Below are 72,089 nucleotides of genomic sequence, written 5' to 3' on the forward strand. Positions count from 1 at the left end.
TGGTGCTGCAGTAAAAGTTAATGAGGAACTGCTTCCCCAAACCACATTTCTTTAAGCACTGCAGAAAGTGCAAGCGCATTTTATCTGAGTGGCATTTTATCTGAAGCTGGCTTATGCATGAGCTTTAGGCTGGCTGGATCTGTTTGGATGAACAACTCTTACGTTTCGGGAGACCATCGATCTAACATTTTGCTGATTGAGATTAGTATACCATTATGGGGTGTGGAATATGCGCACCAACTCTGAAAGAGTGGTCGAAAAAGTGAACAGTGCTGAAGTCACCTTAACATGCTGAAGAGGTCATGTCAAAGGCGATGCAGATCAATGGCTTGTTAGTTTTCTTCAATGAGCAGAAAGGCAGAGACAGTCGATGGAGAAGAATGTTCTCATGTATTGATTTCACAATGATAAAGACAGGAGATAAAAGTGCACCTGTAAGATGATGACAAAAAAGAGTGAAAGCTCATACTTGAAGGATGGCAAATGCATAAAGGAGAGAGGAGACTTTGTGCTGCAACTGACCTGGATTGTTGTATGACACAGAAAGAGCTGAAGTTGAGAATGATCCCCAAAGATTTCTGTATATATATCAGGTCGTATCACTTTTGGAACTGGGAACTCGATTTGGGTGACACCCAAGAGCGGAGCGCTTGACAAAGTAAATACTTCTAAAAGGTCCTCAAGGGGTATCAAAATCAAATGAAGGCATAACTGTAAGAGTATTTAGAAGTGTCAGTTTTGTGTCAGGTGTACGAAGCCCAGGTGGTTCTAAGAGCGTGGATGAGAGAAAAACGGCAGTTGGAGCTTCTTTATTTTGTTGGGTTGAAATCACTGACTTGTATGTCTCTTGTGTAGATGGTACCTTATCTATTTTGACAAGAGTGCAAGCAAACTGATTTAGCAGGAAAGGCTGTGAAAGTAAAGTCTGGGGTGACAGACTGGAAGACGTCCCATTCTTGACTTTCAGAAAATGTGGCATCTAAGAAATCCTTATGTAAAAGCATGTGAAATTTGTTAGAGGAGGAGGATGCAGGGGAGTCGGCTCTTGAAATGAGCAATTCATCCTGAGGTTTTAAACAGGTATAGCAAGAGCGATGATTGCATTGTCAAAGAAAGATAGTTGTAGTAAGGGAATAGAGTGACTGGCTTGGAGGAATTACACAGGCAGATGTTCTGTATCTGTTGTCCATTTATGAACTAATAAAAGTGAGCAAAGGGAACTAACCGCTGGAACTAACCAATAAAATGACACAATTTTCTCTGGGCTCTGAAATGTGAAGGATTGAAATACAAAAGTATTGAGCAGTGGACAGTATACAGTTGGAATATAAGATCATGTTGACACGATGGAAAGAAAAACAAAAACTCCTAGTGGGAGAAAGTAAAACTCTGGGGTCTTCACCCAATGGACACCTCCAACTCTCAGGCAGCTAGGTATATTATAGATTATGGACACCGCTTTTAGACTCAGGCTGGAGTTCTACAACAGCGAAGGAGCTGCACTGACCTGGATGAAGCAGCTTGTTTTTTGAAGTAGGTGACAAGAAAGTGGTATAGGAACCACTTGCTGATGAATGTACAGTAGGTGAGTAGGATGTTATTTTCTTAGTTTTCCAGTTCCAGCTATTATGATTAGTGAGTTACGACAATGTTATAATTGTGTTTGTATCAGTTGCCATTGTGTCTCTTAGAAAATGCAGTAGAGCAGGCCTAAGAGCAGAGGAAGTGAATGGAGACACATTGGATTGATAGAGGAATTGCTATTGATGTGCCAAACAAAAACCTGTCTGGTCAACTTGTTCTGCTGAATATAGGAGGATTCCAGCAGGGGCCCAAAACAGAGGAAGGCAGATGTCTTGTGGGTAAATAGGCACCAGGTTGGTGAGAGCAATTTACAAGAAATCTGGGCCCAGAGTTGACTGATGCTAGGTGTTTGTGATTGGGGGTCCAGAAAGGAGTCACCAATGCCAAGTACACTAGGTAACCAGAGCACTTGAGGATGTTTGAGTCCTGCAAGCCTGGACAACTTGGGCAGTCAAGGGGGTAGTGGTGGGGTGGGTCAAAAGCTTGAAAATACCAATTTGACATCAGTTTTGAGGTGTGGTAAAAGGGGTGGCATAACCCCACCATATTTTCCAGGGCTGTAAGGCACCAAGGATGGCGGAGCTGTTAAAACAAGGAGGCCAGGCCCACTTCAGGCTAACACCATGTGCTCCCATTTGCAAGGTGGAGTGGGAGGCTCCTTGGGAATAGAGAAAAGAAGGGCTGGGGAAAGGGGGAAGAGTCGCAATAATGAATCTAGACTGGGGCCATTAGCATATTATGTTGAACACTCAAGCAGAAGAAGGAAGGGAGGTGGGGTAGGGAGGTAGAGAATTCAGACGGCAAGAGCAGAGATTTCGGAGAGATGGTGTCAGGAGAGCTTGTAGAAAGAGAAGACAGCAAGGCACATGAAGGGAACTGATTGTTTTCTGTAGTGAGGCTGAGGCTGAAGAGTTGCTTGATTAAGCTGGAGAGGATATTTGCCCCGTTCGAGTCTGAAGGAGGCAGACAGTTGTCACATCTCTGAATCCTTGCCATGTTAGGGGAGCAGTGAACATAAAACTAAAAGAGAGAATAAAACTGGAGCTGGGTTTTGCTGCAGGGTTTTAAGCAACAGATACTGTATCTGAAGCTTCTTTTCTGTTTTCCTTTTTACTTCACTTCTAAAAGGATCTAATCTATGTCTTACTCTATCACTGAGGCAACATGTTAGTGGTATAATAATTACTACCAATTCCCTTCTCTTTAATATTACTAATATTATCATTGCTGTTAACAATAGTACTTCTATCACTATCATCATTACCATAACTACTGTATTTACTTTAGCCCCTATAATATCAATTATTGCAAGATAATAGTGTTTAAAATAGCCTTTATTAGTAGATTGCTCTATTTTATCTAATTTATTTTTAAATTAGATAAGCCATAAATTGCTAGGGCTTTGACCTTCATTAAACTGCATATCCCTTATTCTAGGATAAATCGATTTACTTTCAGAACAAGCATTCTACAAATATGACCAACAATGCAATTTTATATTGAGGTTCACACGACATCTGCCTTTAGGGGGTAATTTACTGCCACATTTGCTTCCTAAATAGAATAGGCATTAGGGTGCTGCTTCCCAGTGAAATAGAAACAACATGCTTATCCTTTATGTGAGTATGCAGCACACTAAAATAACACAGCTGTCAATAGAAAGTGATGTATGACGAAAGAATCACTTTGGTTTTCAGTTGTTTTTATGATTAGTAAGGTTCACATGAAGTCACATCAGTTTTATTCCCACAAATAGTCTATTAGCTGACCAGACAGTGAACCAGTAATAAATAACCCCGGGCTCCCATGGATTACGTCTCATTTTTCTTTGTAATGTAAATGTTATAATGTTTTATGCACTTGCTAGATATGTACTGTAAACTGGACATGCACTTCAACCTTGAAATAGAATTTTCACTGGGTGCTGAAGCGTAATGGAGTTGAAGAAAGTTTTTCTCTAAGTCGCTTTATTACTAAATGAAAAACTATTTTCACAGCAAAGCAGAACAAACAATGCATTAAAGTTGTTGAGGCAGCAGGTTGCTTTTCACTGGTACCAGATCTCTGTTAAGGGAGATGTTTTTGAGGTTGTGCAGTAGACTCTAAATTTTGAACATGTTAGGGCTGTGAAGATTAAAGACTTCTCCAAGCCCATAGTTTCTCATTTCACCTCTGACGACCATGATCACACTGATCTCTCTGTCTGCATTCTCAAAGTAGGGTTTCTTAACTCCTATAGCAGGAAGCTATCAGAAACTAAAATTATCCTGAAACTTTGCTCACACCTTCCCCCTTCTCTCAGCGACAGTCTTGTTTTCTTCTTATTCTCTCAATTCATTTGTAGGTTTCGTTTCACAACTCTCCTCACCTCTCTCGACCTCGTACCACTTGATTGGCCACTCTGCCTCTCCCCTGCTCCCCTGCTCCCGTCTCCTCCTCTCTCCTGGTTTTTGATTTCCCAAGCTATATTATCTGTGCTGTCTGCCCTGTCTTTCTCACACCCGAAGAAGGCTCCACAGCCGAAACGTTCTGTTTTCTTTCTTCTCTTTTCAGCATGGAATAAACCTATTACTTGTTCCTTAGAAATACTGCACTTAACTTCCTGTACCTTTTCTGTTTTAAGCTATCTATACTTTTTTTCATTGTTAAATCCTATTGACTAGGGAATACATTACAGTATATGTACATAGCAGGGTTTTATAATAAGTCCACTTGTTAAAAATATTTCATAAAGGATTTATGTGTGAACATTTTAAGTATTTTGAAAGTAGATGAAAACAAGTGCAATGACTGTTCAAAAGAAATAGGAGAATTTCATAAATGAACAAGTAAACTACAGTATTTAAGGTTGGTTATTCCTTCAAATAAACAATAAATGTCCTATGCATTTGAAAAAAGATATAGAACATTAATATTTGGCATAACATTTATATATCTAAAAAACAAGAAAAAATAAATATCAGGTGATCCACTTAAGTATACAATAATATATTTAATTTGGTATTAGATTTAGAGATTTGTGCCTTAAGCCTAAAACATTAGCTTCCAGATGGCTGATTTACCATTATATACAGTACTGTACAGTATGTGACTAATTCTTACATCTTCTTCCTTCCCTCAAATTATAGGGAGATAGTATTACTTGGGGAAAAAAACCAAGGAGCTCAGCTGCTACATCCAATAATTATGGTTGGACATTAGTATGAATTTCTGTATAAAACTTCTAATAATATACAGTAGATCTCTATTCTAAAAATGGCACACAAAAATTACATGTTTTGCTATGTTCTTAAATTTACTGTAGGAGCTCACTTGGAGAGTGGATCTGCCTTTGAAACTCACTTCTTATCTAGTGTAAAGTATTCATTTCATTACCTCTGAAACATTGCAAGGTTTTGCCCTTGTCAGTCTCATGCAGATGCCAAGATTTTATGTCACACCTTAATTTTATGCCACTTAGTCTGTTGTAATGCTCTATTTACTGCATCCCATTCTTGTTCTTTTAACAGGCTCCAGCAGATAGAAGACAGAGCAGCCAGAATTACAGCTGGTGCCATATCATTCATATCATTCCTGACCTGTCTGTATTGGCTGCCTACCCAATTTCAATCTCCTTCAAAACACTTTTTACTGCAGTTGCTGACTTTGCCCTTCACATTATTAGGCATATGACAGACCATCAGTTTTTCTACAAGACTACAAGATATGTGAGATCCTGTGGTTCAGGATCACCAGAAACACTTCCAATGGAACTACACTAGGGCTCTTTCTTGTCTCTTTCTTATAGAAAGATGAAAAAGGAAGGTTTAAATGATTTAAAAAATCAGTTTCGATTAATTTCAGGCAAATACATTCTTTAGCTGGTTACCTAGACATGTAACTATGACATTACTGTATCCTGTATGTTACAGCAGTAGAAAACCTTTGTCCAAAGTATACTGAAAATAATAATTTCTGATCCTTAAATGCTTTTGTACAGCATAAAAACATTATTAAATTTTCAGTAAATTATTTGTACACAGCAGTTCAAATTAATCTAAAAACTAGATGGATTACATACTGCAGAAGATAAGATCACTTTATGAGTCATATACAATTTCTTGCATTAGGAATTCATCTTTTTCCACATACCCCAGCTTGCTCTCCATGAGACACAGACAGAGAGAAGCTTGGGGTCAGAGCACAAGGTCAGCCATCGTACAGCACCCCTGGAGCAGTTGGGGTTAAGGGTCTTACTCAGGGGCCCAACAGAGTAGGATTCCTCTGCCAGGTGCAGGATTTGAACCAGCAACCTTCCAGCTATAGGCACAGATTCTTAGCCATAGTGCCACCGCTCCGTATACTATATGTTATATTGCAACCTGTAATTGGTTATGTAACCCTCAGAGTTGAACACCAGGTGAAGAAAGAGTCTTCAGAAACAAATAATGTTCCAATAACCTCGTTGTATTGTTTCACGTGAGTGGCCGTGAAATATGGTATAAGTACAATCCTCTTGTATTTCACTGCCACACAAGAGACTAATAAACCAAACTACCTCTCTCCCTCCTCTGTATGTTTCTCCTATAACTGAATCTTTTTCCCAGTGTCACACACAAAAACTCTTTTGCTGAACACAAAATTGTACATTTTGTATAGTAAGCATATACAGTATCTAGATTAATAAAAATAGGCACTGATTATGAAACTAAGGCTACAGTTAAATAGATAACATATATTTAGTCATGCCCTTGGATCAGTGATGTGTTTTTGTATAGCTTTAGCCTTTAGGGAATAAATGGTACTTGCTGATTTTCAGCTTTCTCCTGTCCTACAAGGGAGTATATTTGGACTATGACTTAATGGCTTCACAACTGCTTGTTCACTCTACAGTATATACCTCTGTTCAGATTTTTCAGATGCCTTTCCATAGAACAGACGCTCACATGCCCCTTATTTATGGTACTGAATGTCAGCTGAGTAGTACAATATTTTTCCCTTAATCTCAGTTTTGCAAGTGGACTCACCCCTTAAAAATGCTCTGGTTTCTGACTTTATTTAAGTGCTGATAAGTCCAATGAACAAAGATCAGACTTATTATGGTCTGTTTGCTTTCCAGCTTGGAAAGCAATAGGATCCATGCCCATTTCAGGAATAATTAAATCTAAAAAATACAGTCAGTTCTGTGCAGTGGTCTACACAACCTTTCTCCTATAGATGTTTCAATCTAAATCCTTAAAATGAGACTCAAATACAGCAATAACAATGATGAAATGGAAAGCTTCCAAGCTTTGCTGTAAGTTCTACAGTAGGTAACATGAATCAGTTATCTGTAAAAGCATATGTGTGAAATGCCTAACCTACTGATATAACTCTTAGTCTACCTATGGTACTGAAGAGCCACAGTCCATCAGGTCTTATACAGTAGATAAGTGTTAAATTGTTAATTTACAAAAACTTCTAACACGTGTAACTTATACAATTGTAGAAATTAATTGGTTCGAATAAGTCAGAAATTGCCAGCAGTGTTCTTTGAGAGATTCAGGGCATTGGAATATTCATTTGAAATTATCTTTGCACAGCTTGACTGAAAAATTCACTTGCTTAAATTGTTAAAATTGTTCCAAGTCTAGAAATTGATGATTTACGAACAACCCATAAAACCTACCAGATGGCTCTCCAAGATTAAGGTCAGCTTCTGCTGATGTAAAACATCACATCTCCACTTTTGCCAGTACTGTATCTTGCATTCCTATCATGGCGTCACCTGTAGGCCATTTTCCATTAAATAAACTGCTTGTTTGGGAAACTAACAGCATATTCTTAAGAACATAAGTGATAAGTGAGACGAGGCCACTTAGGCCTTCCAAAAATCAATCAGCTGTTAATATCTACAGTAATTAGCTAATTGTCATCTTGCCACTTCTTGTAAGAAGACAAGGTGTCAGCTTTGACAACATGGCAGCGTAGGTTGTTCAAGACTCCCACAAATCAGTGAAGAGGTGGGGTCTAGACAGAGGAAATGGAGGTATAGTATTAAACATGAACATTCAGGTGCCTACTGTAGATGAAGAAAGATTTTCAGAAACTGTGTATGGGTATGACTTACACTGTACAACAAGGAGATTATAACAATGTTTTCGTAACAACTACACATTAATTCTTAAAGGTGGTAGGCATTCAAGTTAATCTTTGGATTGAGAAGTGGTTAATCAACAGAAAACAGAAAGCATTTTTCTATTTAATATTCACATTTCTTAAAGTGAACATTTTTAATCACTTTAACATAATTAACATAAAACATAATTGCAGAAACTGATGATTATTATGGGTGAAAGAAGATCACCTTTCTTCTTTCTTTTTTGCTTTGCCGTTTAAATTGATATTTAAATTTGGATTAAAAATCCAAAATTAAATGACATTGAAGACATCAATTTAAATGAAGACTGGATTACAAATGGTCATTTAAAAATGTAATTCAACAAAGTGGGAACAAGATGAATACTCTTATAAAGCACTGCAATTAAAAGTGTAGATCAGAAAAAAAATTAAGACACTTGTTTAGATTGGACAAATTACCCTCTCTTGTTCGTAAACTTTCTTATGTTGCTTTCATACTATGCAGGAATTCATCTTACCAGTCTTTAAATGGTGAAGTTTTAGTTAATGTTATATCAGACAGGAAATCTGCATTTTCATTCCTTCAGAGATATGCTATTTGATACTGGTGAAAATTCATCTTGGCACAGTGTCCAAGAATTACAGATGTTATAAAAGTGATGTTTGTCAAATGAACTTGATGCTTTGTTATTTACTTAAATTGTTCACTTTAATAGAAAATAACAAGGAAACAAGTGTATAATAGCATTGACATTCTCTACAGTGATAAGAAGAGTATCTTATCTTGTGCAGTAGAATTCTGCCTTATAATACTTTATTCTTATGTCTTCCTATAAATATCTTTCATTAAAACTTGCCCCCTTATCAAAAAAAATGTAAACTTCCTTTTCCTATTTTCATGCAGACTAGCATGCTTGTTATGTCTGTCTACACTGGAAAGAAGCACAAAGCAAAAACTCAGCTACCTCCCCTTTCATCTTTGCATTATTAACTCACTTATTTTTTTCCGGTTTTGAAAGATATGCCTTCCTTCCAGAATTTCATATGAATACAGCAGTCTTGGAAACTACATTTAATAGCAGGTAACTGCAGAAACACAGGCCTATCTTATCTTCCCAGCTGGCACTAATATATGGGCCAATCTAATTTGCCCAATCTAATACTTAAGTATACTGTAATTCACTGACTTGTCAAATATGTTATCATCTGAAAACTACACTACCCAGTAGAACTGCAATTGACCTTTGGACAAGGAGAAAAATGTGTATGTTGACAAATCGTCTTTCAGTCACTGCCTACATGCTGCTATGTGAGAGAGAGTGTGTATCTGACATCAACAGAGCATTCAGGAGTACTTAAGCTCCAGTCGCAGATCTCAAAATAGTTCTAATAATTAAGGGTAATTTTAAATAAATGAATAGAAATATGAAGTCACCAATATTTTTACAAAAATATAAACTAATGCTATTATTGTAAACCACATTATTTAATTTCTAATTAATTCATAATTAGCAACCTTCATGTTCACATTTCTTGTTAGGATTGTCATCTGGCTCCAGGGAAACTAGACAAGCAGAATCACACTAAAATTTTTGAGTTGCCCCAAGATGAAAGTAATCAATGAGTAAACTCAGTGCTAGATTTTTACTGAATAGTGTCAAGGACTGTGAATAGTTGATCACAGAAAACAATTTTGGTAGGCTGGTCTTGGAAGGGACTCTAATGGCTGCCAAGTTGCCAACAGAGGCCATCAAAGTCCTCTATTATTTCTAAATACACAAATTGGATGGTAATTCGTTAAATTATTAGATTAGTTGCAGTATACAGTACTGTATACAGTACATATTGTCGCATGGGGCTAAATACGTGAGGATTTAGGATCTATAAAGGCCCTGTGGTAGGTATGGTTAGATTTTTGTAATGGTCTAGGGGTAGAGGAGCTTCTTTGAAGTCTTTTAAAGGAAACTTCTGGAAACCTCCTGCAGTGCTCAGGATTTGAGTTGTGGGTTTTTAATGTGTTCAGATCTGTTTCCCTCCTTATTTACAGTACAGTGTAGGTGGGTCTGTAAAAGTAGCATCATTAAGTAAAAAGAGATATAAAAGAAGTATGAAATCCAATAAAATTAAAAAAATGAGAAAATAATTGATATAATAATTGTATTTTATTCTCAAGATGTAATGATCAATTGAATAAAGGAATAAAGTATTGCATCACGTTTTTTATTGTGTATCGTGTTTAATTGACATACAGTACATTGACTATACTGTATATTGTTGGGACATATTACATGGATTTCCATATACAGTAGATATACAGTATGTCATGCATGTATATATTAGTGCAGAAAAGATATCTATTATTTTGTACATTTGGCACATTTTTTGATGTACTGAAAAATATTGCTGAGTGTTGGGAATGCGCTCTTCTTGTCCTTTTTTAGTTAGGCATTCCAGTACTTTATATTGGAATATTTTTTATAGAGTTTAATTTTATAGAGCATTTTATAGACCTCTACTTATAATGTTAGAGCTCATTCACCTTTTACACTGGAATTGTATAATTGTTGATTTGGCGGAATTTGCATTTCTGGGAGCTGGCTTTTAAATGGTGTGCCATATCTTGTTTATTTGCTGCATGACATTGTGCAAGACCTGACATTCATCATGGTGTGGATTAAATCCAAACCTTGAACCACCTGCCAATTGCAAATTAAAAACCTAATAATACCTAATGGCAACTCTCCACTGGGTGGATATAGGAAGCCTCTAGCAAACAGAATGTTACCATGAAGTGACACATTTGGAATTTGCTAAGTGGGATGGGCTGAGGATTTCCAGTCCCTTGATATAAGACAGATATGATGTTATCCTGTCTCCCTGCATATATCACTGCAATATTTACACATTTTTACATTTTATTTGAATTATGGATGACATTAACAAATATGCACTATTTCTACTGCATTTTTCTTCTACTGTATTCAAATTAAGTTCTTAAAGAACCCCTGAAAGTCCGAGTGATCCAAATATTTGTTGCCTTTGCCCAGTTTAATTCTTTACGCAAGATAAACTCAAATGTGGCTAAATTTAGTTAACACAATTCAGAGTTCTAATACAAAAAGTTGTACATAAGAAACATTATGTGTTTAATAACAATCTCTGCAGCAGGTGTGTATATAGGAAAAGTGAGTTTCAGTTGTTATTTATGTGCTGTTTCGCCTTCGGGTATTACAGTAGGTGTGTTTTAAACATTCCTTGTTAGTAAATTAATAACATGGAACATGGTATGCATTGTGTTATTATTTGCTTCAGTTAAGCACTACAGAATTTAATTTGAAGCCCAAACACAGACTAAATACAGTAGTGTCATATATTTGGTTAAATCGTTTCTATTTAAGATTATTTTTAAGTGAATTTGCTCTAAATTGAATTTATTTCATACCTATCATATTTCACTTACAGTACATTTGTCTTAGGAAACTACATCTGAAACATGACCATTCATTATTAATTAAATTTTGTTTTGATTAACTATACTTATTCATCAAGGATACTGCCTCAAAATGAATTTCATTAATCCATGTTAGTAATAATTAAGTTGATTTAGTTAATAAACATACTGTACATTACTATATTTTGTGGAAATAATTATTTCACTGAATTAAATGAAAGTGAAAATAAAAAATAATAGACTTTCATTGAAATATGATCCCTTTTCACTTTATTAGTTTATCCCAGTGTCCAAATCTTTTATAATTAACCAAGTATTATACAACCATTTGTATAATTGTCACAATTCCATCTTCTTGCCACCAGAGGGCACCTCAAGCCCTGGCTGCTAGCCGAGCTGCGCAGCTGAGGCGCATACCACGTAGACGGCTGTAACCAATCACAATTGACTAGTGCACCCAGGGCTCCAAGCCTTCCACCTTCAGCTCTATATACACTGAGCTCTCATTCCCTTCAGTGCCTAGTTTTCTATACATCTGGTTAGAGTGCTGGACCTCACTTGCTGTTTTTTCCTGAACCTAGTGTCCTGTTTCTTATCTTTCTCCTGTTCTATTTCAGTCCTGTTTATTTTTTTGTTCTTGGTTTCTCCTTGTTTTCTCCTAGTTATTCTTAGTTTCCTTTCCCCTGCTTTGTGTTATTTCTTTTGCCTTCACGGCTCCTGGATTTGGCCTGTTCTTGTACTTTGTCTCTGGATTTCGTCTTCTGGTTTCTATTCGCACTCCTAGTCTGTTGGTTTCTGCACAAGGTCTACTTCCTTGCATGTTTGGCTGTTCAAACACGCCTTTACATCATTTCACTTTCTAGTCTAGTCATTGTCTCTTACAATAATAATGTAATTATATATAATATATTATTGCAGTATATAATAAAGTATAATATAGTATAATAAAGTAATAGATACACTATAATGATGCAATTATTAAATTTTATTTGCAGAAGTTATAAAAAGTTTATTTGGCAATATATATCAAGACATAAACAGCACGACATTAGACATAATGAAAAAAAGTTCATCCCTTCACACCTTTGTTGTGTCTGGTCCCCTTGCCTGACCCTGTTTTCCACAGCCTTAACGTCTATAAACATCAGTTCTAATAAAAACAGTATCTTGACTGGTTGCACTAGTTCATTCGCTGCACAGTGCTTCTGACTTGAGAAGACATTTTGAATAGTCTAAGTCACTTTGAACAGTAAAGAATATATTTTAATTGAAAAGATAATTCTAGTAAAGTAGTAAAGTTAATTCTCTTGTGCTTAAAGAGACATTAATAACTGAGTGCATTGATTCATAATAATTGCAATAGGTCAATGAATGCAACAGGTGTAAAAGATGCTGTGTTTAAATCACAGCTGATTCACGTGTTAAAAATAAATGTTTTTGGTGCTTATAAATGAATTTGCATAAAACATCAGTTAGATATACTGTATACAGTAAGCTCTTGGCAGGTTTCTACTTAAATAAAGTCAATAATACAGCCCAGGCAGATCCCTGTGTCTACTGAAATTACCCAAAAAATGTGTGACTATGGAAAATATATGGTCTCAGCACAGCTCTTCTGAAAAGAAAGGCATTCCTTAAAAAAACATGCAGGGAAGATCAATAGACAACTCTGTGTAAATACACATCTAAAGGGGTTATAACAACAAATGGTCTTGCTCACTCTAATGACACATGAAAGGCTAAAAAAATCAGCAACCAACAGACTTATTTTCTAAGCTTGTAAGTTTGCATATTACAAATAGTTACACAAGTTTTTAAATAAAATACTTTTTTTGCCAAAATACTAAATCAAGTGGAATATTTTCTAAATTACCATTTCATAAAAAAATGGATTTTATTAAACAAAACAACAAATTGTGATCATAAAAAAATCTTATTGGAAACTTAGAAAACATATATTAGATAATACAGAAAAATCTTATTTTAGGAGACAGTATTCTCTCCAAGTAAACTTTGCTTAGTTGTATTAATTTCTAAAGAAAATATCATTCTATGCATATTTCAAGAGCTATGTTTGGATCCCATTTTTCATACTCTTAACATAGTTCTGTTTTCCAAACTTTTCCTCTGCAAAATGACAAATAAAAAAGGCAACAGCAATGAAAAATATTAAGTTTTAGTCACAGTACAAAAGGCAGTAGTATTATAATAAATATAACATTTAAAAATCTTAATCAATAGTTGCAAGACTAAGTGGAAGATTCTCTTAATGAAAGGAATGAGTCATTCTAAACCAAACATACTATATGCTACCAAATGCAGGGAAGAATATTTTGTGAAAGAAAGCTACATTCACACTGGAATATTATGGCACATAACATGTCTTTTCTCTTTTGAAAAATGCTCATATTTTACAGCATGGAATGCATTCACTTTTGATACATTTAATGTTAATTGGCCTTGTAATTTACATTGTTTACATACTGTGTAGATGTCGACACCCAAATGCAATACTCTGTACGAACTTAATAATTGTCAGACTTAAAAAAAACAGATTTGAAAAACATTATGTTCACATCTGCAACTTCAGATAACATATTGTTAGCACATATCGAGGATTATGGACAGCAATTCATTCCATGTGCCCACTTCAGATGTTCTCACTCGTTCATACGTATGACTTTGATTCCATGTGCATTGATATATGTGAGCAGGATCTTGACCCTTCTCTCAATCACGTCAATCAGCTTTTCAATCCCTCGGCGTCCTCCCTGACTCTCCCAGTAAACTTTGTCAAGGAACAAGGACTGCAGGAGTTTCTCCCTCAGGCGCTGGCTTTTTAGGACAGTGACTGCAGATTCAGGAAGCCTTTAAGGGTTGACAAAATATGACAATATAATTTGTTTATAGAAATAAAAAAAAACATTATATATCTCTGTATATACTTTATTTTCATATTACTACAGTATATAGAGGTGTATCCCTGCCTTTTATACTGATTCCAAATAGATTTACTCTAAATAAAATCACTTTACAATGTAAAATACACTGATATCTACTTCTGTAGTACTTCAAACCCTTTCAATACAAGTGAGCTAATAGAGAAATATATGAAAACATGATTATTAGTACTGTATCTGCCTTGAGTGAAAAGGCAAATTAAACTTTCATGAGCAAATTAGCTAGGTTAAGTGAAGCTGGCCTACCAGGAAGAACTGCTGCAAAGAAACCATTGTTAAGAGTGCAGAATAAGAGGAAGAGACTTGCCTGGGCCAAAAAACACAGAAACTGGACCTTTGAGGCCAGCTTCACGCAACCTCCTCTGAACAGTTGATGTTGAAACATCTGTACTTCTATTGCACTGAGCTCAGCTTGTATTTCAAGGGCAGTTAGTCACTGGTTTCGCAGTCTTGTGACTCTAATGAACGTATTCTCTGATTCTGAGGTCACCCTTGTCCTGCATGACCCTTTTCCGTCTTCATGAGTGCCAGTTTCTTCATATCTTTTGATAGTCTTGGCCACAGCAGTAACTGACACTTGCAAAGTTCTTGCAATTTATCTTAAAGATTGACCTTCATTTCTTAAAGTAATTATAGACTGTCTTTTTTCCTTGCTTGCTGAGCAAAGTTTGCCATGTTCATTCAGGAATTACAAAATTTTTCCCATGCTCCCTATATTTATAGCAATCGTGGACCTTCACCTGTTTACCAATAATTAGTGACAAAAGGTCAATGAGGTAACATGCTAGTTAACTGTGAGAACATCTAACAAAGACAATTTTAAACTTTTTTAGTGTTCTAAAATAATGTTATACACATTTCTGACTTTTAACTAACCTGGGCTTCAGACTGAAATGTGCTTGCTTTGGGTGTTCATTTTATTGAAAATGAAAAATTAACATTTTCAATGCAGTTCACTTAAGATTATAAGTACATCATGTAATTAAATATTAAGTGTTTATAGACAAGGTTATACAGTTGAAAGCACAGATAATCATGAAAAACCCAGTTTCAAGCAGGTGTACTCAAACTTCTGACTGGTACTGTATGTTACCAGCATTAAAGAATATTGTATAGCAATCTGTATTGGAATAAACATAAAAATATCCAAACTTGTTTAATGTTTTTGACAATGATGATGCATTTCATATAATTTATTTAGCACATATAATAATTTTTTAGCATATTTATACATTTTATAAGTATTAAACTGCAATTGCAAAGTCTGCAATTTGCAATTCAAAACATTTTTTTCTCTCATTGATTCAAGTGTGCTTTCGCCTACATGCAGTGCTATCAACTTCCAATGCTCTCACATAACAAACTCATTAACTTTGTCTAGTAATATGCATGTTTCTATGCGTAAATGAGTCTGTCATTTTCAAGTATAAAAGCATTACCTTAAATTTCTCACTGACTTTTCTTTACATGAGAAACCTGAAATTCTCAAGCGTTTCTTTCAAATGTCCATGTACTGTATATTAAACCATTATTTCATATGTACAGTGTAAGTGCTACAATTGTAAATTGGCCCAAATTTAATTGCAGTGAAATTGTTCTAGAATTTTCTAATTCTTCTAGAATTTTGTTCTTTTGATCACATTAAAATAGAATGTTGAGTCACAACTGATGAATTAATGAATAATTAATGGTGTTGGTCTGAAAAATATTGATACTTAATGGAAGACCTCCTAACATTACATGATGTGTGCAAAAGAATCTTGATTTCAGTGAAACAGGCTATCCTGTATCATTTCTTCTCCTTAGACGGTGTAATGATATGGGCCTTCTCACTTACTTTATATACAGTAAAGGCATACAATGCATGCAGGTTCATGCACCTGGTATGATGATAATGTAATTGATCTGATATAAGATTATTTATTCCCAGGCATGCACAACAGGGCTACTGTTGAATCAAGAGGTTTACATGGTAACAGGAGGCATTAACAGCATACATCAAGAGCAAACCTCACCAATAGTATATAAAAATATATTAAGTAAAGAGAAGATTTTGTAGAATTTCATAGGATTGTGACTGAATAAAAATTATGCCTTATTCAAAGAACAATTTCTTACTTGACCAGTTATATATGAAGTACAATAATTCATCCAGCACACGGCTGCTTCAATCAGTGTTGTAATATGTCCTATAAAAAATAATAACTACTGTAACGACTAATGCATAGTGAGTCATATTAAAATATAACAATAATAATAATTGGTTCTGTCTGTTTCTCACAAGCACCTACTGTACCACTGTTTAGATGTTGTTGATTTGTGGAGATTGCTCAAACTGTACATTTAAAGTATTTGAACATTTAAATCCATACTCACTCCTTTATTCCTTCTAGGAGTTTAAAATCCAGATTGCCTTCATCTCTGTCAAAATATCCTTTGTTATCAACAAAAACCAAATGCCTTGGGTCATTTCTTCTGTGAAAGATATGCATCAGATTGATGTTATCTCGATCAGCACACTCCAGGTACAGTCCATTTTGAAAACAAGTATCTTCCTTGCGGGGTTTGAATCCACAACAATTCCTGTCAAGTCGATTGTATACCTAGAAGTTATATAAAAAAGATATCCAAAAGCTCAAACTTTTGAAAGAGTTAACATTTTTGCAGCAGCACAATATTGCCTTTACCTAAAGAAGCTATAGTTCAGTTTAAGCATTACAATTCAATTTTTGCAACCACTTTAAAATAGTTTTTTGTGTTTTCAAAATTACTTTGCACTGTAGTTCCTTTTTATGTTAGTTTTCTTTTTTCCTTTTAATTTGTTAGTTTGTTAAAATGGCAGAATGATTTTCCTACATTATCCTAATTCCATTATGATTAAAATTCAATATAATTGCTCTCATTCACTCTTAGCCCTTCTCAAAATATGATACAGCAAATAAGAAAAAAAATGAAGCCTGTACTCTTAGCTATAGAGAGACAAAAATATGCCCAAATATCAATATGTTCATAAAGAAAGGGATCATTAATAGAACTAAAAATCCATTGAAAAGCTGTCATTGTTTAACAGCAGCTGAAGAAATTATTCTAGAAATACATAGCCTTTTATATAAAATTGTGAAATAGGCATTATCTCAGAATCATCTGACATGCATTTTAATTCTCATATTAACACAAGTGAAAAGGTCACATTACTCTGACTTCTCCACAACCAACTGTGAATGACCACTTTGTTTCATACATTTTATGAAATGTGAGTTGAATAATGGCAGATAAATAAATTACAGAATACACCGAGATATGATGTGTGCATAAAATCTCTACACAGTACACATTTAATGTTAATGCACCTGCAGCAAGAAATCAAAGAGAGCCAGCTTGCTCCATTCATAATGATGGATACTGGAGCACCTCCACTCTGCCTTGGGTACGATCCCACGTTGCCAACATTTCTGTTTAAGTGAGTGTTGGTAAGATCCCCAGGTTAGTCTCACCGTGGACTGAATCTCATTGTCTGCAGGAGAGAGTGTGGAGTCCCACAGTACCACTGGGTAGGGTTGACTGTCTATAATATAACAGCATTGGTTATTAAGTATTCCTTTTTTCATGTTAACAAACTGCAGAATTATTTGAACACAAACACGAGTAATAAGAAATAGAAATCTTGATGTACCAGTATATCTATCTATAAAAGCACTCCAACCAGTATATCTATCTATAAAAGCACTCCAACCTGACATACAAAATATACCTACTGTAGCATAAAACAAATCTATGTCATTTATGGAGATTAATCATTTGTGAGAGAAAAGCACCTGCTGGAAAACAGTCAGACTGAAGTCATTGAGAGTGGCCCAGACATGCAAAATGATATTGTTTTAAAAGTAAATTAAATACAATTGGTATAATTAAATATAAGTAATTGTTTTTTTCTGAACAACAGACCAGTTAATGTGGATATCAAAGTGCAATAGCCTGGAGAGGAATAGCTGGTTTCTAAAAAATTCAATCGTAGTGATTGATGGCATCCTGACTGCAGAGTGCTACATTGATTAAGTCCTGGTTCTCAGCTTGCTGCCTTTCCTGTGACATCATGATCCTGACATGACAGCATTCCAACTGGACAAAGCATGTCCTCATGCTATTAATGTAACAACAGCATTCTTGTGAGATGAGAATGTGACTGTTATGCCATGGATGTGGCATGAAGGGCTCAAAAACCAACAAACAAACACATGCTTTTCCAGCCCCTACAAGAGGAATAGAAAAAAAGTCCTACAAGACAGTATCAGCAAACTAGTATAAAGCAAGTATCACAAATGTACTGTACAGCTTTAATTGTTTCCAAAGGTGGCCATACACAGTTCTACAGTAGCCTATTATTTTCAAGGCACAACTTCTTTTAATCAGAACGAATGAATCACAGAATGAATTTACAGTACCTATATCATGTTGAATAAAATGTCAGTCACCTGTTGCAAAAAAAGATATAGACATTTTCCAGATAGGTTTGTGACATATTTGAAGTAATATGTTTCTTATGGTCCTTAGTACAGTATACAGTATGTCTCACACAATAATCAATGTATTTATTGCAAAAAAAATATTTTTATTACTTTTCATAGTCTGTGCTAGAACACCATCTATCCTAAGCTAGACTGGATTCCTGAGAATAAGCAAAATCTAGAAAACATCATTAAAAAAACATTTCCAACTGACAAACTGCTTTTGTCCAGTAGGTAATTATTCATAACATACAGTACATGTTTGTGCAAGGTTTTAACTATTCTGCAGTACTGGAGATGACAGGTAAAATTCAAGTCAATTACCAATCGTTGAAATGTTTTAGATTTGTTCTTACTTGTGTTAAATTTATAATGTGAAAGAAATTAATGCTACTTCATATTTTAAAATATAATAAAAAAGATATAAAATATCAGTTTAAAACAGTATAAAACATATTTTATTGAACCAAAAACTCAAACTTTGTATTTGTTGAAAAGCATTCATAAATCAAATTGTATTATTATTGTTATCATCATCTGCGTGGGGGGGGGGGGGGGGGGTCATAAACATGTTAACAACACACACTACAAAGTTGAAAAGAATAATGAATAATGACTTGTTAACAGTCGTTATTTAGTTATTGGCATGTGGTACTGACAAGAATAAAAGCCTACATTGTTCATATATTTTCTTACTGATAGGAACTGGTAAGATAATAAAGGTTTTCACAATATGCGTCCTGCCCCAAATCGTTGCAATTAGAAAAACAATTCAATAGCCAACAGCTCATGCAACATACGGTATTTGGCTTCAGCATCTTACCTTGAAACAACCTAAACCTCCTGCATACAGCCGGCAAACTTCTATTGAACCCCAGAATCCTATCCAAATGAAAAGCAAACACTTCACTCATGTCCACTGGTCTCTTGATCAAACCGCAGCGTCCTTGGCATTTTGAAGTATTATTCTTAGCTTCACCTGAGAATTTATCGGGAGTATCTGTCGATGTTTCAAACAGCAGTAAGCGCTGTTGCCTGCCTGACGATATGTCTTTAATTTTCGATACATAGCTATCTGCTAAGAAGCGCAGAGCGTCAATGTCTTCTTTACTAAACCATGGTGGGGCACTCTCGCTGTATATCCTTAAAGAACCATAACGAGCACCTATCGGTTGTCTTTGGCCTTCATGTGGAATTGTATCCTTGAATACGTGGGGAAAAGATTGTCTTTGGTTTTCATGTCCAGTTCTCGTGTTATTTGACAGGCGAGTTCCTTCACTTTGGATAATATTTCTAATATCATTTAATCCATCAACGAGTGCATGGCTATTTGTAATTGAGTACTTTCTCCTGGTTTTTGGTCTTATAGTACCTCTAATAACTGCTGGTTTTCCACGCTTCGATTTAAGTGTTATGTAAACCACATTAGGTTTCCGAGTAGCTGTATTATCTTCTGATATGTCTTCAATGCGCACAAGGGTGGAGGCGGCCCGGGACATACCGGATTTTTGTGTATAGTTTCCTCTGCTTCTTCTGTGCTGCTTATCAGATAGCTCAGGCAAGTCTCGTCCTACTCGAGAAACAAGAAAAAACACGTACATGAAACATGTACTAGCAATAAGAAAATTCCTTTTGGATTTTGAATATCTACTAATAATCTTCAATACTCTCCGAAAACAGCAACTGGACCACTGAACAATGAAGTTTTTTACTTCGCCTAAACAAATGAGGAAAGTCCCCATTATCATCCAACATGATGGACTGAGCACAATTTCTTTATACTCTGCTGAGGGTGGTGCAAAACTTAAGAATCTCATTTCTAGCGTGCATCATGGGTGTGATTTGTTAAAAGATCAGCGTATGAGCTTATAGTATGGCCACTCCTGGCACCGAAGTATCCAGTCGTGAGTTTTTAAATGCCTGCTATACATGGAACCCAGTTCTGCTGGTGACCTGGAATGAATTGAGACAGCTGTGAAAATATTTATCACCGCCAAGATAACGATTTGAAAATATGCGAAATAAAATAAAAAAACGTTATTACCAGATATTAACTGTAATATGCATTAAAGTTAAAGAGAACGATAAACATCAGTACTGATTTGTGTAAATAGGATGTCTACGCAATAAAATGTTTTTACTTTAGAAGATAGTTTTCCTTCGATGTATGGAACGTGTTAACTTATTGGAGTTAGAGATTTAAAAGCTAAAATTACAACAAAACGTGATACGTAAATGGCTGTCATTTTTTTTCAATGAATGTAGCACTGGTAAAGTCTTGTTAATGCGAAAAGGAATCTTAGTTTTAAATAAGAAAAGTTAAGTTTAGGGTGCGTTTTAGGCAGTCTCAAATATCTTAATATTAAGAGTCAATACACCCTTGTTTAAGTATTCCTAAACGTGTAGAATGGTAGAATAAGCAACAGATGAAGACAAATAATATATGAATATATTAATGCTATCTTATGTTAAACATTAAGTAATTTTTACATTATTATTTTAGCTTTAAATATAACTTTCTCTGGCTTAATTTACATTTCTCATTTCTGCGACCTCTAGTGTTAACATTTAACAATGGCGTGAGCACCTTGTCTAATTTTTTTTTGTTTTATGAGCTCCTTGTCTAAGGTGCTCAATTCAAATAACCAATGAAAAATAAATACGTCACAGTCCGGTTCCTCGTAAAAACAGTACCTGTTTTTGCTCCGACTGAGTATTGGTTAATAATAATAATAGTAATAATAATAATAATAATAATAAACCGAAACTCAGTTTTAACTAAGCATGTATGAACTTTGAGTTTCTCTAAGTAGTAGTTTGTCCAAGTAAAATAATTATTTCATTATTATACATGTAATTACCAGCAAATACTCATATTTAAATTGAAAACTGCTACTTTTGCGGTAAAAAAAATAGAAAGATCTAAATAATCTTGAAAATGCCATGGTAATTTAAATAACCAAGGGCTAGTTGTGATTGATTTGGGAATTGTAGTCAACAGGGAAGTGTGAAATCGTCTGGTCCATGTACACCAATAGTACTAGCAACTCATATTCCTCCACAGCCCATTTCTAACCAGGCCCACCCATACTGAGCTTCAGGGGTCTAATGAGATAAGGCTATTATGCTGTTATCCTGACACCATATTGCAGAAAATGTTGGTCACCACAATACAAAAAAAGATATTACTGCTCAGCAAACAGTCCAGAGAAGAGCACCCAAATACATTCCAGGCCTACAGTATGGTACGCAAGTTTATCATTTCCAACACTAGGTAGTCTGCAATACACAAATTCTTAATATATCTTTTGTCTGTGATAGATTATTATGCTTAATAAAATCTATATTCCCTACAAAGCTGTTTATAGATAGAATTCTTATTGGTATTTATGGCATGTTTTTGCATGGTTTAAACAGCCAGAAAAAAACAGTTTGTTTAGGTCTCTGCAAGAGATATCTCCAACAGAGACCCATTTACTTTGAGTATTAACTATATTATGAGGTAAGGTTAATTTTAACCAAAAAAAAATAATTCTAGGAAACATTTTAATTCTCAACTGAGCTAGAAACCGTACTCTAGAAAACACAAACAACAAGAAAAAAAGAAGAAACAGGAATCACAGCCATCTGGCCGGATGCAATGGTTCTTCAGAATAAATTGAGTAGTGATTAAATACTGTAACTTCCATATCCATACAGGATTTCCTTGCCTAGTTGGAAAATCCATCAGTATATTATCCTGCCGGAGTGTTTAGCTTGTGAAAAGATCCAGGACAGACACAGGAAATGACCTGGTCTAGAATTCAAGCCTTTTCTTGTATAAGACTGAAAACAAGAGATAGTAGAGACAGAAAGGAAGGAAAAAATTAAACTGTCAGTATACTGCAGCTCTCTAGGGTTCAGACAGACAGGGCATGAACAGTGCTGTATGTGCCATTTATTTGCCATTAATTTAAAGCAAACAAAAAATTAAAGCAAAGTAGCAAAGAATATGAAAGGAAAAGGCACTAATGATGATTTGTTGCTTTTTTGGAATCCTTATTGTCCTGATCTCCTGTTGTGTAAGCTTCCCAAGTTTAATTACAAGACCACCAAGTTTGTTACTGTCAAGGAAGCCGAGGGCTAGCCGTGGGGAGAGACCGGCAAGACAGAAGGACCTTATGCGTAGCAGCAGGAATGGAGCAAGCACGGAGGTTCGGTCTGGGCTCAAGGTATCTGGCGGAGTTGGAGCGAGACATAAGCCGCCCTCAGGTAGCAGACGTGGGGCGACCTGGTGAGGCGAGCCTCTCGACAACCGATCCCAATGCCAAGCAAGGAGGATAGGGAGACCCAGAAATATAAAGCCCCAGACAACAAGACACACTGGAAGAACAAGTAAAGCACGGGGAAACTAGGAACAGGACAGAGCAGGAGCGCCCTCTAGATGTGGAAGGCATGACAGTACCCCCCCATTCAAGTGCGGTTCCTGATGCCCCCCAAAAGAATGAGCTGCACAGCACTGGGGGGAGGAAAAACCTCATTTAACTGAAAGGAAACCTCCGGGAGTCAACGGCTGCGAGCTACCCCCTCCTCCGGGGTTAAAACCTATATTGAGTAGAGGAAGGGGGGGCCGGGTAGGGCTCCGGGGGTGCGAGACGAAAAAAAACAGATGAAACATGTTACAAAGCACACACAACAAATAATAGACCCTGACGGAACAGGGGAACAAACAACACATAAAAATGACTCACAAAACATAGGGAGACCAGGGGGCATGGAAGCCCAGACCAGCGAGACCAGTGAGCGTGGAAGCCCAGGACATGGAGACAGCAGGAGTTGGAGCCCAGGACAGGGAGATGGCGGCGGGGGAGCCCGGGTGCACAAATCACGTAAAATAAAAAAAAAATCACAGACAAAAGTAAACAACAAGAACAAAGCCAAGGAGACAAGGAACCAGAAGCCAGGTAGGCCAGGGAATCAGAAGCCAGAGAGGCCAGAAACCAGAAGCCAGGGTGGCCGGGAAACCAGAAGCCAGGAAAAAGGACAAGAGAGACTAGGACCAGAAGACAGGGAGGCCAGAAAAACAAAAGCCAGGAAAGAAGAAAAGGGAGACAAGGAACAGCAGCCAGGGTGGCCAGGAGACCGCTCGTGGGGTCCAGTGGAGGCTCGGCATTCTGTCACAGAAGACGGGCTAGCCATGGAGAGAGACCAGTGAGATGGAAGGACTCTATGCGTAGCGGCAGGTATTGGGTGGAGTCGCGTGACCTGGTGAGGTGAGCCTCTCGACAACCGATCCCAATGCCGAACAAGGAGGATAGGGAGACCCGGAAATATAAAGCCCCAGACAATGAGACACACCGGAAGAACAAGTAAAGCACAGGGAAACTAGGAACAGGACAGAGCAGGAGCACCCTCTAGATGTGGAGGGAATGACAGTTACATCAAGCAAACAAAGATACTAATGTAAATTCTCAGTCAAATAACTGATTCAGAAACCAGCTTCTCATCCAACAGCATAACAGTCACCCCACCCACTTCAATGAAGGCTTTTAAACAGCTTGAGGCTAGCGCTATCCAATTGGCCAAATTTTTGGCCAAATAAGATGCAAGTTATTATACTTAACTATAATTATAATTAAATTATTATAATAATTTACATTATTTTTTGTAGAGTTCTGTAGTGCTTCAGGTGGGTAGCTGCGTTAGTATGTGTAGGTTGCAAAGGAACAAGTAATAGGTTTATTCCATGCTGAAAACAGAAGAAAGAAAACACAACGTTTCGGCCATGGAGCCTTCTCACACCTGAAGAAGGCTCCACGGCCGAAACGTGTTTTCTTTCTTCTCTTTTCAGCATGGAATAAACCTATTACTTGTTCCTTTGAGTTCTGTAGTACTGCAGTTTCACAAGGCATCAGCTTATATGGAAGGTTTACTTCAGGTGTGAAAACAAATGCTTTTTATTATAATATTACTAACTTGTGGAAAATAAATGCACTTCGAAGAATACTTTTATACTTTCTATTTTTTCTGTTGTGAAAACATCTATCCACATAAGGCATGCAGTAAAAATCATTAACATAAGCACTATATCACAAACAGAAATCAGTTTAGTTAACATAAAGTTCTCCATCAATTGTACTGGATATTCAGCTTTTCATTTTACATTTAAATCGTGCAATTTTAGATACTAGAGTTATTATGTTATATAATTTGAAACTAGCAGTTCCTCATAAATTTGCAATTAGCTTCAAATCAGGATTTTCTTCTTTTTAAACCACTTCAGAGTAATTTTAGCTTTGTACTTAAGGTCACTGTCCTGCTGAGATTGTCACAAATGACCGGCAGACCAATCAGGAGGATGAACCCTATGCGGTTCTTCAGTGGTTAAGGAACGAAGGGAAAAAATCCTGTAGTTTCCAATCCAAGAGAGGGCTAGGCGAGAGACGTGGTCAAGGGCAAGTTCCGTAAAAGACCCAGTAGCTTCCGATCCAAGAGGGGGCTGTTCCGTAATTCTTATCCAAAAGGGCTTAGAAGACTTTGAAATGATGGCGAGGTAGGAGCTCCGAAGGGGCAACCAATACCGGGCAAAGAACAGAGTGTTTAGAGGGCTTAAATAATATGAGAGGAGGAAGGTGCGCTGATAGGTGGAGTGTCGTAGTTGGTCGATTGACAGTGTTGTGTCATACAAATGACAGAGTCCAGGTGTCTGTGTAGGAGAAGGCCTTTATTACATATGCATATGGGAGCCTAGCTCTCTTGCAAGCCAGACTCGAAAATAAGTAACTAAAGATGGTCTTTTATACCGTGAAACAAACAAGCTAAAGTGACACTCCCCCTAATTGTTAGTAATGCAGAAGTACAGTATGTCTGTATATGGATATACATCACATAAAGTTCATGCAAAGATTAGTGAAGCAAACTGTTTAGCGCACCCCCCATATAACTGTGTCTCAATGAGTTTACCTAGTGATACATGACAAACTGCTCAAATGTACAAATAAGCATAATTTCCCTGTATAAATGTCTGAGTTATAAGTTTATAATAAACATGGAGAATAAGCATCTTATATCTTAGATCATGTCTCTTGGCTTATTGACAGAAACAGGTTCCGCTTTATGTTCTGGGCACAAAGCCAACGTTAGACCACACGTCTTGTACATATTTTGTTCCTTCAACAGGAACGGTATCGGTTGGAAGAAGTGCTCAGGGCTGGAGTGTAATTAGCATGAGAGCGCTTACGTGTTGGAATCTGGTTGGATGAGGGCGTGACAGAGATATGGATTTTAGTTTTATATCCTTGGCTTAATTTAACCAGGTTTTTTGATTTGTTAATTCTTTTCACCATCCATTTTCCCACAATCCTGATAAAACTCCCAATCCCTTCTAAACAGAAGCTTCCCAAAAGCATGATATTACCACCACCAGGCTTAACATTTGAGATGGTCCTGACTGAGTGATATGTTGTGTTGGGCTTGGCTCAGATGTACAGTAACACTTTGCATGTCAACCAAAAAGTTTAATTTTTGTCTTGTTTGACCTTCTGCCACATAAAGTATATCTCATAACATTTTTAAGATTCGTTTTTTTCCATCAAGGCTCCCATCTTGCCACTAACTCATACAGATTATGAGTTATTGGCAGATTATCAGGATATCGTTCACTTTTGAACATTGACTTCCATCTCAGGCATTAAACTTTGTAAATCTTTTACAGTCTTGATTGGTTTCAGAGCAGCATTCCTGAACAGCTTCCTTTTTGCTTACATGTTTAGTCTAGAAGGGCTAAGTATCAGTATGGTAAAACAAACACATATACTCTGAGGTTAAGTTATATCACTTTGATTACACACAGATGGAAAACATTATACTAATATTCGCACCTTTAATTTTTTTTTTGGTTTTGCACCTGAACTGATTTAAATATTTTCTTTTTGGCAGCTAAATGTTGCAATAGCAAAGGGTTTGAATGTTTAATGCATGCAAGTAATACTATTATTTTAAAAAATATGTTTTTTACATACTATTAACATTTTTTTTTACCAATTTGAGATTGAATAGATATATAAATACAGTATAAAGTCATATTTGAAAATGCCGTGATTGTAAGATCAGTGACAAAATGTGGAAACTTCGCAATGAAGTAAATGCTGTACATTTGCACTGTATGTTTCAACCACCATTTTGCTGTTTTGGTTACAGTACCACAAACTCTTTTAATGTTGTATGTTCGGAAGAAAAATAATAGTTTGTCTGATTCTGGTCTTGTTTGTCCCCCAAACCCGTTTGCATGTTATGGGAGTCAGGACTTTTTTTTTCATTATTATTTTTTAAAAATTACACTTTTATATAGCGAAATTAAAAGTGGCTTCTCAATTAATTACGAAACATTATTATTATTATTATTGTATTTTATATTATCTTGACAGTTTCGCTGAATTTCACTTGACTTCCATTTGTCTTAAATGATTATTTGTCTTAAATTATCCTTGGTCAGCATTCTACCTTCTCATGTATACTGAAACTTTTTTACTTTATAACTTATTACAAGTATTACTTTGTCAGCACTGAACTCAACCGCTTCTGCGACTTCCTCGTTTGACATTAGTCACATGATTCGAGTTCGGTCAGATGATATATAAGGAAATCCTGATTTGAAAAAAAGCGCAGCTCAAAATGCAGCTCTTTATTAGGAAGATAAAAACCAAGGGAACATTTATTATTCATTAAAGTGACTCTTCCGCAGCTTATTTGTTAGAGTGGTAAAAGAAAAAAAATGTATCTGATGAAGATTCAAAGTATAACTTTAGTAGTTATGTTATTGCTTTTGTCGTGGTGTCATGGTGATACAGAACTGGAGAAGCAAGGTGAGGTATTGTAAAGTTATGGTCAAGTGCAGACAGTATACTGTATATATTTATATATACTGTATATATTCCTTAATGATGTAACGTTAAATCGCTTGAAAAAATAAGAAGGTGGTGTTGAAATGGGAAACAATGTATTTTCGGTTTGTATGCTCTGTATTTTGGGATTCATTTTCAATTTACAGAGTAGTCTTAAGTATTTCACTGTAACTTTGTAAAGAGGGCTGATACAGATGCTTGACAACAACTAATGTATTTCATGCATTTCTTTTGCAAGGCTGGAAAGTGTGTTTTTTTTATATATTTGCTAGCAGATTTCTTGTTCCTTTCGTTTATGCAGATGTTATTGTGAAAAACCCACCTGTGCTGGAGAATGAGTCACTCAATACCCGGCTGCTGGGCAAAAACAACGCAACAGATAGTACCCAGCTAGCATATGGGTTTATCTCATGTGCAGTGTCTGTTCTCTTTTTTGGAAGCAATTTTGTCCCTGTGAAAAAATTTGACACTGGTGATGGTAAGGATATTAAGGCTTAACGTGCATTGTACACACTTCTTTAGAAGAGTTTATTTTCCCTTAGTATTTCATAATAAGGGAAAATAAGTAAAAAAACAACTAAAAATTAATATCATTAAGATGGTACAAAGCTGATTGCTTAAATGACATGATTTAGTTCAAAGTTTTGTGAAAGAGTACAACATGTTAAGAATATAAGTATATTTTAGTGATGTTTTAGTTACTCTTACAGCAATAGTCAAATCATAAGAATTATTTTAATGCTATTATTATTTATCTGTTGCAGGGATGTTTTTTCAATGGATTCTCTGTGCTGCTATATGGAGTGTTTCTTTAGTAGTGAACATAATCCTCCAATCCCCCAAATTCTGGCCACTTGCAATGTTAGGTGGTTTCATATGGGCAACTGGTATGACTTCTATTCCTTTTCTCTTAGAAATATGATAATTGTTTAATCATAATATGTAGTGTACAAAATTGGCTTATTTAGGTTTACCCAGTGCCAGATTCTATAAGAAATTGTATTTTTTATATATATATAATGCTGTTAGCTGTAATGTAACGTACAGTACATTGCTAGACAATAACACATATGCCATCATTTTTGCATTTTATTTCACTTGCAATTTATAGTATTACAATTTGCAACAACAACTAAATTACATGCTGTGCTGTTTTTTGGACGTTAGACAATCAGTTTAATATTGAATGTATGAATGTTATGATTATCATTATTTTACTTATAGCTTGCACTAGTGTTTTTTAATATTCTAACTACTTTATTAAAACAGTCTCAAAGAGACCAAGCTTGACACATTTAGAATTCTTTAATATTAACCACAGATTTGATCACAACAGCTCAAGGTAAAATATACATGAGCAGGCAACACCAAGTGATATAAGAAATCCATCACATTTACCTCATTGTCATAAGTCCCTCATCAGTAGCATAATTTGTTCCTTTTTCACATACAAAAACCTAGAGTAAAAATCTACTTTATGTACAGTACTAGAGAAAAGATTAGATTAGCTCTTAATATAAACAGAAAATCACCATAGAATTGTTTCTGCATAAAACAGGAAAAATATTGACAAGGGTAAAAATGTTATACGTCTAAAAAATTTTTCATATAACTGTATAATATGGTTTGTGCAAAATGTATCTTCTTTTTCCAGGTAACATTACGGTTGTACCTATACTTAAAACGATTGGCCTAGGGCTTGGGATTTTAATTTGGGGTTCCTTCAATTTACTAATGGGATGGGCAAGTTCTCGGTAAGTTTAATATCAAGTGTCTATTTTAAAACGCAACACATTTTTAGTTTGAAATAAATGCTTGCTGTGACTTAAACATCTTGGGCACAGCCAGGAGTTAAAGTATATACTATATTACAACCATCACAAAATTGCTCAAAGCCCCCTTTGGAGTCTTTTATTATAACTATTTGCCTGTTATTAATTTATCTTAGACTACAAAGGAAAATATAAGAATTTTGGACAGGTAAAAATTAAAACCAAAAATTGTTTTAATGAATAGATAACAGCTTGCATAGTCAAGAAGCTTTATACTTTGTGTTGTTGTACTTACGGTATATGGAGGATTTGTTGTTTCTTTGAGGTTCGGTTGGTTTGGAATAGACCCTGAAGAGGTTAACAGCCCTGTTTTGAATTACTGTGGTGCAGGTTTATGTTTCTTAAGGTAAAGTTATTTGTTCTTTTTCATAATTTTATATAAAACCTTATACCCTGTATAATGTTTTTAAAATCAAACTCATGTTAGGCCTGGAAGAACATACTGTATATGTATGTTGTGTTTGTATGGTTAAGTTTTTAAATAAATTTTCATTGTTTTATGAAATCTTCAGCACATCATGAAGGATCTCAGGTTAAATAGTCTTTAAAGAAGAATATTTCTCAACTGCATTGTAAGTTTAAAAACTAGGTACTGAATTACTTAGGCCTTTGAGAGTATGAACTGATTCCCATGAGGACAAATAGTTTAAGGAGTTCACTTTTAAAAAAAGCACAATTTAAGAAACGGACAAATTACCAGAATATACTGTATTGTAGTAAGTGATGCACACTGGCTGACCAGTCATTGGTGTGTTTCAGTCAAAGATGCTAATGTTTCTATATAAGAATAAAGTACGTGATTTTATGAAAATATATGTCTAATTATGTGAATTTTTTTTTTAGTGCCATAACATTTTTCTTTGTTAAAAGTGATGTTCAAAGATCCATGACCTCAGAAGAAACACCACTGCTAGTAGAAAGTGTAAGCATAAATTATGTTTATGATATGTTATGTCTAATTTATTTGTTTACTGTGTAGTTCCTGTACTGTGCAGGGTTCATGAGAGGACCTTCAGATAATTTATACAATTAAAGTATACAATTTTGTTGATAGTTGTTGTAACACTGGAATTTTAGATGTACTGTAGCTTGTTATTACCCTTCATGAATGGAAGGACAGAATAGGGCGATACATACTCTAGATAAATCTAGTCCTTTTCTGATTCGCAATTTCAATTATTCACCAAAACTGACGATCAAAAATCTTTTAACCTGTGCACATGAAATAATCTGGAATGTGTATGTACTGTAAGAACTTCACCCAACAGATGAGCACTGGCAATCATGCCAATTCAAAAGAGAATATTTTCAATATAGGGGAATTTGTATGTGTGCATTCATTTTTATGTGATAGAGACAAAGAGAAGGGAAGATGGCATGATTTTATAGTGTAATACAAAATGTAAATGGATATAGAAAGGGGTGCATTACTCCAACAATATTCTTTTTTTATTAGAAATACCAGCTATCTTCATAGCTACCTGCATCCTAGGGCTTGCAGTATTTTTCACATGTGTCTGACAGATAAGTCTTCTTCATGTCAACAGAAAACAAATTTGTGGGTGGTGCAAAAAATAAGTACAGGATAAGGATAAAACCTGACATGTTAGAGCTAGTGTTACATGTGACATTAAAAGGTTTCTGGAAAATATTTTGCCCAACCTTTGTTTTTTAACTTGATTATATTAACTGTATATATCGTCCTTATTATGGTTCTTCTATTGTTTTTAATTAACTGATATGATTTTTTTTTCCAACAGAGAATTAATAGTGAAGGACTGAGTTCTATTGATGAATCGTGGGTAGACAGACTTAGTCCAAAGAAGAAACGGTTCATGTATGTGTTTATTTAATTTTGGATTTTGAAATCTAGTAATTTTTTGCTTGTGACTATGCATATTGCATAGTGTAGAACAGAAGTCTTCAGTTCTTGCCTTGTGGTACCAAAAAATTAGTGTTATATAGACCTTGTTGTTAACTGCGTTTGACCTGATAAATTTCACATTAAAGTGAATTCTTACAGATTTCTTAATTTAATAACTTTTCATTCATCACTTAAAATTTTTAATTTTATGTGAACTGAAGGATTAATTACAATTGCTACTGCTCACAGTACAGTTGTGAATAATATATTTAAATTAGTTATTTTCTTTCAGCTAATTGAATATATGCAACTCAACCTGCCCTTGTCAATACTCTCATTGTTTAACTGATTTGATATTACTGTAAATTAATCAGCCTTATAGCTGATGATTCATTTACATAAAAAGGCGGAGTTAAATTGACATTTTTAAGCAGACTCACGTGCTCTGTTATTGGAGAGACATGAGCTTCTGTGTTTGGCAGATTTAGACAAGATTACTGTTCTTGTTTGACTACATTCCCCAGGAAGTTGTGGGGAATGTTCTGCCACCCTCAGTCACCTGACTAGTTGGAATAACAATTGTTGATCAGGTGATGATTTAAAAACCAGAAAGCTGAGGCTTCCAGATAGTGTAGAGGAGGATTTTGGTGTAGTTCCTCTGCACTGTAAGTACTGTATAAAACACTGGTATTGTACCTGATGGCTGCGTTTTCTGACACCCAGTTTTTCAAAGATTGTTTGCTAAGGTACTTCAACCCCTAAGTACAGTATATCACATATGGTGGGGGTTGTAGTCTGAGGATCTGACCATTTGGTGAAAGTGATGGGACTTTTTTGGAGAAGAAAAAACTAAAAGTTTGGTCTAGAAGGGGAAGCATGATCCCAGAATTCTAATCTGGCAAAAAACCTGGTTGCAGGAATTCAAGCAGGGAAAAGAAGAGATCCTCAGACTGGCTAAAAGAGGCAAAGGAGTCTTGGAGCACTTTACATGCAGAGTATGAGTATGGAGATGGATTGGAGGTTCAAAATATATTTGTCTGAAACAGTGGCACAGCTAAATTGTATATCCCAAGGGAAGTAAGGAGTGATTAACTGTACTCCAAGAGACCCTGGAAGTGGGAAGAGAATAGTTCTTAACACCAGAGCCAGATGACTATGTGCCTCGCCAGAAAGGGAGAAAAAATTATTAGATACTTTTGCCACTTTGGCCTGAGTTTAAGGAGGAAGACCTCGGAACAGTAGAGGAATACTCGGAGAATAATGGAGGGAAGCAGCTAGAGAACTTGGTGATGGAGCCACTAGAGGAAAGTGTATTGCCACCCTGTTAAAATTAGAAAGAGATAACTAGCTGCCACTGCCTTGCCAAGAGCCTGAAATTGGGCTAGTAATTGAGGAAGAAAAGTCAGATCATTTCAAATCGGGGAATAGAGAAAGAAGACCTCAAGTCTGTTTTCTGATTGTGATGGAAGAAGAGGTGGAGAGGCTGCTTGTTGATTCAAGCAAGGGGGGGAGGGGTGGCTATTGGATATACAGTCTTCGGCCTGTGGAGTGCCTCCCTCATGAGGGGGGGCATGTGTTATGGGTCAACAGGATGATACAAGTTGCCAGTTCATGTCTGAATGATATTCCCTGGAAGGTATGGGAATTCCCTGCTGCCCTCAGTCACTTGACTGGTTGGATGAAACAATTTGTCAGGTGATAATTGAAAAGAAAGAACAGGAAGAGAGGTAGCAATATATGGACAGTATGTGAAATACAGAAGGACTGAAGAAGTCTAGTCAGGAAATAGTCCTACTAGCCTTTTGTTTTGTTTCATGGTGACTTTTGTGGTTTCTGTGCTCTGCAAATAAAATAACTGGTTTTGTACCTTACAGCTGTGTATGTGTTTTATTTTATTGAGATCTGCCTATTCAAAGATCACTTGGTATGACACAGGAGGGTCACAATGGATAGCAGCAAATATTGTTACGATAATCTTTAATATTGAGCTATTGTGTTCTTTTTTCTTTTTTTTAATATTGAGTAGGATTTTTTAATGATTTGAAATGAGGACATTTATAATCTTCCACACCCTTGTTATTGCAACTAACCGATTTTATTTTTCTTTAGAGGCTGTGTTTTGGCCATTATAGCTGGAGTTCTGTATGGAGCTTCTTTTGTGCCAGTACTTTATATAAAGAATCATGCTGCAAGGCACGACAGCAGATATGCTGGAGCAAGTCAATTTGGTAAGCCTATGTATGTTTTGGGTTTTTCAGAATAACATTATTTCTTTTGAATATTGGCTTTAACCCCACTTTTCATTTCCACATTCAATAAATACTGTATAGATGCATAGATCCAAAATAAAGTAATATGTGTCAGAGTCAGTTATGTATTCTGAATGTTTTTTTTAAGTGTGTAAAGTGTGTGATAAGAAGAAGAATTTGTAAACAGCAGACCTAATGTTTTCACCCAGTTTTGGTTAGTTTCAAATAAAGTAATTAAGCAGAAAATAATTATTTACCAACATACAAATATTTTGATGTATAACATGTATTATCTTATATTTTACATTTATTTCAGTGACATCCCGCATTCTGTGCTAATTTATGTTTTTGTCCTTTCCCCATTTTTGCAGATCTTGATTATGTTTTTGCACAGTTCAGTGGGATCTTTCTCACTAGTACAGTATATTTTTTGATTTACTGTGCAGCAATGAAGAACAAACCTAAGGTTTATTCTAAAGTAATACTGCCAGGTGAGAATGTTTCCAATTAACTTAGAAAACTCTACAGAGACTACAAAGCCTCTTTACTGCTGCCTATTTCTAGTTGTCTTGCCAAATACATTTTTTGTTCCTTGGGTCCTGTTAGTTTACGTCCCAAATGAGAAAATCTCTCTCCCTAAGTGTTATTTGGAACATACTGTATATTTATAGGTGGACAGGGTTTCAGATTTATCATGTTATCATGTCACTTCTGCCCCCTGATGATGCATCAATATCTCTGTCAAAATGTAGTGAGATCATAAACTATGGCTAAAAATGCATGTTGACTTTAGGATGTTTGTGAACCTCTGTGCCTCTGTCTGTCTGTGCCTTTGTTTGCCCTATGATGCACTGACTGCTGGCCTGTCCAGGGTGCATTCTGCTTGGTGCCTGTTGCTTGCCAGGATAGGCTCTGGCTCCCCCGCAACCCTGAATTGGATGAAGCAGTTAGAAGATGGATGCATTTAGTGTTTTCATTACTTAAGACAAAACTTTTTTTTTAGTGCTTTTTGGACACAAAGTATCACTTACAAAAAGTGTTACTGAAACCCAGTCTGTACATCTTTTTGTTTTTGTAATAGTAAATTTGAGCATTAGGTATAGTAATTGATAACTTTTCTTATTGTGATATAAAGAGAATATTAAGGCACAAACAATATTATGAAGGTGTGGAGTTTTATGAATTCTTTATTGTGGGGCCCAGATTTCCAATGTATTAGATACATGTATTATTGTATGTAGGTAAAGTTAATCTCTTGATACTGTAGTTCATTGCACATACAGTAACAATAGTGTAGTACTGGTTGTTTACAACACCAGAGCAAATTTCTGAGTGACATTCTGGGTCACTGAGCAATAAAATACAAAGCATTTGTATCTGGCATATTTAGCATTCTGAAGTCCTAAATGTAATGCTGAAAAATGTACTACTTAGATGAAAGTGTGGATGTTAGGCCTTTGAAGCCTGATGACATGATTATTGACGTCAGTGCTTTAAGAAGGGTGAATTTACATACCAATGCAGACAGGCTAGCAGAAGGATTTGTTATTGTCATCTCAAGATTTGTAGGATTGAGCCCAAAAACCTCAGACCTTCAGATGGGAACCAACAGAAGGAACTAGGCTAATTGTCTATATCTTTCTTCATTAGGTTTTGCATCAGGTGTCATGTGGGCAATTGCAAACTGCTGCTGGTTCCTGGCAAATAACTACCTCAGTGCAGTTGTCAGCTTTCCCATTATCACTGCAGTAAGTTAAACTGGTGTACTGTAATTGAATCAGTTTGGTGTTTTTTTTATATTGGTGTTTATAATGAAGATCATCAGGTATATTTACTTTAGTAAATGTAATTAATAATATAAAGAAGTAAAAATGCTTGGTCTTCATGCAATATGTATTCTCATTTATCTGGAAGCAACTTCAGATTCATGTAATGTGGTATAGATTATTGATAATTAGTGTTTTCTTATTGTATTTTGGTTATATACTCCAACTGCAAACAGTTTGCAAAATGAAACGTACAATAAGTTCTAAGTTATGTTTTTATTATTCAGATTAATTATCTAAAGAGTTGAATTTGTCAGTGTATCAGTTTTGCAGTTTACATATTTTCTTAAATTGTACAGCATAATATTATTAATGCATATAATAATACAAGATATTTGGATGTTCATGTTCTATCATTTGTAATCATTAAATATGATACAGTGTTAATAATTCATTAGGATTTATCATGTCTGAATATAAAAATAAATAACCCTGTTTTAAAACTACAAAGATGATTCTAATTAGAATATACTTTCATGTAACTGCCTATTCAAAATGTTGCTGTCAGAAATGTGCTGAACATACATGCACTTTGCAATATTTTCCATAAAATATTCTTGCTTCATGTGGTGTAAACCCCACTGCCTGGCTGGCTGTAAAATACAGAATGGGCTTTCTATGCTGTATAGAAATTACAGGTTAATGTTGTCACTGAGCTTTAAAAATACACAGTCTTAAAAATAAAATAGACAGTTCAGCAATGTAAGGATGCACATAGCTAAAAACTTTTTGTATACAATCTGTTTGTATTATCTTCCAGGGTCCTGGATTAATTGCTGCTATTTGGGGAGTGTTCGTTTTTAGAGAAGTTAAAGTAAGTACTTTGAATTGCAGTTCAACCATAAAACGATAAACCAAATTAAACCAGTAATGAATTGTGTATGACATTTCTAATAATCCTTACCTGTAAATAGAAAACTGTATCCTTGTTAATCACATTTCATGTTATCACTGGTTTAGCTTCTTTTGACGTTTTAAAGTTCAATATTTTTTACTACAGACTGATGCTTGATTCCTGCTACTTTTTGTCCGTACTATGTCCATACTAATATTATGAATCAGACAATTCAATTCACGCCTTCTTTACGGAGCTGGCAAGATTGCTGCTAACTGGAGAAGGTGATTTCAGTGAAGCCTAATTGAAGTCAATGATTATCACATAAAATATGCAGGGTCTTCAATCAATTTTTGAATTATTCACTCCTGCCCCTGCATAGAGACACTAAATCATAATTGTGTTACACAACTGTAAAGTGCACTCTCATTAAACTGCATGTACTTGCAAATTTCAGACTTCTATGCTCAGAAAGAAGGCTGATATATTTGTAAAGATACAGTAGATATGAATGGTCATTTAATTTGTTTTAAGGAAACTGTTCTTACAATTAAATAAGATAAATCATTTTTCTTCCTGAAAAAAGTTATTTTGTGACTTAAATTACTTTAGCATTTTTCAGCCTTGAAAAATACGAGTCACAAGCAGTTTAAGACCTGTTAATGCATGTTGTTACTCCTTTACAGAAGATTCTTAAGAAATTAAGGGTGGTCTGTAAGTTGAGTTATATTAGATTAGAGGCTCTGACAGAGCAGCCTTTTTTCTTAGATTCAAAATGAAGAGTAAACACAGAACTGTATACAGTTTAATGTATTATATAGTTTAATATATTAAATTATTATATAGTTTTGCAGATTGCCAATGTTTGTATGCATACAGTACAGTATGTAAGGGATCTGTTTAATTCTTTCTCTCTGCCTGCAGCACTCTAATTGATATAAAATATGCTTTCATTTGATCTGTAGCTGTTTTTACTTGAATTTGTAGCTATTATATTTTACTTTGATGGTCATGTGTTTAATTTATTAAAGTAACAAATGTAACATCCTAAAGTTTTCTACAGTGAATCATCCCTGCAACAGGAACAAGTCTGAAAGTTGCAAAATTGAATCCCTGACTGTTTAATTTTCAGACAAGCTAGGAATTTCTACTGGTGGAAAGGGATTCAGCTTGTAAATCTTTATTCTGGATGCTTGACTCTGATTGAAGAGCATCAGAAGGAGCATACAAAAAGTTTTAAAATGTTGAGTCCATTTGGCCCATTAAGCTCATTCAGTTGTCTTTTTGCTCAGTTTACTGTAACTGTAAAGGATTTAGAATGAAAAAGAAATATTTGACCTGTCAGCACAAGTCTGTGAAGTTGCCTTGTTAATGTGTCTTTGGTATAAATATATGCCCATGTTATAGTGTATACTACTGTATACTGTATAGATCTTTTATGTCACATTTATATTTCAGATGTATTTTTTCTTGTTTTACTCCACAGGGATTACACAACTACATGATACTGGTTTTGGCTTTCTGCACTGTTCTAGCTGGGTCAGTCTTAGCTGCGATTTCAAAAGTTTAATCATAGAAATTCAACTTAACCACAAGATGGTGCTGAATTACTGAGCACTTTAGGATTTGAGGCACAGGGACCTGAACTTCAGTAGTAGAAACCATTAAGTATATTATGCAAAACCCTTTACATTCTTAATGGAAGAATGTTTCTCTGTCATTTTTTGAATAACTTTTTAAACACTTTGTAAGCCATTTGTGATTAATTTTCACGACTGTTATAGCACTGTTGTATGTAAAAATGTGGAGAGAATTATATAAATACCCCTTCTTGACGGAAATTTAAATTGCGCATTATGAAAGAAAATTGTCTATTTAGAAAATTCAACTGTTTGGTACAAGATGTTCTTCACTTTCATTAACAACTGATATTTTCTTTAATTAAATTATATATATATAATTATGTATAAATATATGTAAGAATGTTTATTCTAAAACATTGCATGCTTTTTATATTGTTTGTCATTTTTATTCTTAATTTTAAGTTTTTGAGAAATAGAAAATAAGAACAAAACATCACCCCTCCCATCCGATACCCCATTCCTTCTTCCCTATCAAGGACCCCTAAAATCAAACAGCCTTGATAGCAGTAAAGTGTAACAGCATCCCAAGCTCCTGTTGCCCTGTCACCGGCACAATGAATCTAAGCAGTTGAATGTTCCATATAAATAATATGAAGAAAGTCCACTGATGCCAGGAGAGGTCATGTAGAGTCTTCCAATGCAGCTGAAACCTTTTTTTTAAGTGCTGTCAGACCAGCCATCCAGATCTTTTTGTGCTCCAGCAAGAGGTGAAGATCACAGTTATCATTTAGCAAGAGTACTATAGCATGGAATATCCATAATATAACGGAAGCAACCTGTTTACAAGCTATAACTGGATCTAGACACTCCCAAAATGTGTCTAACAAGATGCCTATACTGCCCAAGGTACTTAAAGAAAGCTACAGTACAATATGACTGTGTCACCAAGGGTCCTATAAACATTGTTTCCCAGGAGACATCTTAGGCACACACTATATAATGGAAAAGATGGGAAGTAATTGAAAGTCCTGGAATAAGCAAAGACCAGTTTTGTAGGCTACACTGTTTATGCTTTTATTTCTTGAAAATGTACAAGAGAAGGGAGAAATACGTCTGCAAGAATCCAGTCTAGACTACTGATATCATTCAAGAAGAGCAGCAGTGACGGAACAGGTCCATGTGGTACTCCATTAATTACATCATTAATTGAACTTGTCTATGTATTAACCACTTTTTTTAATCTAAATGCAAGCATTTCCCCCTATGCCTGTTACCTCTCATTTGAGAATTTATTTTTGAAATTCTAAACACACCATATCGTATGCACTGTGTGTATTAATTACTGTTGTAATTACTGTACGTGTCAGTTTTGCCACCATTCTATATTGGCAATTTTCCAGTCCTTGGGTTCTACCACTGCCTTGAGCAACTGTTGGAAGAGAAAGATACACCAACTTTGCAACCTTGCATTACAAACAGCTTCTCTGTGAGCATTCAGTACATTTTTCTATTTGTGTTGTTCATTTTGGGATCCATTGCTGAATGTTGATATCTGAACTTTTCAGTTCCTACTTACCTTAAAAAAATATGCATTTTCACTGCCATGTTAGATTTTACAAGTTGCACCTGCTGTTAATTTCCCTGCTCCAGTAGTTGGAGAGATTTATACTCTTTCAGCTTCTTAATTATGGAAGCAGTCCGTAAAATCAGCCGTTTCGACTTTCATGACATTGCAGGTAAATTGCTAACAGAAATATAATTTCTGACGGGGGGGTAACAAAAACAAATGAAAACTCTGTGAGCGTATCAGCATACCAATCATCCGATCCTCTTAATCCCATTTACTGATACTTTGGAAAAAGAAAATGATAGGAAGCCTAGTAGATACAGTAGTTTTTATTTACCATAATACTGTATGTTTACAGTATATACAATGTCCAGCTACTAGTGTATGCTTTATTTTTCAAAAAGGTACATCAGGCACAAAATGTGCTTCAGTATAGTTTTATTTTGTAATAGAAAAGATTATGAAATTAACTTTGCACTTATATAATACTTGACTTTATGTTTTGACAAATTGTAATTAATAATTTCTTAACTGCTATACAGTAGTGTAATACATAATGTACAGTATCAGTGTTTTCTTTTATTTAACAAATTGTAGATTTGTAGAACATTTTTGGTCTCTGTACATGGGAATACAATTTGAGGTCAGTCCTTCATTTCAATTTTTCTTGGAATTTGAAATGTATCATTTGTTCTTTAATTTATCACTGAACAAGGTGGTACTTTCAAAAATAATTACTGTATATACACTTGGGCAAACAAAAAGTGCTTACTCTGTTCAGTACACCCTCTGAATGTAAATGTATCCCTTTTCAGGATCCATCTTCTCTGCAGTACCTCTCCCTTCTGCTGCCAGCCTATGCCCTGTAGCTAAAATCCACTAAGCTTAAATACTATAACTGCTGACCTATTTTCTTTCACATGTTTTAGCTCAAAATGACCAGGAATGAATAATGCATACAGTAGATTAAAAATGCACTACAGCTATAACATCAATGCTGTATTTTGCCCATACTACATGCTTTTTTTACTGGCATTATTATACATTGTATTCTGCAGAGTTGATTAGTTTACAAAATCCTCATAAGATCCACTGGTCTGAAGTGTTTCTGCTCCAGACAGTTCATTTGGCAAAGCACAGCCACCAAGCGTCACTTAATCAAGAATATAATTGTTTCCCCGAGCAGGTTTGTTTCAATCTAGGAAAATACTTTTGATTTCTGCTCTGTCCTGTGCATCTCTTTCAGTCCATACTCCATATTTCATATATTTATTACTAGCCCTTCTTACATACAGTTGCAAGAAAAAGTTTGTGAACCCTTTGGAATTACCTGGATTTATGCATTAATTACTCATAAAAATGTGGTCTGATCTTCAACTAAATCACAATAATATATAAACACAATCTGCTTAAACTTATAACACACATACAATTTTACTTCCTCATGTCAGTACTGAACACATTGTTTAAACATTCACAGTCTAGGTTAGAGAAACTTTATGAACCTCTAGGCTAATGACTTCTCCAAAAGGTAATTGGAGTCAGGTGTTCCAATCAATGAGATGAGATTGGAGATGCCCTGCCCTATGAAAAAGGCACACAAAGGTTGGTTACTGACAGAGTCTGCTCTTCTCAAGAAAGAGCTATTCATATGAACCATGTCCTGATCAAAACAAATGTCAGAGGACCTTAGCAGAAGAATTGTAGAGATGCATAAAGCTGGAAAAGGCTGCAAAAACATTTTTAAAGGCTTAGGTGTTCATCAATCCACAGTAAGACATTGTCTACAAATGGAGGAAATTCAGCACCGTTGCTCCTCTCCCTATGAGTGGGCTTCCTGCAAAGATCATGGCAAGAGCACAGCGTGCAATGCTAAAGGAGGTGACAAAGAACCCTAGGGTAACAGCAAAGGACCTGCAGAAATCTCTTGAACTTGCCAAAGTCTCTGTTCATGTGTCCACTATAAGAAAAACACTGAACAAGAATGGTGTTAATGGAAGGACACCACGGAGGAAACCACTGCTCCTAACTGTTGTGCAAGTCTCACAAGCAGCTACAAGAAATGTTTGGTAGAGGTTATTGCTGCTAAAGGAGGTTCTACCAGTTACTAAATACAAGGGTTTACATACTTTTTCCAGCCTGGACTGTGAATGTTTAAATGATGTGTTCAATATTAGCAAGAAGAAGTACAATAGTTTGTGTGTTATTAGTTTAAGTGGATTGTGTTTGCTTATTATTGTGACTTAGTTGAAGATCAGACCACATTTGCATGAGTAATGCCAAAATGCCAAAAACTGTATATACCTGTTACATTCTTATTTTTATTTATTTTGTGTAATTCTCTTTGTATCTTTACGTCATAAGTTAGTGTTTTTATCCGTTTAGCTATGTTCATAAGATAAGTAGATTGCCCTTAAAAGTTAATACTTTAGCATTTCCTATATAGCATTAATTATCAATAGTCTTCAGTGATTAAAAGAAAATTTGACTCTAGCTATAGGCTCCTGTCCTTTCTTTTGAACCTAGAGAAGAGAAATGGACTTTTTTTATCTTATAAAGGGGACAAAGTGTATTAATGAGTTCATTTTAATTTCAACCTAATAATTTCTCTTGCAATAGTATAGGGTAAAATTATACAAACACTAAGATCACCCATATCCCCACTAAGTAAATTTATAGTAGTTTACAATGTCATCACATCCTTCTCAGAAACCCAACTGCAAGAGAATATGCAACTTGCAAATGGATAAGTAAAACCTCTTTGATTTTCTTGGTAAAATAAAATATTAAAATGGATATTATTTTGATCTTATTAAGGCTATATTATTATATATGAAGGAAATTGCTTGCAACTGAATTTAGATTATTTTTTGTTTAATGTATTGCTGGTTTTGACATACAGTACAGTAATTCTCATATCAGTTTTTGTTCGGGGTAGAAGTGTCTCTCCTGCAAATTGATAAAAAAAAGGAAAATAAAATATGAAAATAAAACTGTTACTAGGAAGAAACTGAAACTTTTTGTTGATTCCACTATTATACAACTCAACTATCCTTGAAAATCAGGAATTCTCTTAATAGAAACTTTTCTGTTAATTTCTATTTCTGTGATTTTCTTTTATCATAATTACTCAACCTGTCTGTTAAATTATGGACAGTGGTCCTTTTCTAATACTAACAGAAATAATGTTTCTAATCAGTGTTAAATGATGTTAAAATGTTCTCACAGATGCTTATTGATTGGTGTTTATATATATTTTTAAATATGAAAAGTATCTTTGTATTTTATGTCCTTGTTCAGTTTCTGTCTTTACAAATGTCCCCAACTGGATGTGTCTCTGATTATCTCATAATTGTGATTATCACTCATATCTTGGATAAAAAAACAGACACAATATCCTTTCTAATTATAATAATTTCAGGCTTACCTTTTATAACAAACAATGTTGTGGGTTGTGTGCTTGCTTCTCCATTACAAATAATCTGTCCTTTAATACTGTTCACAATGTGTTTTAGTCCATTTTCTAACATTGATTCAGCTCTTGTTAATCTCAATCTTCTGATTTATTGGACTATTAGAAAGTAATAGATAGTCAAGCTTCCATGCTTCAGTTAGTGATATTAACTGAAAATACAAAAGAATGAAATACCATACAGATAGTATAAAAACCATACAAAGCTACTCTTTCATTTGCATTCATGTGAGTTACTAACTACAGTCACCATTCCACAATGAGCCACTTTTCCAGAATTATTAACAGCAGGTGAGTTTTCCATTACCAACCATGTCAACCATACACTGCTGAAACTTGCAGACAAAGCAGTTTTAAATAAAGCACATCTTGTGTTACAGATGCTGTCCAGTACAGTTTGATAATGACTGTTTATCTCTACAAAATTGTTTGTGACAGGGTTTTGCATCTTTTGCAGTGCTGCAGAAGGCAAGCAGCCAGTGTTCATCTATGTCATTATAAAGGATGCCAATTTTAACAAGATAATATAGTGAGTTTGATTTTTTCATTTAAATCAAACATTTGGTGTATTTTCTTATTATTTATAGATTCACAGATATACAAATCTATATACAGCATGCTGCATTATTGTTTTATTGTCACAAAAGAAGAATTGCAGCATTGCAATATTTCCACAACATTAAGTAGGAATGACACAGTACAGTTGTGTAATGTAATTATACAACATGAATTTGTTTTGAAAGCATTACATGTCCAGAACTCTCCATCATCATTAATGACCATCCTAAAGTTACCACAAATTCCCTCAAATTCTTACGAACATACATAAGTGACAATCTAAAATGAAGTAACAACACAGATCATATACAGTTTCCTCACAGTTTGGTATGAGAATTTGGACAGCTATACAAAAGGAAACCTGGAAAGAATTATGTCCAAAGCCTAAAAAAAAAATAGGCTGTGAACTCCCTTCCATTTCATCCGTTTATATAAGCTGTACCTCCAATTATGCTTACAAGATTATTTCAGACTCCTCTCATCCAGATCATAATCTTTTTCAACTCCTCCCTTTGGGTAAATGCTTTAAATTGATCCTTTCAAGAACAGCCAGCTTCAAGCTTAGTTTCTTTCCCACTGCCATTCGAACATACGAGCATCTCTTTTACAATTCTGTTTACCAAATGTGAGGTTAATGTTCATATATACATGTGATTATGATTTGCTTTTCATTTCAATTTGTATTGTTTTTTTTTAATATTGAATGTGTTGTATGTCTGCTCCATAAGTGTTCTTTTGCTGTACCAGAAGCAACTGTTGCTGTGTGGCAATAAAGAATTCTATTTCTATTTAAATGCCAATCTGTAGGGCTGTCTGATATTCTGAAAACATTGTCTTTCAGAGTCTTCATGGTTTTTCTTCAGTATGATTATATTAAGTATTGTGAATATCATAAAATACTAAGATGGCTGAGAAATTACAGAGATGTAGCCTTCCTAATCTTTTTTTGGCCACTCTTCCGATGACCTGTTTCAATAAATGCCAGCTACCTTCAACTTTGGTCTGGTGAAGATAGCTTGGAAATAGTGGATTTTTGCTCCTTCTACACCAAGGACTAAAATGCCCAACTTGTCTTTCATAACTTGCATAGCCTTACAGCAGAACCATCTGTCATTCAAAGATTTTTTTTCTTCCTTTACATACAGTAAATCCTTCAGGGTTTGAAAAAAAGCACATCAGCTGTCTTTTTTCACCTGTTTCCAGGAATATTTCCAGTTCTTTCAATAGTGAAAATACAGGCTTACACAGCCAATATCTGATGTTTTCACATGCGTGCTTAAATACATGAAAAACTTCTAAAATGTATTTATTTTTGCTCTCAAAGAATTAAATATTGCATTTTACAAGCATAACTTTAGCTTTTAGACCCATCATCTCTATCAAAGCATTTAAACCAAAGTGCTTTCTGTTTCTTATGTCCCAACATGCTTCTAATAAATAAAGTCACAACAAATTTGAGGTTTAGCCATCCTTTTACAGCGCAGTTTATTTTAAAAATTAAAACAGTTAATTCCTAATCATAATGTGTATACTGTGGTCAAATTCACTTTGATTAGCAAACTCACAGAGGTTGATATTACCATTACTAAGACTTGCAAAAGAGTAGAGAGTGAATCTAGTTATTGTAAAATGGCCATGTAAACTACACAGCTATTAGAATGGAATTCAAACAATAATTGTCAGTCATCATTTCTGGATTCTCAGAACATTTTTTTATGTTTAGAACTATGTAAAATATAATAACTCGAACCCGGGCCTCCGGCATCACTCAACAGGAACCCAGCCTCTTGAGCCAAAGGGAAATCTCCTATCAGCTCAGCGGCTGCAGTCCCTGCTATTCACAGGGAAGGGCGGTGACGTCACTGCTCTGGTAAGCCAGCTCTCGCAAGCAATGAAGACCGTATGTGTTACAATATATATTGCATTAGAGAAGCATGGCAAAAGACCTACAGTACATGAATATCTTGTTATTTTAATTTTTTGTCAAACTAATAACATGTATTCAGCAGGGTTGAATGCCTTTATTAGGCCAGTGAATAGAAGATAAAAAAAACGTAAAGATGACTTCAGGGTGATTAATTTCAGATAAGGTGGTGAATAGAGAAATCTGTTCTGAAAAGTATTTTTCTAAGGCAGCATTTAAACAGATACTCAAAGCAATAATTTGTTGTATTTGAAGTTTATTTAATTATTATTTTGATATTTTATCAATTTATGGTTCATGACATTTAAGGTTCTGTAAAAATATTTTTTTTAGATCTACAGATTGTGCTATCCATTACATTATGCAAAAAAGTATAATCTCTCTCTTCCCTGTGAAAAACATCTAAGGTTATAGTACATGGACATTATTTTTTATCTCCTTTACTGGAGCTGTTGAATGAGGCGCTTGTCTCATTTAAAATCAATTGTCTCTCAGATTCCTCACTTAAAAGAACCAGCTGCTGATTGTATTAAAAAAACACCTTCAAATTTTTACAGCATTGGCTGTGCACAAGAAGCAGCATGATGGTGGTCAGATGGAAGTCCAAGTGCTTGGGCATGGGGAGTTTCGAAGCCTTTCAAAGGTGCCCAATGGTGGAGGGGTCGGAGCTTGCCAAAGACAGCCCAGGGCACCGTGAGGAGATGTGAAGCAAACTGGGTGCGGGATAAAGTGCTTATAGAAGCCATTCCAGGGGGTGGCTGCAGACTGGTATTAAGTGTAGCAGTTGTAGCAGAGGCTTTACGTAGACCGATGTAGCTGTAGAAGTCATAGCAGAGTTGGGCTGCCGACTTGATGAAGAGCTGTAGCAGTCATAGTGGGCTGGTGCAGTGAATGGTTGTAGAAGTTGCAGCAGAGGTTGGCTGCCAATTTGTAGCAGTCTCAGCAGAGGCTGGGTGCTGAATAAGCAGACTGATGAGGCTATAGATGTCACAAAATGCTGATGCAATGATTGGCTGTCGGCTTGTGGAGGACCAGAGTGGCAGTAGAAGCCGCCGTGGAGGTTGGCTGCTGACTTGTAGTAGACTGTAGAAGTCACAGCAGAAGCTGGCTGCCAACTGGTAGAGGCTATAGAAATCACAGCAGAGATGGGGTGTCAGCTTGTAGCAGAGCAGAGTGTCTGTAGCAGTTGCAGCAGAGGTTCGCTGCCTACTGCTCAAGGCTGTAGCAGTCGCATTGGACAGAGAAGAAGGGCTCCTGATTGGGAGTGCTCAAGTGTGGTTGTGATTTAAACGTAATTAAAAGCTGTTTTACATCATATTCATAAAATACTTATTACTACTTGGGGGCACGGTGGGCAGTGCTTAGCATTGTTGCCTTGCAGTGCTGGGGCCCTGGTTTCAATTCTGTCCTTGGAGCGCCATCTGCATGGAGCTTGTGTAGGCTTTTTGTTCATGTTTCCTCTGGGTGATCTGGTTTTCACTCGAAGACATACTGGTGACTTTTGATAGCTGAAGGTGAAACTCTGTGCTCCTCGATGTATTTGCCGACTTATTATGCCAGCAGCCATATCACTCTGCAACTCACAACTAGCAACCCACTGAAGCTAAGCAGGTGTGAGCCTGGTCAATACCTAGATGGGAGACCTCCTGGGAAAAACTAAGGTTGCTGCTGGAAGTGGTGTTAGTGGGGCCAGCTGAGGGTGCTCAGGGACACTATACTGTAAACAGGCGCCTTCCTTCGATGAGATGTAAAACCAAGGTCCTGACTCTCTATGGTCGTTAAAAATCCCAGGGTGTCTCTCGAAAAGAGTAGGGGTGTAACCCTGGCGTCCTGGCCAAATTTCCCATTGGCCCTTACCAATCATGGCCTCCTAATAATCCCCATCCATGAATTGGCTTCATTACTCTGTTCTCCTCCCCACTGATAGCTGATGTGTGGTGAGCGTTCTGGCGCAGGTGGATGCTGCACATTGGTGGTGGTGGAGGGGAGTCCCCATTACCTGTAAAGCGCTTTGAGTGGAGTGTCAAGAAAAGCCCTATATAAGTGCAATTATTTTTATTTGTTTGTCTGTGTGTGCCCTAGGATGGACTGGGGTCCTGTCCAGGGTGTAGACCACCTTATACCTGTTACAGCTCTCCTGGGAACCTGAATTGGTTGAAGGGGTAACAAAATGAATGGGTGGGTATTGCTATATTTAAAACCCTACATGTGTAAGCGGTCAATCACAGAATTAATTAACATACTTTTCTGTGACCCGACTCATATCACAGTAAACAAATTACAATTTTAGCAGGTACCTAAATAATATACTGTATAATGTATTTTAATAAGTATATATAGTTTTAGCTAATAGGTGCAGCGCACTTTTTTATTTTTTCACAGTCAATCTCTATCATACGTAAAGACACTGTTATTTTGTCTGCCTTGGTATTAATTTTTATTCATTTTGATTTTGAAGTTATCTACCTTGGCTTTGCACTGTTCATTTGACTTTATCAGTTATATCTTAGACCAAATCTCAAAAGTGGCTGCTTACCAAATCTACTTGATGAAATGCCTATTTTAATTTAAAAGTAGTTTATGAAGGTTTTTCTAAAGTAAAATATCTACTCAGATTTCACCAAAAAGTATTGTGCTGCATTAGACTTAACTAAATATTATTTCTGAATTTAATAAATCAAATAAATAAATTCATATGCTTTGTACAATTCACCATAAATGTATTTACAGCACATGTACATTATATTTTTTTTAGATTTTAATGCTTATTTAAAAATTTATATCACAATTTGTTTATTAGATTTGGATATACAGAATTGATTTTCTATTTTTTAACAGTTATTACGTATTGAACATGAACATACTATTGTATATGAAGATTAATAACTTTTTATTATTTTCCACCATCCTCGAGGACAAAGAAATAAAATTTTATAAAGATTTTAGTGGGAACTATTAAATTAAATTTGATTTTTTTCAACATGATTCCCTGCTCTGTAATATCAGATTTGGAAAGTTCAGTTGAATGGGCCATGTTGGGGAACAGGGGCATCTCCCAGATGTGAGAAGTGTAAATTAACACTGGAAGGGATATGCCATGTACTCTGTAATGCTGTTAGCCTTCTTTAAAGCCCTATGCTTGGGATGTGCAATAATGCTGATTATATTTAATCCAATGATTTTCTGTTTTGAATTATTGAATTTTGCAGTACTTATATTGCAAACCAACAGATAAATAGTGTGTTAAATGATTTGTAAAAAAAGTATGGAAATAGATCTGTTCACTTTAAAGAAGCTAAGATTTCTTCGAAAAACAGCCTGTGTTGGTGATCTTGGTTATCTATAGTGATTATTTATAGTCTCTAGATACTTGTAATACGGAGTTTGCTTTTACTCCCCTTGTTTGTGTGCATTTTTGTCAGCGGCTCAGTTTTTTTCTCACCTTTCAAAGACAGGCTGGCTAATATAATATTTTTCTCTAAATTGTTTATACTGTATGTGTCTGCCCAGCAACAGACTGGCATCCTATCCAAAGTATAGTTCCTCCTTGCACTCTATGCTTCTAGGAAAGACCCCAATTTAACCTGAACCCGACTAGAAACCAACCCCTTTCGAATAATGGACAGAATTATTTTTTTCAGTTACACAAGATTTAAAGTTCCTGTTAATTTTATCTAATAAGTTTCCAGTATAGGGAAAATAAGCAAAATAAGTAAATTGACAATAGAGATAATTCACCAACATTTATTCAGATCATTAGCCTAGGATAGTACTTTAACTCAAGAAAGTCTCATAGGGACAAATAAAAATCACAAAATTATAATCAAATACATTTTTTTACTTCCCTGTACCATCAACTATAGCTTATACAAAATAAAGATGCTTGTTAGGAAAATTAATGACAGAAAAGTAAAGTATAAACAGAAGGAAGTTAGCAGAAGATGAAATAATGAGTTTACGTTAAAGCTGTTTTAAAACAAAGGATGCCTTTGAATAAAGCTGCCAGATTAAATTATCACAATTATGTGAAATATCTATTGTGCTTGAATTGTGAGTTTATTTAAATTGTACTCGCTTTCTTTATTGCCAAATACTGAAAAACAGAGGATGTTTGGATGGTTTGCCAGCAATTAACACAGAATGTGTCAAAGAACTGGACCTATTATAATGCCTCAAAGCTGTACTATGAGGTTACGAGTTTAGATGGAAGCAAAGAATTAGTTCCAAACAAAAGGCATTGTACAATACAATGACATAACCCGCTTTATTTATTCCTTATTTAACATTTGTCATCCCATGCCCAGAATCATAATCTACTGTGACAACAATGCCAACTTTGGTAAACTATGATGGAATAAGAAACCCTTATCCACACTAATGAGCACTTCTACATTTTTGCCTAATTAACTGGTTAATGGGCATGTAATACTATGAATACATAGGCCGTCGTCAGTCAATTAGGATAGACACTCAGAGTGTAAAAGGTTGAAAACACTTCATTCTCTTCTGATTTGTATATTCTCCAACCTTTGTGGCCATACTTTTCTCACTGTTGAGGCATGTTAGTTCAGATCGCTGTTTCTGGTGTTGCTGAAGTTGAGGATAGGTTAAATATGGAATTATCAGAGAATGGATAGTAAAAGTTTAAAAAAGGGTCTGAGGCACAGAACAGATATTGTATATCCCAAGACATACTGTAGTAAATAAAAACCTGAGAAACAATATTCTAAATGCTTTAATGGATCAATTAGGAACAACAAAAGGGAAAAAAAAAGCATTTCATAAAATGATCTAAAAACAAAAGAACCCAGTTAAATCAAACTGAAGAAAGAATTGCAAGATCACGTAAAAGAGGAAATTAGACAGGACCAGAGAGAGGACCAAGAGGACCAGGGACCAAGAGAGAGGGAGAAAGGAATACTACAAGTAAAAATAATACAAGTTTTTTTTTCCTAATACTACAATTGCAGAAGAATCCTAAACAATAAAACAAAATGTATCCAGAATAATTGACAATCAGTACACATAAAGGGTTAATGTCTTGAGCAAGACATAAAAATGTACATAAACATTAGGCTGCCTTCTATGAGTACAGCTCAAAATTACACTTGTAATATTTTAGTAAACTTAGTTTACTAAATTTTGGTAAAAGTTTTAGTTTACCGACTATATCAGAATTCTCCTCTTATTAAAGAAGGCTAACATGACCAGCCATTCTGGGGTATTTATTTTTCAAAGAGAAAAACTGATTTTTGATTCCATCTGCATTATTTATGCAGGACGTGTAGTGTTGGTAGAAGTGTATATATTTAAAATTATTGCATTCCAACAAATATAAGAAAAAGAATTACACCGAGAAGATTATATAGAATTCTCCAAAGTAATTGTTGAGAGCTTCAAAGGTTATCTTGCCCAGGGAAAAAAGAAGATGAAGCAAGGCTAAACACAGTGAATGCTTTTATCAGATATGCCTTTGTAGATAAAAAAGTAATGCTCTAGATGAATATAAAAGGTTAGCAATCAAGGGGCCTTAGTGAGTCACAGCTGTGTCACAAAAAAGTTACAAGCATTAAGGAAAACAGTACAAAACAATCAGGAAGATCCCAGATTCTTTAAACAGAACATTATGTTTTAAAAAAGACAACATTCATAGCTTCTTTACATGATCAAAATATAGCATTATATTATTTCATTTTTGTATATTCGGATACATTTAACTTTTTTTACCATAAAACAATGCTACGTGTAGATATTTGTCTAGTCAGGCTAACCAAGCAAAAATGCAATATTAGTCTTATCCATACAAAACAATGAATACAAAACTGTATTAAGGAAAGCCATTTATAGAAGTATTGTATGTTACTATAACATTGCTATTATAAATAATGAATCTTAAATATTCTAATACAGTGTAACGAATCGTAATTCATTATTATTCAAATGCACTAATTTTAATCAACAACTATCCTGCAAAATAACTTAGATTTTTTTTCTGTGAGTTAAACATTAACAGTTTACTATTTCTTTCCTTTGCAAGGGATATTGCTTAGAGGTGTCTTCCTAAATCTTTGCTTATCTGTTTGGAACAGATTCTGTTGCAAGCAATGCAACAGTAAAGGAGGAAGTAATATGTTGCTTTTCTTATCATTTAGGAGTCAATGCCAATCTTTTTAATGAAATACTTGAAAGTATGTCTTTGATACATGTGTTACATTGGATAAAACCCTAATGAAGCAAAACATGATTTTTTTAATAAATGAAAAAAACTTCACAACCTATTTTGCCTTTTGTGCTTCTAATAGGCTTTATTAAGCGTAGTCTTACTTATTGGGTGCTCAGCTAGCTTCAACCAGATTTAATCAAGTGCCTTGTGAAAGCTATGGGGACCCAGGTAACAAAATTTTATCAGAGTAGTAACAACCTGAAATATAATGTAACAGACTAAATCAGGGGTTAGTAGCCTTTCAGAAGGAGAGTGCTAAGAATTGGCTTGGGGACTTGTTTTTATGGATTTGTGTGCCACTGATACATTTTTAATGCCAATAACAGCCCTACATACATTTTGAAGTAGTTCAGGGGTAGCTGCGTCAGCATGCGTAGGCTGCAAAGGATCAAGTAATAGGTTTATTCCATGCTGAAAAGAGAAGAAAGAAAACACAAAGTTTCGGCCGTGGAGCCTTCTTCAGCCAAGTGTGAGGGCAGTAAGCAAAGGTAATGTAGCATAGGAGAACAAAAGCTGGGAGAGAAGAGGGGCAGGAGGTGGGAGCAGGGGACAGACAGAGTGGCCAATCAGGTAGTGTGAAGTCAGGATAGGTGAAGAGAGGTGTGAAATGAAACCTACAATGAATAGAGAGAATTTAGAAGAAAATTAGTCTGTCATTGAGAGAAGGGGAAGGTGTGATCCTAGCTGCAGGATAATTTTACTTTCTGTAATCTTTCTAATGTAGGAGTTAGGAAAACCATCTTTGAGAACAGAGACGGAAAGATTAGTGTGATCATGGCTGTCAGAGGTGAAATGAGAAACAATGGGCTTGGAGAGATCTTTAATCTTCACAGCCCTAACATGTTCTCTGAAGCGGTCTCCGAGTCTCCTTCCTGTTTCCCCAATGTAGATGGCTGGGCATTTACTGCAAGATATACAGTAAATAAGGTTGCTGGAGATACAAGATGTAATTTGAGTGATCCGGAATTGTCCTGAGGGGCCTTGAATGAGTGTGGTGTTAGATATGTATTTTCAATAGAGATAATAATAGAGTAAGCTTAATAATAGAGTGAGCTCTGTTGCAAGGGAAAGTGCCTGGTGTGGATGGTTACTGAGGGCGGTCAAGGGAACTGTGAACAAGATGGTTACGCAGATTAGGTGGTCGGCAATATGAGATGATTGGGCTATAGGCAGACTCACTCAAGGCAGACTAATTTTCTTCTAAATTCTCTCTATTCATTGTAGGTTTTGTCTCACACCTCTCTTCACCTATCCTGACTTCACACCTCCTGAATGGCCTCTCTTTCTGTCCTCTGCTCCCGCCTCTCGCTCCTCCTCTCTCCCAGCTTTTGTTCTCCCGCTACATTACCTTTGCTTACTGCCCTGTCTTTCTCACACCTGAAGAAGGCTCCACAGAAGAAACTCTGTGTCTTATTTCTTCTTTTCAGCATGGAATAAACCTATTACTTGTTCCTCTACATAGATTTTGATTGAAAAAAATAATATTATATTAATAACTGAAATTAATAAATTAATATGCTCTTCTTGCCTTAGTACAATCCTAGCCTTTGCTTTCTCTTGCAGAGATCTCTAATCTTAGGCTTGTAGCAGAGTTAGAGACTGCCTGTGCATCATGGCAGATCTGGCAACAAGAAATTCATGGATTTTACCACTGTTGTTATCACATTATTATGCTCGTAATTCTAAATCTTGGCACAAAAATGTTCTTCAATAATACAATGAAAATCTAACATGGGATGGCCAGTGTTATCTGCATTGATCTCTCTGAATCCCCTCTGTTTTCCGATCATAGCAGAGGCATCATCAGTCATCATGGAAACTATTTCCTTTGATGTTAGTTCCTCTTTCCTGAAAATGATTAATAAACATCTTAGATATAGCTGCCCCTGTAGTTGTGCCATGTATGTTTTTTTTGGCAGCAGAGCTCTTCTCAAATTTCATCTAAGTCACAATATCTCGCAAGCATTACTGATCACAGAACGTCATTTATATACAGTATATGCATCAAAGTTATTTGATTTGTTATCATCATGTGATTAAATATTTGAACCCTCATATTTAGGAATTGGAACACCTCCTTTAGGAGCAATGACTTTAACTACACATTTCCTGTACCTGTTCATAAATCTCTTGCAATGACTTACTGTATATGAATTAAGACCCACCCTTCTTTACAGAACTGCATCAAATTGGTGACATTTGAAAGTCTCCTTGAATGAACAGCTTGCTTAGGTCTTGCCATAATATTTCAATATAGTTTTGATCTGGACTTTGACTCTGCCAATTCAAAATTGGACATTTCTTCTTCTTGAGCCATTCTGCCATAAGTTGGTTTACATATTTAGGCTTAGTCTCTGGCTGCATGTTCCACTTTTGGCTTAACTTCAGCTGTTGAATGGATGGCTTGACATTATTTTCCACAATTAGCTGAAACAATCAAATTCATGGTTTCAGCGATGGTAACGAGATATCTGAGTCCTGAAGCAACAATGCCAAGCCAAATAATGATTTCACCGTGTGGACTTAAGTTGATTTTTTTATTTTAGAAAACTTTCTATCAGTAGTTTTGCAGATGTTTAATTTTTCTCTGAAGAACTGTTCTTTTATTCATCTGTCTTTTCATTATTTAATTTATTATTATTGATTTATTCCTTTATCTTTCTGGGTTTGGATACAGTATTTACTTGTGTTCTAAAAAATGTTAAAATCAGTTCTTGTTTACAGCTGTTGTATTTGATAATAGCTGTGCCCAGTTCATGCTTTGAAGCCTTGTTTTATCATCATGAAAACCTGCCCTTACCTTACCTTAGTATTCAGTAGTAGTATTTAGGCTAGTTGGAAGACCTCAAAATGACCATATTGTGATCACATGAATAAAGTTAATGAATATATTAGCCTATGAACAAGCATTGAATTTTTAGCATGAGCGTAGTCAAAATGAAATACATTGTTCTATGCTCATTAACTTGGGAGATTGTATTAATTGAGATTCTTAACATTAATTGAATCAAAAGCACATATATAAAACTAGACAGATAAAATGATTCAACATTATATAACATTAATTATACATTGAAAGACAATTTTCCATCCTGGCTGTAAATGTTAGATGAGATCATTCTATTTCAGACCCAGAGCTTATTATTTAACCATCTTTTATGAGAGGGCTTTTTTATTCTTATTTCAAGTAGAAAATCCAAAAATGGCATGTTTGAATATGAAAAAGTGGATTTATAGCCTTAAGGTTATTCCTCTTTTCTCAAATTATGTTTCAAAATCATAAATTTACAAAACATTTTGAAGCCTGCCAGAGAACAGACTTGGGAGATGGGAGTATGAGATGGTGGCTTGACTCTTTCTTCCTTTGCGTTAACCAAACTAATCATCCTGTTTAACAAGGAAAATTGCTATTAAAAAAATCAGTTCTGGAGTTATGCAACAGCTAAAATCTCTTTATTAATATATCACTTTCAGACACACCACATTTATTCATAATGAAGTTAATTAATGCACATATTTATTTATACAAACATAATGTATTAATCATTAAGTTTAATGTATGTAAAATAATATCTTAATTAGTAGTTGTATTACAGCTAATGCACATGGAGCCTTTAGTAAGCCAATGCTGAATTTTTAAGATATTCTGGGGAGCAAAGAGAACTGAAATTAAGTAAATACATATTTTAATGGAGTGTAAGTCTTAAATTTGTTGTGTCACATGTGGGTGTTACCTGAATAGAATTGTTGTATTTTTTATTATGATGAGACTCTACACTTGTGTTCCTCAGGGGAAAGCATGGATATTGTAGATTTGAGGCTATAGAGAATAAGTTGTGAAGAGAAATGTAAGGCTATGTTAAAGGAAAAACAACCCTTATCATCATCTTTTTAAAAGTGATTATTTAAGACAGTTCTTTGGAACACTGTCCCTTCTCATATCTGTGGCTGTAGTCCAATAACAATGGTGGTGAAACAGCAGTAATGTGTGGAACGTCTTGGAGCTGAAACAGGAGGCTCATGGCAGTCGATAGCAAGGTTGTGTAGGACTGCACATGCCACAGTGACTGTGCTGGCTCTTACTAGACTGGTATGCAGACACAAAGTCAGAGGAACAGAAATCAGCTGAAATTACCTGAAAAGGACTGTTACAGAAGTCTCCTGAGTTTAGAGCTGCAAATGTATGTATTCCTATCCCATGTACTAGCACCTTATATTAATGTTAATTCTGTTTAAGAATTATAGACAATATGCTGACTCTGCAGTAAGTACAGGCCTTTGTCCACAAACATACATTTAAAAAAAACTCTTAGTGTAGATGAAGTGCATCAAATGTAAATGTAAATCAAATGAAATGGCATAACACTTAGTTATACTATTGCAGACACAAATGTAGCTTATACATAAAACTAAAATAGCTATGTGTCCGCTTTTTCCTATGAAGGATCTTCTTATGACTCTATATCATTTATCAGTGGAAATAAAAGCAGCTATAGTATGATACAGTACATGTGCAGTCTCAAACCCACAGCTGCTCTTCTTGTATGTTTCGTGAGTAACTGTAATTGAATATCGCATTAGTAGTTACATACCCTTATCTGGTACTGTATAGTTTATCATAAATGCCACTCTCAAATTAAAAATAACATTAAAATGCCACAGACATTCAGTTATAAACTAACACTAGACAGAAAAAGTAATAATTATGGCCTACATACTAATTTACTGATAAGATTAATTGAAATATTCTGATTCAGAGCCCCCCTGCAGTTCATTCTTACTAGAATAACAACAATGCTGAGCCCTCAGCACCATACTAAGCACAAGTTCTGCTGATTTCCATCTTTGTTCCCTACATTTTTTCATTGCAATTGAGCTCAAAGCTGGAGATGATCTCCAGATAGTCCCGTATTAACTAGACCGCAACTTAGTAAGCAGCTGAATGCTAAATCTGAAAGTTCGTTGCAATTGACCCAAAATGGTTTGCAATATATTTATTAAATCTGTGTTTTGACACAATGATGTATTCAGTAGTTCACAATTAAGGTGATAATTCGAATCAGGTGGTTAAATAATTGTGTAACAAGTAAACAAACAAGGACTGATTTTGGGTAGTCCTGTCCTGTATAATGACCAAAAACCTTTGTAGCTTGGTGTTCTACATACAGGTTAGCAGAAACACTTCATTTTACGTCATTGGTCGTGAATGTTGTGTTGTATCAACAAATTCTGGAGGAAAATGTCCTGAACTGATTGGAGCTGAAAGTACTGTAGGTCATGCAGCAAGAAATTGATCTTAAATCTACACACAGAATAGCTGGGGAAGAAATTTGACAATAAACATCATTCACATGTTAGACCTGAAGCAAAATGTTCATACAAGGAAACCTTCAATTGTCACCAACTAGATTTGAAAGGGTGATTGGGCCAATATTCATAAAGTAAAAGTTTTGCCATTGAATATTGATATGATTTCAATTTTATCAACTAGTGTTAAATATTTATATATGCTTTTGTGTATTTTATATTGATTGACTACAGTACATCAAATTAGCACAAAAAGATGAAAGTGGGGAGGTTTTCCTGAAATGTTTTTAATCAATGACTGCCTTTATCAAGTGTTAGTAAACATTTTTTTTATTTAAACAATTGATACATTGGTCTTTTAAGCAACATCTTTGGAGATGATATGAGCATATCTGCTTTTGTTAATATGTCTTTGAAGATTTCACAGTGCATTGAGTTAGCAATATTTTCAGGCCTAGAATATGCCCTAACTCCTATAATATTATGCAACTGGTCAAAGTGAGGTCATTTTCTTTTACAGCAGCAGGTGCAACCAGTCTCCTTAATTAGTCCCAGATATCCTTATGTTTGCTTGACTACATGTGTATTGTTTACCCTTAGTGTGTTTACTCTCATTGAAAATGCAAATTTATGTGAAATGTTTAGTTTTAACTACTGAGTTACATGTTACAGTGAATAACTGATTTCCAATTATTGTGTGAGGGAAATATGTTCAGTATTCCTATACATTATCATGTAATTATGAAGCTACATTTGTTTTTCTGGTAGATGTTATTCTACTCACTCTATAAAAAATATGTCAAACTATATTTTTCCAAAAGGACTCCTCGCAGCTTCGTCATTCAAGGGATGTTTGAAAGAATAAACAACTTAAATACTTGTTATGCCTAATTATCTACCCTTTTTTCTGAAAATGTTATTTCAACTCATGGTTTTGTCCAAACAAATCTAAATCCTGCAGAAAACTGAAATCTAAAAAGTAATAGTTTTTATTAATTTATCATAAAAACACATATGGGTGTCTCTTTTAATGACATTGCTGCAACTGCCTTTCGGACTACACCTGGAATGATATTCTCCAGAACAGTGAGATGTGTAAGGGATGGATGACAACCATGACCAAACTAATCAAGACTTAGTCAACACCAAGGTCATATAATACGGTGTAAAATTAGTGTAGCACAAGTATAAAAACTGCCTTTGAAGTTGCAAGTTTTAAAGGTCAATTGATGAGAATAGAGTACTAGCCTAAAGTTGCTTTGTTAGATTTTAAAAGCCTAGTGATGCTGAACAAATCTTACTAATTCCCTTCTGGAAAGAAAAGAGAGGACCCAATACCATATGACACAGAAAATACATCTTTTTTAACATTTCAAAAGACATATAAAAGCACAGTAATAACCAGCAAATACAATGGATAAGGTCAGCGTTGTCTTCAATTGAAGTAAGTGTAATCTTCTCTACGCTGGAGGTACATGAAAACCCTTATAATGCATTTGCAAATAAATATATAGTTCTATATAACTAAGTCATAAGTATTGTAAAAAATGTTTTTACATATACTGGATTCCAGAATTTTTGGCTGAGCTACAAGCAGACCTTGGACCTAATAAGTATTATATATACAGTAAAATGTATTATTATTATGAAGCTATTGAAAATATTTGGGTCTCATATACTTTGATATAAATTGATCTTGATATAATTTAATTTAATTTGACAATTGTGGATACAGTATTTCCAGAAAAATAACGTGAGTAAATAAATTCATGAAAAACCTGAATTTTATTATATAATTTTTCTAGGATTCATGTGCGATAGGCCAATGGATCCCAGATGCAGAAAGTCACTCTTAGAGCATCACATCTTGGAAATGATTCGCATTTCTCAAAACATTAGGGAGTTTCTGAAAAAAGAAACAGAGATCCTCAAAGACTCACAGAAATGTAATGTTTGCTTTTCATTTTCCATATTTAGAAAATTATTAATTGAGGATGACTTATAGAAAATGCTAAAACTGTGGATTGCCATGAACAGGACTGCCCAACACTATCATAACCTAGTGAAACAGACTTCATAAGGGTTTCACTTATCAGTATAATGGATATTTAAGTAGCATAATTGAGAGCTATTGAGAGCATCCTGACTGGTTGCATCACTGCCTGGTATGGGAACTACTCCGCACGGGATCGCAAAGTACTGCAGAGGGTGGTGAAGTCAGCGCAGCTTATCACCAGCTGTGAGCTACCAAGCATCCAGGATATCTACTCAGCTAGATGTCTGAAGAAGGCCAGGTCCATTCTCAAGGACCCCAGTCATCCCAGTCACAAACTGTTTTCCCTCCTACCGTCCGGTAAACGGTACCAAAGCATTCGGTCCAAGTCCAACAGACTACGGAACAGCTTCTACCTCCAGGCAATAAGACTGCTAAATAGCCAGCCTACAGCTCCTTTAGCAAATCACCTATAATGGCTACATGGACACACAGTTTTCACTGTATTCAGCATAACTGCACTACATGTATATATTGCACACACCATGGACACATAACAGCTCTACTCATATTGAGTTTTGTTCAATTTCAAAAATGTAACCTCAGTTTTGTGATTCTTGTGTTTTTATGATTCTTGTGATTTTTGTGAGCTCACAGAAAAATACATTTCATTGCCAGCAACTACTGCTGCACGCTGTATTGTTGTGCATTTGATAAATAAACTTTGACTTTGACTTTGACATAAGGAACATGCCAGTCCACATTATTATTTGGTGTACTTTCTTAGGAAGTACTCTATCTGTTGCTGAAACTATACAACCAGCCTTTTCTGAAAGTGTAATGTTAAATATAAAACCTGCATCTAACATATTATTACTGAGTAGATTGTGGTCAGTTGTGAATTATCCCTTTATAGACAGGGTGTCACGATCGCTAACCCCTCCTCTTAAGGGAGCTCCAGCCCTTCCTCGTTCCCTCCCATTGTCTGCACCTGTTCCCTATTCCCGCTCCCCCTTAAAAGCCAGACGCGGACCTCACTCCTGGTTCCTCATTGATTTCCACATCATGAGAGCCCGGGGTCTTGCTGCGTCTGGCTCCGTTATGCTTTTAACTTTCTGTTCCTAGTTCCTGGTTCCCCTCGCCGGTTCCGACCCGGTTCCTGTTCCCCCCCCCTCAGGATGGATCGCCTGGCTATGGACTTCAGTCCTTGTTTCTGATTTCCTGTTTGGATTTCCTACATGGATTGTTCGCCTGGATTCACTTCCCCTGGACACCTGCACTGCATGGACACGCCCCCCGTCTCCAGACCCTTTTCCTGCATGACCATTTTTCTCCTTGTGTCTTCACTATTCTGGATCGTGTCGTCCGCATAGGGCCCGGAAAGAACTGTTTGTGACACAGGGCAATTTCTAGTTCAGAGTCTAGTACAGGTACACACACATACTTTGCAGACTTGAAATGGTGTTTGCTTATATGCTGTTGTCAGATTTTTAAATCATTCATTCTTTCATGCCTCAAGTTTTATTATAAAACTGAATCTCTGAGTTAATAAAATAAATCTTACCAGTTGTTATCAGTCTCATTACAGCCCAAATATGTACAGTAGGTTGGTGATAATATATATACACATTATCTTACCAAAATACTAAAGAATTAAAAAATAATTTTGGTTACTCCTGTTGAAATTCTGGCTACAGCACATCTTGTCACTGATTTCATTAGATGCTCACAAATGTACCTATTGTACTTACCTATGGTTAGTACAAGTATTCATCTCACAAGGTTCTTCTGTCCCTTTGATTCAATAATTTGTTATTGCCTGAGTTCTGTTTCCTATCGCTTTAATATTGTTAATCTTCCAGCCACTCTTTATAAACTCTTAAGGATTTTTGAAGTGACACATTTGCTAGCTCTTCAACATCGCACCAGAGGCAATATATGGACAATTCCCATGCCTTTAGAAAGGATGAGTCAATCTTATGGAATTGAATTAACCTTTATTTCCCCCAAGGGAGTTTGTCTTGCACATCGAAAGCTCATAAACATATAACATACTGTATACAACAATAATACAAAACATTATTTGACAACATCACTCAATCAGAACTCTTCCAGTACCATAAAGGTTGAAAACAGACTGTTAGCTTATAAAACGTCTAAAAACAATAATAATAACCCTACCTGCAAACACTTTTTTCATTATTCAACAATTTAATGCTTTTAGGTAAAAATAAAGTAGATGCTATTAATGTCGTCATACAGATTGATAATGTTACTCCATTAGACATGCTATTTAATCCAAGAATCCACCAACAATCTTTCCACCAGTCCTGACCACTTACAGTAGTTCAACTAATTTTTGTTTTCCAAGGACGAGGCACTTCCCCAGATCTGAATACATAAAGTTTTTAGAATTCTCTGAATATTTTTTTTAAGTCAGCATTTTGCTTTCTACATTAAAACAAATACCTTGCCTACATATTCGCGGTCCGGGTCCATTTGGGATAATTAATTAATTAATTAGCTATTAATATTAATTTAATGTTACAATATCTATTCCATTCACAATTACAGGGCTCCTAGGAACAGAACATTTCTTTCTGAAATCAATTATCATTCCCTTTGTTTTGTTTGTGCTTAAAAACAGTGATTTGTCCTGGCACCAATTAGAAAATAAGATTTTCTGTCTGTAATTGTTTTCAGCATCATTAAAAAATTTAATCAAGGCAAAATCATCCACAAACTTAATAATCATACAGTTGTCATAGTGGCTTACACAATCATTAGTGTAAAAGGTGTTTGAAGACGGTACAAAACAATTTGTTCAAAACATTTCATTTTAACTGAAGTTAGACATTGAGAATGTTTTCCAAAAACTCAGGACTCTGTCTAGTGACTTCTGAAGACGTTCAGGTGTTATAATAAAAGGTGACACACCAGTAGGCTCAGTTACATTGTTAAAAATGTGCTCTGCTGGTTCTCATATGTTCAGCAACATTAAGATGTGATCGTACAGTATATGTCAAGAAGTAGAAATCTGAGGCAGCTGCAGCAGTAGGGCCAGATTGCTTCCAACTGGAATTCTGTGTTGAGCAGTGGTAGACTGGTATTTGTTTCTCAACAGAGTAGTAGTATATAATAAATAATGCTTGTAATCATTTGCCTGAAAGTTATACATCCTGACAAATCTGGGAAAACACGTTCTTGGACATGTTGAGGGTGGTTGTCACTGCGTATTCATCATTTTCTGCTGATAAGTAACTGATAAGTCACTTGTCTGATTTGCCATCAAGATAATCTTGGTAATTCCCTTTTTACAAGGGACGTTATGAAATGTTTTTTTGAAATCCAAATGTATCATGTCATCTGATGTCATTTGTGTCAGTATCATGTCATCTGAATCATGGGGAGTCATTGAATGCACATGTGCTCTTGGTTAAACTCACTAATAACACATCAACATGTGATATAAATGTTCCAGATGAATGTAAAATTTTATTTATAATCATTAACAACTTTTTAATAAATAGAAGTTTAGTTTTGTCTTATTTTATCCAATCTGTCTGTTAATCTCAAGCTATAAAACATCCATATAATCATATGTACAAATCATCGCTTTAATATTTCCAAATAGAACATTTTCAATTTCTAGCTTAAATAACAATCAAAATGCTCAAGTTACTTGTGACAGAAAATTATACTATATATAGGGTGCTTATGTCACATGTAGAGTACATTCATGGATTAGATCTGCCATCCTTCAGGAAGCTATACAGTAAGTCCCCTGGCTCAACATAGTGCAAAAACCTGTCATTTATGCTTCAGGTTTTCAACACCTTTTTAGGCTTAAGAGGGTTATGTCACGGTATCAGGCTTATTCCAAGTCTCTCTGACATCACATACTGTAGCACTCTAAAGTAACACGCTGCACCAGCATGAACACAAATCCTCAGAGCCTAAAGAGAATAAGAATGAAGAATTCACATTCTAGAAGAACTTCTAATTACTGTACATATCAAAATTACACCAGTATGTTTTCTTGAAAGTTTTTTTTTATCATAGGTAATATTAACAGGGTTTGTATATGAGATGAACATAAAAACAACTTACTTTCTCTGTTCTGAGGCTATAACTGTTTTATCTTTTTCTTTCTTTGTTTTCATTTCCCTTAGCTTAGTGAATAGTGAATTTCTTTGAAAAAAGCTTTTTTCAGAGTACAGGAGAAGTCTAAAAATATACACTCAGGGTTTCAGCCTCCTGATATCAACAATCTCTATCCTGTGTGTTCTTTTTGCACTCAGGTCTCACTTTGGCAAATTGGGATCCTACCAATCTGGGGATGCTTTTCTCAAAAATCTGATACTCACATTCATTTTCCATCTGGTGTGTCCACTCTATGGACATCATTTTACTGAGAGTGAGCTTGCAATATTTATAATCGAATAGTTTCAATATTGTTTTTCATTTATTCACCCCAAACAAGTTTTGAGATCAATTCCTGAACAGTTGATGTCTGAGCCTTTAAGTCCTAACTTCTAAAGAGATCTTCCTGTCACCACCTGAGTTTTTACAGTCTATTGATCCACTTGCCGTTAGCTTAGCCTGTTTGGGAAAATTAAACGTTTTTGTTTCTTCTTAGTTTTGGATGAAGTGGAAGAATAGTCTGATTATTTTACATCTCTGCCATTTCAGATGGATCACAAATACAAATAATAAAATAGATGAGTGAGATAGCAAGAACAAAGGGGTGGCTGGTATAACACCTTTAACTCCCTTACTACCATTATGGCGACAGTCACATGATCTTTTCTCCTAAGCTTTTTCTTGCTGAATATTCAAAATACTTTACAGAATTCACACACACTTTTGGGGTAGGCATTTATCAACAATACGTGGTGATGTTTGAACACTTAAACAAACAATCTGTTTGCAGTCTAATATTTCATTTCTGACAACTTTTAATATTTTGTTTTTCTAGGTGTCCAAACTACTCTCTCACGAATGTACTTTATTTATTCTGGAGACCCTACATGAACCAGGTGCATGATCCATGAGTTCCAGAAAATCTTTGGCATCCTTCAACTTTCAGTTGGATATGTCAGAAACAAAGCTTTGAACTATGAGCTTTGATCCAGTACAGAAAACAGAAAAAGATGGAAAAAGACACACATAAATCAAGTTCAGTTGGGTAGCTGTGTCAGCATGCGTACGCTGGAAAGGAACAAGTAATAGGTTTATTCCATGCTGAAAAGAGAAGAAAGAAATATCACGTTTTAGCTGTGGAGCCTTCTTCGGGTGTGACACCCGAAGAAGACTCCACAGCTGAAACGTCATGTTTTCTTTCTTTTCTTATCAGCATGGAATAAACCTATTATGCAAAAATGTAGTTCTAGACATTTCTTTTGAAACTACAGTAATTGATATTTTTTTTTATTTAAACCCTTATAAATGTAATCCAAGTAATCTACAGTGAGACCACAATGCTTGGCAGGTAACATAGTATTCACAAGAAGTACTCACTTCTGCGGCTATTTTAATACACTTAGAGCAATAAATAACTAGAAATACAGTATCTTTGCAGAGGAAATTGACATCTCCTCTGCATAGATACTGGAGATCTGGCTCAGAGTAAACGTTACTGGGTTAAAAAGAATTTCTATTCTGCCTTGCTCAGTAGAGCAGCACCATGGTTAACACTCCAAACTTGGGCCTCAAAAACCTGGCTGGGAAGTCTGTTCCATTCCAACCCATTACTGTCTGTGTAAAGAAGTGTTTTCATTCTATGCCCTAAATGAATTGACTTGAAGTTTCCAATTGTGACTCCATGTCCCTGTATCACTACTGAGTGTAAAACAGTCCACTGGGTTGAACATATCTGTACCCCTTACAATTTTAATAATAATAATTGCTTACACTTATAATGCACCAATGTGCAGCATCCACCTGGATGGTTTTTGTATAGTTGGATCAAATCTCTTGAGTCTAGAACAAATTTAAGGGATTTACTTCCTTAACCTGTCCATACGTAACAATCCCCTTACACTAAGTATAGTGTTTTTTGCTCTTATTTAATACTTTCTAAGGGTAATATCTATTTTCTGTGGTGTGGTGATTGTTACACCTATTGGCATTGTGTTTTTTGTGTGGGTAGGGTGTGTTGTTTTTTTTTCTTCCTATCTCTATGGTATAGAGATGCAAGTTGCTGAGAATTCTGCCGGGTTTGGACAGATTGTCCAAAGGTTTGTGCCCTTTCGCTGATTGGAGGAGCCCAGTTTAAAAAGACAGTGAACTGTGTTGAGAGGAGACCCGAGCTAACCTGACCCACATATTGCTGACTGCTATAGTTTAGTTTGTTTCTGAAATGTTATTTATTTGGCAGAAGCTGAAATGCTGTGGTGTGTTGTTTTTAACTGACTGTTGTAAATGATAAAGCGCCGGCTCCAATGGAGAGAGACACATTTTTTGTTATTAACCTTTCTCCAGGATATTGTACAAAGAGTAGACAGGAATAGAAATATGTTTTTTTCTCCATTTTTATGTTAGCTTCTTTTGCAAGATACTGTAGTTAAAGCGGAAGATATTTTCTTTTATATTTTTTGTTTTCCTTCTCATGTTTCTTCACCCCTCTCATCTGTATGTTTTTGTGGAGCTTGAAATAAATGGTATTATCTGGCACGTGTGGGTTAGTTATGCTACAACTCACTATGTTTCTACCATTTTCCCCTAGACATTAGTTATTTTGGAAAGTGGGTCATAACAGTGATCAAAACCATCAAAACCTAGAACATAGTATTATAGATAAAGTCTCATAAGCGCATGGTAAATCTTAAGCATACTTTCTGGATTTTGCACTTTTTGGTACAGTATATACACAAGTATTCTGTTGGCTTTGTTTATTGCTTTCCCACATTGTCTTTATGAGAATCCAGAATGATCTACATAAACACTCATGTCCCTTCTGTGTGTTACTTCCTGCATCTCAGAAGCACCAATGTGATTGGTATAGTGTATGTTCCTATCACCAGTGTGTATAATTTTGCACTTATCAATGTGAATTTCATTTACCAAGTCCCAGCCAGTCCATGTTTTCTTTAAATCATTTTGCATCTCATTTGCCACTTTTACTGCTTGCCATTCCCTCTATTTTAGTATCATCGGGATATTCAACTAATCTGCACACTACTGTTTACCAGAATCCAGATCATTGAAAAATAGACACGGAAGCGCAAGGGGACTAAAACACTGTTCACCGTTGCCAAGTTAGTTACTCTTAGTTATAAGTTAGTTCATTACTCAGTTCTTGATCCATGTGCAGTACATACATAACTTTGCATTGCTTTTAATTTGAAAATCAACTTTTTTACTAGGGACCTTATGAAATGTTTTTTGGAAATCCAAATATATTATGTCATATTTTTTAGTGTTTTCTATTGTCCTTGTTGCTTATTCACAAAATTCTAGCTACTTAGAAAATAACTTCCCTTTATAAAAACCCAAGATGACTGTATACTAATATGAGTAACAAAGTCAATCTCAAAGAAAATTAAAATTTACCAGAATGCACAGTGAAAATCAAAGTGAAATGAATCTCTTCCACTTTCCTTATAAGTGAGTATTATGACTTCAGTTACTCTGAGATTGGCAGTATTATCAGTGAGAGTTTCATCGCTTCTCCATTCAAAACTCTCTCTGCTGTGGATGCTGTGGGATTTAGAGCAACAAAATAAAAATCAGCTTCAGTGACAACATGCATTTCAGAGCAAGGTGTGTGCAATTCGACCTATACCAGAGTGGTGGCAAAATTGATTAGCAATTGGATATTGGATCCAATTGATTAGCAATTGGATATACTGTAGGCAAAAATAGTGAAGTGCAAAAGCCTTCTTGCATGGGAGTGTGACTTACAGTAGCTGCATTTGGTTGACTATTTTAGTGGTCCTTTAGAAGGAATCTAGAAAGGGGTGTCATAGAGAGAGATAAGTGATGGGGATGTGTGTAGAGTGGAGAAAATGTTATTTCTGTTGCATTTTATTTGTGAAAAACAATGAAAACATATTCAAATGAATGATTAGGTTAGTAGGCCCAGAGATATGGGATAAATATAGCTGTAACAGTTACAAATGGATGACATTTTAAACACACAAAATACATTGAAAAAATATTTTGAATATAACAATTTAACTCGCAGAAGGCATTTAAAAACTGTTTAAGAAAACATACTATCTGAAAATGATTAGGAGCTCTTCACACACCTGAATCAAGCTCCACAACCAAAATAGTGTGCTCTTCTACTTTTTTTTCAGTGTGGAATTCAGCTCTAGATTTTCCCAATTATATATGAGATTTTGCAATTATGAAAATTCAAATGAAGAGCATAATATAGATGTTAATTTCAACAACTTCAGTAGTTAGCCTAGGGAATAAATATTATGTGAAACAAGAAAATGCGTCAAATACCATAGTAAGTGTGGTTTACCCTCATATGTATTTTGATGCTTCTGCATCCTAAAATAAAAGTTTGATTTGATTGTAAATAATTCAGCTGTTGTCCCTAAAGTATTAAAACATTTAAATTGACTTACAATTAAAAAAATATGAACATGTTACACAGACTAGCTTTTCATTGCATTTATTTATAAATGGAGTAGAATTGGTAGCTGTCTCAACATGCAAGCTGAAAAAGAATAAGTAGAGGTTCATATCATGCTAGAAAGTAATACAGTAAGAAGAAGTAAAATAACATTTTAATTGTGGAGCCCATATCATCCTTAGGTACTCTATGTTAAAGGCCAAATATACAAATTTCTCATTGAAAGCCAGTGTGCCCCAAAGTTCCTGCCAGAAATAATTCCAGGACAGGTTGATTGGCAGGAAGATAGTTGGCAAGTAACTTTAAAATTGCAAGGTCCTGGGGTTTGTGGCTTTTGCAAACAGTAAGGGTGTTAAATCCTTATTGGAGGCTGCTAATTACTTATTTCTGTTATATCAGCAGAAGACATTTCATAGGGAGCTGATGTAAAGAAGAACAACTTGCTTTTCCATGTAGGATAGATATTGACCAGTGGAATTGTGCCAAGGCTGTTGAGCATACATACTGTAGCACTCTCCTGCTGAAGAAGAGATGTAACTGTCAATAGGTGCTTTGGATACCGATAGTGTGGATTTAGTAGGGTTGCCCACTTGTGGAAGAGGACCTATTTATAGGGAAAGAAACACTTTCCCATCCATCTGGGTATTGTACTGTTGACCCTGGGAATTGTATAACTATCATTGCTGTCTCACCCAAAGTGAGGAGAGTAGCATCTTAAAACAGTTCTAGAATAGCCATATTTTCACCTAGGCAATAAAAGTCTGCCTGGCAGTCATATACAGGTTCCTGATTCTATTTGATTTTATTCTGGTTCTCAACTGAACTACATTATCTTACGATGAGTCCCAGAGTAGCAAATGCCAATCCAGCCACATTCTGGATCCTGAAGCCAGCTTTGCACCAAATGACACCTGCTGCTGATGATGTTAAAGCATAGGTGTTGCATAAAGACTCCTGTGCTTTCTAAACTCTTTACAGTTGTGGATGCTACTAATATGTTTGATATGTAGTTCAGGTAGGTAGCTGTGTCAGCATGCGTAGGCTGCAAAGGAACAAGTAATAGGTTTATTCCATGCTGAAAAAAAAGAAGAAAGAGAACACAACGTTTCGGCCGTGGAGCCTTCATCAGGTGTCACAGTGTCAGTATGCACAGTGTCAGTATTTTCATTGATTAATTGTGTGACTGGTTTTATATAGCCATATGAAAAATCAACAGTCTCAGGGAAACTATTGTATTATTGGTCAATTATTCAGATAAACACCTTTTTCCATTTCCTCATCTAACCTTATTTATTCTTCGTGTCACTCTCTCCTTTTTAAGCTATGTTTTAATTAGAATAGCCAGAATGTGCTTATTTTACCAGTCCATCCTGTCTCAGTTTCTCCTTGACCTCAGTGTTTAAAAGTATCTGCAAATATTGCAGTTTATTTTCAGTCAAACCCTTTTCATACCATACATTTTATCGATCCTGTTTTTTTATACTCCTTCACTGTTATCTCCTGCTTGATGCTACACCAAATAACAGGAGGGTATTGTACATCCTCAAGATTATGATGAAATGGTCAATAATGCTCAGGAAAGATTAGATTTTTCATCATGGCCAAAGATCAACAGAAATACCTAGAGCCAATGTGCATTATAACAGGGTGACTGATAACTTTGAACACGGTTGTGTATGGCAGAGAGACACAGGAGCATATGGTTAAAAAATTTGTAGAATGGATACAGTACCTCAGGAAATATATAGAAAATGTAAGTGACTCAGAGACTGAGGGGAGTAATGGTGGTGACAATGTAATCTGTTAAGACATCTGTAGCTTGTACCTGCCAAGAATACATTTTTAAATGCACTTTTCTGATACGGCCCCAGAACCACACCTGCATCTATGAGGGAATAACTGGTGATCACAAGACAATCAAGATAGTCATATAAGATAAAATAAGTAATGTAATACTTTGAATACTTGCTAGTTCAAAATACTGAACACTGGTAACATTTAAAAAGAGTATTTTCCTGTGTTTAAATAATGGATTTCCTCCTTTCCTATTGTTACGTCCCAGTGTGTGATCTGTGTGTGTTTTTTCTGTTATGTCCACACTGCTGACCCTTGATTGTTCTCCCTTCCCCATTGGTCCACCATTACACCACTTTCAGTATGATGTCATCATCAATTAGCTCTAAGCCAATCAGAAGACATTTTCCTCACTATATAACATGGAGGCTTTCAGGAAGAAGAGGCCTTTCGTTTGACTTCGGTCCCGTTTGGTTTTGGTTATTGCTTCGGCTTTGTTGGTTTGTTGGTTTGTTTTGCTTTGTGTGTGTATTTTCGTATAGCTTCGGCTTTGTTGTTTTGTTGGTTTTCTGTTAGTTTCTTTGTACTTTTGTTTGTGTGTTTATCCTTGTTTTGCCATTACCTTGCCATAACGTGTTATATGTTCAACTTTGTGTTCTTTTGTACCTGTTCCTGTTGATTACTCTTGTTTTCCCTTATTTGTATTCCTGGTTTACTTGTGTTTTTGTGTGAACTTTTGTATATAAGGTTAATTTAGGTTGTTGGGTACACTTTACACACTTAGTTGATTTTGTATTAGTACACTAGTTTAGTACGGGTGAGTGCCATTTGTCTTGTATGGTTTGGGTAGTCAGTGGAGGTTAGTTAGGGTGTTGAATACACCGAAGACCGTGTGTTTCGGGTTTTCTTTTGTAGTCAGATTAGCTTTCCCTCACTGTCCTAGCCAGCTCCATTTTGTTTGTTATTTTCTTTTCTTTGGCACCACTCTAGTTCCTTACCCTTGTTATCACGCTTCCTAGTCCCTCACCAAAACCCACCTGCTTCCAAAAGAATTATCCTAAATGTTACACCCCTATACCCCTAGACACTTGGGGTCGTAACACTATATCAAGAAGTCTATTTTCTAGGGTTTTTTTTATTGCAATGGCATGTTACAACATGCTGTAAAGCCAGTGCTATCAATTTATATAATGAATAATCAAAGTATCATTATTGTTTGTATTGCAACCCCACTACTGGGAAACAATATATTCAGTCATTAGAATTTCAGTAACTCTAATATTATGTAACAAACCCTCGGCTGAATGAAAAGGGCTGAAGTTGTTCTGAACCCAACATGCTCTTTGCAGTATTTGCAAGTTTCTTTGAAATTGTCAGAACCATTGCCTGGTAAAAGAAATTGCAATGCAGCTTAGTCCTTGGTAAAGGCACGTTGCTTGTTTTGGAATGATCACTCAGAGGCTCTTGACTCAAGAGTAAATGAAAATTAGTATTTATTAAATGTCATAAGATTGCACAGTCTGTATGAATGAGATTTTATTTTCCAGTGTTTGATCTTAACAAAACAAAGGTGCTCCTGTACTTTACTTTTATCTTCACAGGGATAGGCAAAGCATTTAGTCTTTCAGAAATTGATTTTCAATAACTCAGTAAATTAATCTGTATTTTTATCCAGAATCTTTAAATTAACTTCAGGTTTAAAATATGACAGAAGATACAGGCACAGAGTAAGCCATATCACCCTGCAACTCACAACTGGCAACCCACTGAAGCTAAGCATATGTGAGCCTGGTCATTCCCTGGATGGGAGACCTCCTGGGGAAAAACTAAGGAAGGGGTTGTAGTGGGGCCAGCAGGTGGCAATCACCCTGCAGTCTATGTACTGTAGGTCCTAGTGTTCCAGTATAGTGAACTAATAATAGTATCTATAAATCTATAATCTATAAATTGGCTTAATTAATCTGGTCTGCTCCCCACTGAAAGCTGATGTGTGGTGAGCGTTCTAGCGCACTATGGCTGCCGTCACATCATCCAGGTGTGTGCTGCACATTGGTGGTGGTGGAGGGGAGTCCCCATTACCTGTAAAGTGGAGTGTCCAGAAAAGTGCTATATACTGTAAGTGTAAGCAATTATTATTAATACTTGGTGCTCCTGGGAACATGTTTGTAACACAGGTGTGATAGCAGCAGAATTGAATATTAATAATAATGGCTATGTAGACCTGAACCTCTGGTATACAGTTCCAATTCCAGCATAGCAGCAATGGCAAAGAAACATCTCCGTGGCATGTATCATAAACCATTGTTGAACCCTGACCAGGCATATATTATTTTTGTTTTTACACTTCTGTAACAACATTTTTTTAAAGAAAGCTTTTTTAACCCCAAATTACTATTACTAATTATCATGGTCTTAATTCATTACTATATCATGAGTCTAAGCATATTCTATTTCAGGGGGAGATCTTGAATTAATGGAGAGCCTCTTGATTGTGTATGCAGCTCAGATGTTGTTAACTCAGATGTTGTAAACTGAAAAACACCGTATTTAACCAAAGTCATTTTTAGGAATTCTTAAATAAACTTTTTAGAATCATATCTATGTGCAACTGTTTCCAGCTTTGTTGTGGTTGTAAAAGGTTTTCTATATTTTGTCAGTAATCTTGTCAATTTCTGATAATCTGTTCCTGTACTTGTTACTTGATGAAAAAAGTTGGCAAACTGAATTTTATCTGGGAAGCACAAAGCAAGGCTCACACAGAAACAATTTGAGATTCCAGTTAACTTAGCCAGCATGATATTTGATCGAGAAAACTCACACAGACAAAAAGGAAGAATACATAACAGATAATGTTTGTAAAAATGTGCAGCATGTAGCATGCAGGTAATAAAACATAAACTGTAATTACAGGAAATGCTGAGCTACAATTAGCTACTTATAAAAAAGACTAAGGTGTTGATATGTATTACATATTGAGACTAAACATTTCCT

At 35.5% G+C, this 72,089-nt stretch overlaps 2 protein-coding genes across 2 annotated transcripts; one reads left to right on the plus strand and one right to left on the minus strand.

The window, feature by feature from the left end:
- Positions 1 to 12,104: 12,104 nt before the first annotated feature.
- gask1b (golgi associated kinase 1B) lies at positions 12,105 to 20,416 on the minus strand. The gene is made up of 4 exons (XM_088911277.1): positions 19,423 to 20,416; positions 17,445 to 17,659; positions 16,471 to 16,697; positions 12,105 to 14,002 (listed from the first exon to the last, which is right to left on the minus strand). Exons 1-4 carry the CDS (start codon positions 20,414 to 20,416, stop codon positions 13,795 to 13,797), a joined length of 1,644 nt encoding a protein of 547 aa, XP_088767403.1. The 3' UTR covers positions 12,105 to 13,794.
- A 6,820-nt stretch (positions 20,417 to 27,236) lies between these two features.
- Positions 27,237 to 38,099, plus strand: tmem144b (transmembrane protein 144b). The gene is made up of 12 exons (XM_088924394.1): positions 27,237 to 27,442; positions 27,783 to 27,959; positions 28,246 to 28,368; positions 29,136 to 29,235; positions 29,579 to 29,659; positions 30,157 to 30,235; positions 31,074 to 31,150; positions 33,287 to 33,405; positions 33,798 to 33,917; positions 35,077 to 35,174; positions 36,013 to 36,066; positions 37,574 to 38,099. Exons 1-12 carry the CDS (start codon positions 27,352 to 27,354, stop codon positions 37,655 to 37,657), a joined length of 1,203 nt encoding a protein of 400 aa, XP_088780520.1. The 5' UTR covers positions 27,237 to 27,351; the 3' UTR covers positions 37,658 to 38,099.
- The last annotated feature ends 33,990 nt before the right edge of the window (positions 38,100 to 72,089 follow it).

This window comes from Atractosteus spatula, chromosome 1 (genome assembly GCF_055471065.1).
Source record: "Atractosteus spatula isolate fAtrSpa1 chromosome 1, fAtrSpa1.hap1, whole genome shotgun sequence".
Taxonomy (NCBI): domain Eukaryota; kingdom Metazoa; phylum Chordata; class Actinopteri; order Semionotiformes; family Lepisosteidae; genus Atractosteus; species Atractosteus spatula.

Excerpts from the sequence above, each read along its gene's own strand:
- gask1b (XM_088911277.1), bottom strand. The coding sequence starts at position 20,416 with ATGAGATTCTTAAGTTTTGCACCACCCTCAGCAGAGTATAAAGAAATT. Across the intron at positions 17,660-19,422 it reads GAGGTTTAGGTTGTTTCAAG|ACAGTCAACCCTACCCAGTG; the intron begins GTAAGATGCTGA and ends GTTATATTATAG. Across the intron at positions 14,003-16,470 it reads CTCCTAGAAGGAATAAAGGA|GCTTCCTGAATCTGCAGTCA; the intron begins GTGAGTATGGAT and ends CAACCCTTAAAG.
- tmem144b (XM_088924394.1), top strand. The coding sequence starts at position 27,352 with ATGTATCTGATGAAGATTCAAAGTATAACTTTAGTAGTTATGTTATTG. Across the intron at positions 27,443-27,782 it reads TACAGAACTGGAGAAGCAAG|ATGTTATTGTGAAAAACCCA; the intron begins GTGAGGTATTGT and ends TCGTTTATGCAG. Across the intron at positions 27,960-28,245 it reads AAAATTTGACACTGGTGATG|GGATGTTTTTTCAATGGATT; the intron begins GTAAGGATATTA and ends TATCTGTTGCAG.